The sequence below is a fragment of the Homalodisca vitripennis genome, unplaced genomic scaffold, assembly GCF_021130785.1.
Source record: "Homalodisca vitripennis isolate AUS2020 unplaced genomic scaffold, UT_GWSS_2.1 ScUCBcl_17;HRSCAF=529, whole genome shotgun sequence".
In the NCBI taxonomy this organism is placed as follows: Eukaryota; Metazoa; Arthropoda; class Insecta; order Hemiptera; family Cicadellidae; genus Homalodisca; species Homalodisca vitripennis.
In genome coordinates this window covers 219207-280985 of record NW_025776133.1, presented here as the reverse complement: position 1 = coordinate 280985, position 61779 = coordinate 219207, and the positions used below count along the sequence as shown (strand labels likewise).

At 35.2% G+C, this 61779-nt stretch overlaps 2 protein-coding genes across 4 annotated transcripts; one reads left to right on the top strand and one right to left on the bottom strand.

The window, feature by feature from the left end:
• The first annotated feature begins 12917 nt into the window (after positions 1-12917).
• On the top strand, positions 12918-33329 carry LOC124370101 (putative ferric-chelate reductase 1 homolog). Of its 3 annotated transcripts, XR_006923147.1 has the most exons (5): positions 12918-13016; positions 13644-13983; positions 22139-22230; positions 29575-31093; positions 32689-33329. XR_006923147.1 is itself a non-coding variant. In XM_046828393.1 (4 exons), the coding sequence occupies exons 2-4, from the start codon at positions 13786-13788 to the stop codon at positions 22940-22942; spliced, it is 372 nt and encodes a 123-aa protein (XP_046684349.1). In that variant the 5' UTR covers positions 12918-13016; positions 13644-13785; the 3' UTR covers positions 22943-23868. The 3 variants fall into 3 exon arrangements, 2 of the variants coding, with proteins under 2 accessions (XP_046684349.1, XP_046684348.1); XM_046828393.1 differs by lacking the exons at positions 29575-31093; positions 32689-33329 and adding an exon at positions 22861-23868; XM_046828392.1 differs by lacking the exons at positions 12918-13016; positions 13644-13983 and having other exon boundaries at positions 21658-22230; positions 29575-29723.
• Positions 33330-45236: 11907 nt separating this feature from the next.
• On the bottom strand, positions 45237-46618 carry LOC124370100 (protein IMPACT-B-like). Its single transcript, XM_046828390.1, has 3 exons — positions 46517-46618; positions 45827-45910; positions 45237-45398 (listed from the first exon to the last, which is right to left on the bottom strand). Exons 1-3 carry the CDS (start codon positions 46616-46618, stop codon positions 45237-45239), a joined length of 348 nt encoding a protein of 115 aa, XP_046684346.1.
• Positions 46619-61779: the final 15161 nt, after the last annotated feature.

The following is a 61779-nucleotide window of genomic DNA, read 5'->3' as shown; positions in this document are numbered from 1 at the left end:
CAAATAAAGGAAAAATGCCCCAAAAGGATAAAATTTGGGAACTTCAATTTGGTGTAGAAAATAAGTTGTGACATGTTATTTGTTTTATTTTCCTAGCGATAATGTTAGAGACGGCAACAAACTCCTTAAACTCCCTTATAACGTCACCTTGTTTGCTACTTAGTCACGTTTTGCTGCAAAATCAAAACTGATGATGCCTAGAATCGCAGTTCAGGCAGTGTAGGTCAATAGCTATCACTTATCAACTTATCTCTAATGATACCTAGAATGGCAGCTCATCAGTTCACGTCAGGTACACGCTATCGACATTTAATACTAATATGTGAGCTGTATAGCCCAGGGGCTATCACTTATCACCTTATCACTGATGATACCTGGAATGGCAGCTCATCAGTTCACGTCAGGTACACGCTATCGAACATTTAATACGAATATGTGAGCTGTATAGCTCAGGGGCTATCACTTATCACCTTATCACTGATGATACCTGGAATGGCAGCTCATCAGTTCACGTCAGGTACACGCTATCGACATTTAATACTAACATGTGAGCAGTATAGCTCAGGGGCTATCACTTATCACCTTATCACTGATGATACCTGGAATGGCAGCCCATCAGTTCACGTCAGGTACACTCTATCGACATGTAATACTAATATGTGAGCTGTATAGCTCAGGGGCTATCACTTATCACCTTATCACTGATGATACCTGGAATGGCAGCTCATCAGTTCACGTCAGGTACACTCTATCGACATTTAATACTAATATGTGAGCTGTATAGCTCAGGGGCTATCACTTATCACCTTATCACTGATGATACCTGGAATGGCAGCTCATCAGTTTCACGTCAGGTACACGCTATCGACATTTAATACTAACATGTGAGCAGTATAGCTCAGGGGCTATCACTTATCACCTTATCACTGATGATACCTGGAATGGCAGCCCATCAGTTCACGTCAGGTACACTCTATCGACATTTAATACTAATATGTGAGCTGTATAGCTCAGGGGCTATCACTTATCACCTTATCACTGATGATACCTGGAATGGCAGCTCATCAGTTCACGTCAGGTACAAGCTATCGACATTTAATACTAACATGTGAGCAGTATAGCTCAGGGGCTATCACTTATCACCTTATCACTGATGATACCTGGAATGGCAGCCCATCAGTTCACGTCAGGTACACGCTATCGACATTTAATACTAACATGTGAGCAGTATAGCTCAGGGGCTATCACTTATCACCTTATCACTGATGATACCTGGAATGGCAGCTCATCAGTTCACGTCAGGTACACGCTATCGACATTTAATACTAACATGTGAGCAGTATAGCTCAGGGGCTATCACTTATCACCTTATCACTGATGATACCTGGAATGGCAGCTCATCAGTTTCACGTCAGGTACACGCTATCGACATTTAATACTAACATGTGAGCAGTATAGCTCAGGGGTTATCACTTATCACCTTATCTCTAATGATACCTGGAATGGCAGCTCATCAGTTCACGTCAGGTACACGCTATCGACATTTAATACTAATATGTGAGCTGTATAGCTCAGGGGCTATCATTTATCACCTTATCACTGATGATACCTGGAATGGCAGCTCATCAGTTCACGTCAGGTACACGCTATCGACATTTAATACTAATATGTGAGCTGTATAGCTCAGGGGCTATCACTTATCACCTTATCGCTGATGATACTTGGAATGGCAGCTCATCAGTTCACGTCAGGTACACGCTATCGACATTTAATACTAACATGTGAGCAGTATAGCTCAGGGGCTATCACTTATCACCTTATCACTGATGATACCTGGAATGGCAGCCCATCAGTTCACGTCAGGTACACGCTATCGACATTTAATACTAACATGTGAGCAGTATAGCTCAGGGGCTATCACTTATCACCTTATCACTGATGATACCTGGAATGGCAGCCCATCAGTTCACGTCAGGTACACTCTATTGCCATCACACTGTGAATAAGTTTTGGTGCCCTAGGAACTTGAGGGAGTGCTCGATAAATATATACACGAACTGTTACTGTTTCTGAGAACAATAAATACTTAATAGGATATCACCGGGCACTTTCCAAGAGTTACCATAACAAACATAAATTAAATTTTATTTTTTTATACTCATAACGTTTGCTTATTACTGATTATTGCACGTTTTAAAATCATATCTAACATGTTTAAAAGGTTATTTAGGGTTTATTTTATACCACTTAAACATAAATAATTATTTTAAAGAAATTATGTAACTTCTTCAATCCCATAACATAAATATATTACGCAATGCGAACTAAATGCTTGATATATTTTCTTGCTCATTAAATTTTAAAATATTTTTAGTTTGAAATATTTTCTGTCTTTTCTTATGAATAGCTATAAAGAGTTATTGTAGGTCCAAATGTTCTGCCGTAAAACATTATGGCTTTTAAAAAGAAATTTTATATTGTAGGTGTCCCTCTATCGAGCTAGCTTTGTAATTTACCACAATTTTATTACCATTATTTCGTACTAAAATTAGTTAACCTGCGAATTAATTTGACAAAGACTACTTACTTAACCCAAATAGCCTACGAATTCAGACATTTCTCTCCCAATTTTGGATTACGCCTTGCCCGTGTCTGTAAGGATTGACTGTGTCTGTAAGGAGCATTATAAAATGTGTTCTACTAATCAACGGTTAGGTAAACATTACACATAAATTTAAGATGAGCTTACATCAGAAATATTTAGACACTGTCATCTCATGTTAACTTCGTGGATCCCGAGAAATTTACTTGTGACATATTGGTTTAAGACGTGCAGATACACGTAGCGTATATCTAACGTTTATTTTACGTTTAATATGGGATAAGGAATGGCGGTGAGAAGACTGTGATATCACTAAGCGGAACGAGCTGGTAATGTGCCATTATTTGTTAACTTGTCTACTCTATAATATATCATTCATGGGCTACTCCCAAGTTATAATGTACCGACATAGAATAGACTGTCAATCCCTGTGCGGACGCTCAACGGGGCACATAAAGGGTACACAAAGTTTAACAAAATAGGCAAAACAATACAGGAGAATTGGTAACTAGAGAGGGTGAGATGGAATAATGAGCAGAGAAGTGTATATGGAGAGTAGAGACATAGACACAGGAGTAGTATATTAGAGGTAGGTCTCAGCGACTATAACGGTACGAGAAACACAACCCCACTGCTACCCGAGGGACGCGGGCGGTTGTGTCTAGCTTGTATGCACATTTATTAACCTTAGTGCCTAATTAAACAAAAAAACATTACTAAATGTAATAAGAACTGAAAAGCTTATTTATAAAACAAGTTTATTTAGCAAAGTTTTTTTTAGCAAAAACTAATAATAAGAACAGATAAAAGTGAGAAAAATATATTGAAAACAACTCAGCTGTAGAACAATATTCAGAGAAAGGAGTCAAGACCTTGACCTAGATCAATGAACAGTTAGTAGATATACTTCCCTGCCATGGAAAACCCATATGACAGTGCGGGTACAACCTAAGAATGTTTACCTGTAAACATGAGAGTTTTATTCGTTGAAATTTTTAGTGAAATGTTCGTGTGTGTGGAATATGGAATTTATTTTGTTTTACAACCATTCATCTTAAGCTTCGTATGACTGACTGTAGATGGGCTTTATTTTTCCCAAAATATATGACAAATGTAATAATGCAAGACTTTTATAGTACATTAATACTGTGTTATTAAGACATAACAATGTGTCTGGGATGGTTGAATAACAAACTAAGAACCTTTATTTTAAATTAAGTGCATCGCGTCGATAATGTATTACACATAAGGTATAAGAACAGTAATTAATAATAAAGTTAGGTATCATTCATTCACTTATAGAAAATATCATTCTATAGAGAATTACAACAGAAAACAAAATCCATATATTTACATATATAAAAATCGATATATTTTCATTTAAATATATTTACGGTCCTATTTAATTTTTGCTACTCAAACGATGTACTCATATTATTCTAGAATGTTTATATAATATAAACTATACTTATAAAAGTGTAACCCTTACTTTGATGGTAAACGTAGTTATTCGAACTATAAAAACAGAACAATGCAATCGTTGGAGGTCAATATTTTTACAAATTTTGTTGTTCTTTTATATATATATATATATATATATATATATATATATATCGATTCCCTATTCTGTTTGTGAACATATCACGTAACATGTATTGTTGTCTAGACACGTTTATTTTGTGATCATTATAAAATATTTTAAGCTGTTATGTTTGGGTTTATAAAAACGTTTGATGTGTTACATTCGTCCCTGACAAAGTTTCCAACGCTCGGATATCCTTAGTTTGTTTACTCTGTAACTCCCCAGAGCCATTAGCAGTTAGTTGCCTGCACTGCCAGCACTGGGGAAATGTTTAAATCGGCTAATGCGTGACTAACTTATAAGAGGAATTGTAGAAAATAACATCCAAGGCTTACCCTATTACTTTGTTGATTACTTTGTGTACACATGTATTCAAGGACATTTTATCAATTTTATATGAAGTGGGCGTCAGCGAATCATCACTCAAGGATGGGAAAAACTCCATTGACTTTCTCTCTGTACGCACGAGATCTCGTGAACAAAACTGACCTATAAACTTAAAAATTTTGCTTCATGCTTCTTTTATTTGTTGGCAACATTGTGTTCGATTATGGTTCGTTACCTTACATTGAATTTGGTCTGTTCATCTCTTGCAATTCTGAGATACATAAAATTTGACAGATGTGTCATAACGGCTCATCTTTTGAAGGTCCATACGTTCATGTACATCTATGATTTAGACCTAAATTAAATTATTATACTCTGGAGAGTATCAATTATTGATTAGGAGACATCTACTGAGAGCTGGGATAGTGGGACGGTACGCATTGCTGAGCTCAGGAAAAAAAGGAGGCGAAACACCGTACAGATAAGGGTTAGGCCTATACGTGCAGTCAGTGTTAGTAAATATTGTTGATTGAAGTTCTTAGTAATATTTTTAATTCGTGTTATAATCTCCTATCCTATTTATGTTAAACATGTTTTAATTTGCGAAAGGGCCCCGTGTGCTTTTCGTGTGTTCATTAATAAAAATAAGTTTTTAGGAATATATGGAGTTGAATTTATTTGATTTACTTCGTTAAATAAATTGTAATATTTAAGTAAAAACTGAAAAATCTCGGACTAACTATGGAAAACCATATTAAATGAACTGCCCGAGTTATTATAACGTGCAGAAGAGTCTTTGCTGCCATCCACGGTTTGAAGCGCTTTCCCTTGTACCTGCCGTTCGATGTAATGGTGATGCTTATTAAGACTCTTCTACTACGACAATAATCCTGTGATGTTGTTTTTGAGCAAACAGACAGGACTCTAGCGTGCTCAAAACTACTGCATAAGAAGATTTCTTTTTAAACTCAGACATCATGAGCACGTTCCGCAATATTATCAGCAATTGTCACTCACGAAACTTCATCAATTACTTAAATTCCACATTCTTTCTATTCTACATTTAATCATCAAAACCAAATACACTGTTTGGATGATCAAAATAACTTGATAGAAACACAAATACGAATATTACACCCAGTACATATAAGACTTATAAACAGATTTTCGGAGCCATCTTTAATCTTGAAACAAAATTAATTTATTAAATTGGATAATGCGGTTTTCCTTATATATTTCAATAATAATAAATACTAAAATTTATTTGCATCATAATTAATTTCGAATAATGGTTGTGAAGCTAAAAACATAATTTAAATATTTTATTGTGACTTTTTATTAAAAACTTTTATTTCTGATAAACGTATCTTTGGTCAATTTCGCTAAATTGTGAATGTAATAAAAATATCTATAGATATCGTAATATTATTCTATAATGTTTAGGATGAATTTATTTTATAGGCCTCAATAAAAAAACATTGATAATCTGGTTTCAAATGGTACCATACAGTTTCCTATAATTATGTAAGTAGACCACCATGTTTTAATGTAATTCTTAAAATGTTTATAACAAGTTAATAATAACAGTTTAGAATAAAACTTTTTCTTTGGAGACTCAAACTAAAATGTAATATTTAAAAACTGTTGTACTAATTTAACTTCATTAAAATACCTTGAGCCATAAATAACTATACTATAAATAAACTATCTATCGTACAAAATTAAAACGTGTGCGTTAGATGAGCTGTTGGACTCGGCCACAGTCTGCTGTACACTCAACACAATGGATGTCGCTCACGATGTCGTTCACCCGTTAAGTACTTTCGACACAATTCGACGCTTCACACTTGAGTGTACTCTTTGTAATTGCCTTCTTTGTTACGTTGTCACAGGTGTCGGTTTGACCTCATCGGTGTTTGTACTTCTGTGACTCTTAGGATTTAAGGTCAGTTGATTTTCATCAGCTCAGAGGACACAACAACATTCAGTACCGAATACGTTTCTATTCACTGTTGATAATCCTCAGATAGTTTTCCTCAATGTATATAATCGGGTATTTCAGATACCTTGAGAGTTCGTGCTGGCTTAAATAATTGTACCTGTCTTCCTACAGCTTTGTGTCTAAAGTGTTATTGTGGCACAAATATTTCCTTACGAAGAACATAAAAAATAAATGTTATAATATAAAATATAAATAATCGTATTTTTACTGAACTTTTAATCTAAATATATAATATGACATAGTAATGACAATAAAATTAGCACCTTGTGAATCATAATTATACTTAATTTTGTCTGTTTACACAAACAGCTGACATTTTAAAAGTATAAATTATGTTCTAGTTGCATAGATTCTAGCATTGCACAATTTTCTGTCTATACAAAGTATGTATTCTAGGAAACTTTAGTATTTTTTAGTCTTCAATGATATTCGTGACCTAGCCCAGTTTTTCCAAGGCGTGTAATATACTTTATTTTGTTTCTCTATTATCAAGAACTCTAGTTTACTTCTTAGACTAAAACAAATGTATTTCAAAGTAACTTGAATCTTACACATGAGTACGTTATAAAATAAGGGATAGGGGATTGGTATTCTCCAAATAACATCTATAAGCTTTGTAAAAATATATAAGGCTACGTGTAGGCCAGACCCTTGACTCCCCTATAACAGGTTCTCCTTTGTCGTACTTCTCACCTTATTGTACTGTAATATACTTTGTATATTTTGTAGTTACATTATTATTGTTCTCGTATGTTGACGCGAATAATTGACGGTATCTTAGTAAAGTAAACTAAACTAAATGAAGGGGTAGAGGGAAAAAGGGGCCAAGTCACTACTTTTCACAATTGTATTTGTTGTTGGATTGTGGTAGCCATGGCTGAGTACTTCACATTAATATAAAGTTTTGTGAGAAAAACGGGTCTAGTCACTAATAAATAATAGATCGAAAATACAGCCCTAGCGGGAAGAAGGGGTCAAGTGTCGAGCGTCCTGGGGAAGAAGGAGTCAAGTCAGTGACTAAACGCACGCTTACTTCCATACAACACGAAGTAAAAACTCGTTATAAGGCTAACAGAGTCTTCTTAAAATACAATATAATTATTACTTAACATTATTTAACATTCGTACATTTATGTTACTGATTTCAATAATTATGTTTACTGGTGTTTTGTATAACCACAGTAGCTGTTATGACAATGCTGTAGGCCTACGTTTGACATGAGTGTCAGTGTTTTGTTTGTTTGGTATAGAGGTTAGTTAAGGCTATACGTGTTAACTGTTTAAAGTGTAAATTGAGTTAGTGTTGCCTTATAATATTATTACTGTACTTCTAATTAAAAATGAATGACTGTGATACAGAAGAAAGTGACAGTGGTGGAGTTTTTTTTTTCAAAGTTTGTCGAAAAAAAGAAAAGGATTCGGAAGAATGCGAGATGTAGCTAAGAAAATCAGGGTACAGAGTCACGAACAAGGATCCGATTGCAAATGCAAGAAAAAATGCTTTGATAAAATACCTTTCGAGGTGAGAGATAGTATAATCAACAGATTTAACTTGTTAAAAAACACAAATGAGCAGTATTCTTACTTATGTGGCCTGATATCTATCTTACCAGTCCAAAAGCGTAGGCCTAGGGTAGGTATTGAAAACGCCAAGTTAAAAAGATGTGTCATGTAAATATAAAGTTAGAGGTGTATTGGAAGGAGTGACTACCGAATTTGATGTTTGCAGAAAAGCTTTTTCTGCAATTCATGGGGTTTCAAAGAAAAAAGTTGAGTACTTGATTAACTCATTAAAAATGAGTGGCATGTCTCCTAAAGACCAGCGAGGCAAACACTTGAACAGAAACCATAAGCTATCTGAAGAAAAAATTCGGCTCATAAAAGAACATATAGAATCATTAAATGGCCGTGGAGCTCATTATTGTATTAAGGACTCTAAAAAAAGATATTTGCCAGAAGACCTCAATGTATAAAAAATGTTCAAGCTTTTTAAAGTGGCTAACCCAAATGTTGGGCTTTCTATTGACTCATACAGAAAGATTTTCAATACATGTTACAATATTTCCTTCGGCTATCCTAGAGCAGACACCTGCAGTTTCTGTGATCAAATGTATGTTAAAAAACAATCGTTGGAATATGACTTAAAAAATTCTGCGACTGAAGATGAAAAGAAAGAAGTTGAAATCAAAATAAGGGCAGCAGATACTGAGTTAAAACTGCACAAGTTGAAAGCGGAAAAATTTTATGACTTAAAGCGTAAAGCAAGACTAGCTGCCAAAAAGACCGATTCTTTTGAAGCAATATGTATAGATTTTGGGAAAGATTTATGTGTACCCAATGTGACAACCAATGATGTTTACTACAAAAGACAGTTATCAGTGTTCTGTTTTAACGTGCACACTTTAAGTAACAGTAAAAGTGTGTTTTACCTATACCCTGAATCAGAGGGTAAAAAGGGCAGTGATGATGTTACCCAGATGTTATTCCACTTTTTAAATACTCACTTACCACAAAGTGTTAAAAACCTGCACACCTTCGCCGACTCGTGTGGAGGACAAAATAAAAATACAACAGTATTTCGTTTTCTTCATTACATGGTGCATGTGCAAAAGAGGTTTAAGTCAGTACAGGTAACTTTCCCCATCAGGGGACACTCGTACATGGAAAATGATAAAAACATGGCTCTAATAAAGCCAAATTTTAGAGCTGAACTGCCTTATGAGTGGGCCCCGCACATACGAGATTGCAGACAAAGACCATCTCCATTCATCGTTGAAGAAATAGATCACAGATTTTGGCGGAAAAGTGGAGTGCACATCTTAACCTGACCTATGCAAAGAAGCTTACCATCAAAATAAGACCATTGAGAGAAATTAAATTTACACAAACAACAGAAAGGCTTATGTACTACAGAAATACTTTTTGTGGAGCTTGGGAAAAAACTCATTACTTTACCAGAGAGAAGAAGATTTACAGTCGAACCTAATTCTCTCCCTGATTCATCTTATGAAGGTAAGCTTCGATTTAATATTATTGGTGGAGGAACTAAAATTTTTAATATTATTTTAGTAAACGCTGTAATAAAGGGAATACTTTTAGTCTCTCTAACAATAAGTTTAGGGCTTATTATATTAATTTCAAAGTTCTGAACTAATCTTTTTAAACAATTGAACCAGCTGCAATTACTTTTCTTTTTTTCTTTTAGAACCACTGCCTGTATCAAACGAAAAATATAAGGATCTAAGAGAACTGGTAAAATACTGCTCCAACATTGCTGCTGAAAGATTTTTCTGTAACCTTAAGCACAGTGATGATCTCAAAACAAAGAAGAAGTAACTTCAACCATTGGAAAGAATCTTTCGAAATGTACCATTAATACTCCATTCTACTGTGAAGAATAATTATTGTAATTAGATGTTATAACATTCATATTCAAATATTAACTTAAACAAAATTGTGCTTTTAATATTGTCTTTTTCCAAACTCACCATAGAAAACTATGCCTAAATGTCATGTAAAAAGACCCCTTTTTCCCTCTTTTTTTGGTAGTAACTAAAGAAAATGTTTTTTAACTTGGGAAAGAGAGGGGTAAAATGGGTTTTTTTTTAAATATATTTTGGTTTATAATTAACTAATGCATATTTCTAATTACTGTAACAATTAAAAAAAATGTAATATTGCGTTGTAAAAGAAATTAACCATAAAAGTGCTCTCCTGAAAAGTTTCTGAATACTGACTTGGCCCCTTTTTCCCTCTACCCCTTCAAATGCAAAAGTAACAAACTAGCCTTAAAAACTTGTTAAATTACAAATTTAAATTTAGTTTTTACACACACACATGATATGATATATATATATATATATATATATATATATATATATATATATACTCTTCGAAGTACTTTATAGTGTACACAAAAACATATAATTTATAACATACTTATATTTAAACCACAATTTAAGAAGATAGAACACCAAACAATCAAAGTTCAGAGTTTTTTGTTTGAAATTGTGGTCCTTGGTAAATTGTGGTAAGCGTAATAATTTTTATTTGCCACCAAATAAACGTCTCCTTAAAGTACGATTCATACATTTTTTAAATAAAAAAAACGCACCACACCAGTTAACGAAGACTGTGTAGGTAGAATGAATAAGTTGATGAATGAACAGAACAATTATTCGCATCAAGCACAAACATAAAATTATGTAACAATTTAATTGTGTTAGGCTATGCACTAAAATCATTTACATTTCATAATCGGATACGGTGTATTATTAATGTTACGAAACGTTATTAAAAGATAAATTATAGCCTACAGGTTCATTTTTCGTTATTTGTTTGTGTTATTCCATATTGTTATTTCAATATAATAATATTTATCTAAAATTAAAGCAGACAAATTTGATAAATTATCTTTATCTTTTGATAAATTTGATCGTCCACAATATTATACAAAACTATTTTAAGTATGATTACGATAAAAGATAATTATTTTAAGCAAATAAATCATTTATATAGTTAAACGCATTGGATTCCTTAAATTTTTTTCTTGCCTTAAGCAAGAATTACGTATACATCTCATACTTACTCGATGTTTGTTATCTAATTACTAGAACTAAAACCTCTTTCTTTATCACATGTTCTTGTTTCAACTCGAGAGTGTTGTTGCCTTACGATAAGCCTCACGGCAGATCGCGTGAGCTGTGTACATTAGGAACCTGAGTTCTCATTCTTTGTAAGAGTTTCACTTCTTTTACACTCTCACATAAAGTTTTCTTTTCTATTTCTCTTAAACTAATCATTGGTGTTCACAAAAATAACATTCTGTTTCTTATAAGTCATTATACGATTCTTACATAACTTTAGATTATTTTTATGTATATTAAATGTTTCAATACTCCAGCATCAACTTATGACAAATCAGTTTTTTTTTATTTACGTGTATTAAAAAAAATATTGTACTCAGTACAAATAGTACTGAATAAAAAGTTTAGTTCAGTTAAAACTTTTGATAAAAAATATATATTGCAGAGACAACCCATGTAAAAACAGTAACTGTAGTTTGAGAATAAAAGAAATATTTATAGCTTGGAACGATTCTACAATAATAAATTGTAGAATACAATAAAATTATTGTATTGCAATCGTAAAATTGGTAGTCTATACCACAATAGTATAAACTTAGAGCTTTTATTAAATAATAAGAGCTATACAGTAGCATAAATTATAATTAAATAACTTAATAAAATAATCTAAATCTATTTAACAGTATAAATATATCTATAATGAGTTAATATTTATAAAACTTTATGTATCATAAAAGTAATAAATAATAATAATAATCATAATAACTGTGAACAATAAAATAAAAATATGAAACTATGACTGCGATTAACATATGAGAAACTTCATTCTAAAAAGTATAATTTTGCAGTCAAGCTGCAATAAGCACCGGAGCCGAAACACCAATAAGCTTTTCAGACGGGATTTGATCTGGCAGATTTTTACTTAGTTTGAACCTCGATTTATACAACAAAATTAAATAACAGTTCTAATATGTAAGTTATGACAAAAATTCGTGTTAATTTTACAAACACACTATAATTCAAGTAACGTTTAACAAATAATGTAGATTACTTAAAAATGGTAATGAATATTAATATTTATAAATCAAATTATGCGCAACTAAAACCGTTTGTAGGCTGAGGTGCCTAGTAACCCCAACAAAATTATAAAAAGACGCATGCTACACGTACATGTACTTTTAATATAGAGTGGTCTAACAGTCAAGCTATATTTTCAACCAGATATTTATATTAAAGACAAACATACATAATAACTTAGAGACTAAATTGTATTCTGTTTGTGAGGAACTTATAAAAAATAATAAGGATGAGAGGCGATAGATTACAAGAACGATGGAACTGATAAAATGGGATAGATCATAAACAGGATTAGAACCTGCACTATCTCTAACTCAGACCCAGAGTCAAATGTCATACGGGACCGCTCAGCTATCGGCTCCCCACCCCCTCAGAAATATCTATTAAAAATCTGTAATCTATAATATCTTTTAGTATTTGAATAGATTTAAAAGATTTTGCTTCTATCGAAGTCTAAATCAATTATTTATAGCTTGTACAAAACACTGATTTGATTCGTGTTGAAAATAATGCGGAATAATGCGTTTGCATTAAAAAAAACTAGTGCAATCTTAAAAAAGATTTATTTTTAAGGAAAAAGTTAAAAGCCACTAAAGGTTCCGAATCTGTATTTGTTATCAAGCTACATCGTCGAAATACGTATTGTGATAGCAATGAAGTAACAGATTATAGCTCGGTATCGCTAGCAGCTGATTAGATATAGAGATACTCGTATCACAGTTGTCCACTATCTGAGCGATGGTTCTCGGCTACGTGTTGTGGCTCATCGTGTCTGTATCTGCCTTCAAGCTTGTCCTAGCAGGAACATTGCCTGGTGCACTGTTGTAGCAACGATCACAGGTAAATATTCATTAGTAAAATGCTTATTTCGCGTCGGTAAATCCGTTAGCCCTCAGCTACGTATTATTAAAGTATATCTTTTCCGTGGCTGCTCAAAAATCTGGTCCTTGGATGAACGCTGCATGGTACAATTTTTTAGCAACATTCAGAGGTGAATAATATTGAATAAACAAGCTGATTTTGTGTTGGTATGTCTGTTAAGTTTTGTCATCTATCTAAAGTTACTTTTTCTATATCGTCTGAATAGTTTCCTATTGTTGTTGGATGTCAGTGCAGAGGAGTTGCTGTATAAAATAAATATTGCATATTTTTAAAATTTTCTTCCTTTATTTACCAGGTATTTTACTGCAATTCTTATGCCATATTTCTTATGTTATGTTGTATAACCTTATGATACTTCACAATTATTATGTTTATGATGTGCATTATAACTTCAAATATATTTTACAAATATTTATGACAGTTAAATCTTTACTCACTTTTATACAAGAGAAAGATTTAACTAAAGACAATTTAAAATATACATGATTTACATAAATATTGAATCGAAAATGTATTTGTTATAGTATAAATATTGACGTATATTTAGTCCGTTTACATATAACGAACTAAGATGGTACCTTGCAGCATGCAGACTCTAGCGATGGTTTTGTGGACGACATCAATCCTTCTGGAGGTCAAGGGTCAAGAAGATGAACTGTGGGATCCTTGGCTAGACAACTGCGAGTCCATGGTCCCCTATAACCTGACTGAACCCTAGACCGACCCTATGCCCTACATAGTTACTCTTAACAGACCATACATCAACAGCGATCAGGCGGTGTACGTCTATATAAAAGCACTACCTCCATTCAGTTTCCAGGGTCTCATGATTCAGGCTCGGGACGACAAGACCGGTCAGGATGTCGGGGAGTTCGACACAGACAACAGGAAGATCAGCGTCATTAATTGCTTCGGCAGACCAGATGTAAGTATTATGATCAGTGTTTGAAAGAATCCCCGTAAATATTTCATTCTGAACACAATTCTGAGAGTGTTAGGGAAAGTCTGACCATTAGTGATGTCAAAGGTTACACTCGAGAGCACAACAATTTCAAAATGTCCACTTCACAAGCTTTGTATGTATTTTATTTTGGCGTAGCTTTAGACTAGTAAGAGTGTTTATTGTGTAATACAGATTAACAAATTATCATACTCATTAAAGATATCAATTAAAATTGCCTTTAAGGCAAACCAAAATATGTCTACCAGGATATATTCCCTAATTTTCCTAATCTAATAGGAATAATTAACTGTAAACGCGTTTGGGAGTGTTGATATATTCTAAGTTAGAGTTACTACTAGATTTTTAAGTAACACAGCATGGCTATATCCTTACAAGTTGTGATAATTCAATTTATGATGTGAATATATATTTATAATACGTACACTTTTGTATACAAACATAGTCCGGGAACGTTAAGTTTAGTTCAATTTCATCCCTTGGTATACAAGACACGTTTGTGTATAAATATGTTCGTTTAATTTTTAACCAATTGTAACAAGTAAGGTGTTAATAAATAGGCAAGAGTCGTAGTTGTTCATAGTGTATCTTAATTCTTCTTATTGCAGTTCTGAACAAGCACTTTTAAGGTTTATCGTTTCTCTTTAAGAATATTATAGACATGATTTTGTTGTAAACCAGCTGCTTATTTAGTAACTTATAGTTAGTATATTCTGTGGAATTTCGAAACAGCCGTTCATTCAATTATAAAATGGTAAACAATAACAACATAGTTGATCGCATAAAACATTACAACAATCTTGGTTTTTAACAGTTAAAATAAAATATTTTGGTTACATTTTCTGTAATTTAAATTCATAACCCAGTTTTATAATTACATTCTAATTTTTAAGGAACGAATAATAATAAACTGTACAGTAAAATTAGGGTAGCTTGTACTGATTTCATGTTTTATTATAAAATTTACAGATTAGATCAACTTTTAGATAAAGTTCCTTTAATCTTACTAGCTTTAATGTGTAAACAACAAATGTTAGTTCTAGAGAGGAATCTAATTATATACTCGTACTGGCAAAATAATATTATGAACACAATTTTTTACAATTGAAGTTCCAGTGAAAAATTAAGCCAAATACTTAATTTTACACATTACTATTTTAATACCTTACACATATGGAGATAATGGCGTATATAATAACCAAATCTTTCCACCGTGCCATAACCTAAGTGGACGTCACATGAGCAAAGGTCGTACGTGTCTCGAGACGAGACAAGAGGCGGGTCTCAGTCGCGAGTAGAGCTCACGAGGACGTGCACCGGTAGAAGACGACGACGATCCCTGGCCGAGCAGGAGCAGCAGTGTGGGGAAGTACTATTGTTCTAACCAATTATATTATTTTATTATAGCTATTTCGAGAAGTAAGCCACAATGTGAATATACCTTAATTAAGAGTAACCCGAGGACTTTTTGGGGTTTAGGGTTTGCCTACATGTCTTTTCCTTAGTATCACTCATTCAGTAGGAGGTTAGACCAGATTTTTCCACATTTAAATAATTGTATTATTATATCAGTAATATATAAATTGTTATCTAAGTTCTTAACTATAACAGTCTAGAATCAGTTTATCAAAGATGACGAGGGAACTAAAATAAGTTCACCTAGTAGGAAAAATATCGTTTGAATCGGATATTCCCTTCCTGATTAACAATATTTAATTAATATAAAATTAATAACTTTTATCATTTCCTCACCCCTTCAACACTTCAAAAGGTGGCACATTTTGGTTATTTTATTCTGTTACCAGCTTTAATTTTATTAACTATAAACAGGATTCAACAGTTGTAACATGTAAGTACTACATGATACTTCCTGAATAATAGTTGTTGGTATCCTGTTTAAATTTATGTTTTACTAGAAGAACAGCCTTAAATTAATCAAATTATTATATTAAGTTTGTAGATATTATAAAATGTCTCTCCTAATTTATAGTTACCATTTTTACTATAGTAAGCAATTGAGGAAAAAAGGAAAGATTGAATTTTATACTACTACGTCTTTTCAACAAAGGTCTATTTTTCATAATTTAACAAAAGCTGTATCTGCAAGTTAGATTAAAATTTTCAAATTTAAAAAGAAACACTTTTTTCACTTTTCCAAAGTAGGAATGCACAATAACTATATAATTGCTTCATTGAAATTAGATTTTAATCAATGCGAATATTTTACAAGTGTATAAAACTGATTATTTTTGGTGAATGTAATATCCTGTTTCTGTTTTAAAAATCTACAGTATTAATCCTTAGTAAGGGTATACTTTACTATTTATTAATTTTATATTTTGAAATTTGTTAATATGAGTGGGTAGTAATTAATTTAGAATTAGAAGTACCTTTATTTGTACTTCTACTTTAGTTCTAATTTGTAGCATTCCTGCAAATAATATGTTGATCTACAAAGAGTTATATTTACAATCAATACATTGAAATATATTAAAGACAAGTAATAAACTTATAAACCATTGCTACTTTAACTGTAACTTACACTAAATTATAAGTAACATAATAACAGTTAGTTATTTGTTTTATTTTATATGTACTGAGAGATGTAGAATTTGGAAAAGGAATTGGATTTGTTTGTAATAATTTTATTGAAATATTGTCCTTAAATTACAGTTTTGCTCTAAAGGTGAAATTAAGTGAATAATTTGTAGAACGGTAGTAGAATTGCTTAATTATATTAAAATGGTTGTTTCATGGGTTTAAGGAATACAATTATTGTAAAAATTAAAATTGAGGTAAAAACGAATTAAAAATTTTGAATTTAATATTATAGTGTCTTAAGGAAACATTTTGCAAATATAATAATAAAATAAAATTGTTATGTTCTTTATATTGTTAAGCCTGACCCTAATTAACCGTTTCATGATGTTTAACTTCTTATCACAGCAAACAGCTAAAGCCGGATGTCTTTTATTGATTTTTAAATTTAGATAGTTAATGATAAGACAGGCACACGCAGGGATTGAGGATGTAAACTTATAATATTTTCCATTGAGTTTCCTTTACAATAGTTAAATTTATTCTTATATACTTACAATTTTCACAAAAAATTTTAGAAATATAGATTGGTAACTCAGATTTAAAAGGTTATTACTGTTTAACTTAAAATAAATTGCTTTATATCTTTGTAACATGATCGCAGCAAAATATAAAAAGCGGAATATTGGTTTTATCCTTGTCTAAAAGATGCAAAGTATTAACTATTATATAAGTAGTTATGTATCTTTCTATAAACTCGCATGTAATTGCCAGGCACTGTGGAAACTGTAAGGTTCGTTTTGTTATATGTATACAAACATTGAATTTAAAAGCGTCTCTACAAATGAACTGTGAAACATAAAATTCGCCATTTTTACAGGATGGTTTTTAATTTAAATTGCTACTTGACTCCCGTTATTTTTAAGCTTAATAGTGTTTTGAAGTCACAGGTTTATTTAAAACTTTAAGTTCTTCAAGCTCTTTCTAATTATTTGCCGGTATCGTGGTAAAAATGAGAAACAAGGAATGGAACACAATATTACTAACAATGCTTTCACCAAAACTTCCAATGCTGTAATTATTATTTTTGGTAAAACAACAGGTTTTTAAACGATTATAACGCGGACAATAACAATTTCATTGAATAATAATTGTGACTTAAATTTCTACAGTTAGATCAGTTGTATAAAGATAAGTAAAATAAAGATTTTACTTTATACAAACACCTTGTTAATAAACTATTTTTATAAATAATCAAAAATGCTGCAGATCCAGATACTATTAGAGTCACACATTAAGCGCTTTATATTCTATTCATTCCACTATACTTAAGATTAAATAATAAATGCTTGCGAATTTTTTTTTCTCGAGCTAATATTTCGTCTATTAAAGAATCAATAAAATTCGTTTGTCCCAGTGTTTGACTCTAATATCCCTATTTTAATATTTCTCGGCCCAAATGACATTTCTAGTACAAACTCCTTACACGTAATTAAGGACAAGTAATATTTACTGTTGTATTGTCTGGTCAGGAGAAGATGTATAGCTATATCCCTTGTTCTTGTTCAACTACCAATATATCCGAGATATTGGAACGTGCCTCATCTAATCCAGCGCATTAAAAATGTTAATAGCTTCCAGGCTACTTGTGGAGGTATTAAACAAGTTTAATTAATTTAGAAGAGCATTTAAAGTCAGAATCATTTTCGCAAGTATTATCCACGGTCAGAAATTATAGACAGGCTTCACATTAATAATAAGAAGCATAGTGTCCTGTCAAATTGTTGAAAATGAATATAAACACTCAAGGATATATTCCAACACCACAACTACATTAAACTCACAAACATGGCATATGCTTAAACACCCGCCCCCCGCAACCACCACCCCAATATTCAAATTTGTGTGTCGATAGTATTTATGTGTAGAGTATGAGGCTTTAGCGCCATACAACATGATACACCTAGTACAAATAGTAACACTACACTTGAGAAAAATACTCAAAACCAGGGAGGGGTATTAACTTGACGCGGTGCCACAAAGTGATACTACCTTACAGACTGGTATTGTCACACCAAATATTCAAATTTCCGACGATAACGACACCAAATGGGAAAAAATTAATACTGGGAACTGCAAGCGCGGTAGGTTCCAAATAGCGACCGATTAGGCACATTACAGCGCCCGAAAGGCTTGCCCTTGAATAATATCAATTATACAATAATGTCATTACGGTGGAAACCTTGGGTTTTAAAATGTTTTACCTGTCTAGTTACATCTAAACTAATTAATCCGACTACTGGAAGATTGTTCGGTCGGCCCATATATCACAATTGAAAATATTTTTTACCAACATAGTAATGCCCAGAGGGAATCTTGGTTTGAGTCCTTCGTTTTTTTATATTAGTATTAAGTTTATGTTTTCCTCTTCTCATTTTTTTAACACATCATTCGGACTAATTGCCGAACTGTCCGGGGCATCCACCGCTTGGTCTAAGGTGCGTCTTATCTAAGGATTCACCTAGAATGGTGGACACTCCGGGTTCGGTCAATGACCGAAACTCTTTGTTGTGGATCACCGGGATTTATATGAGTGGAAGGAGTTTTAATTTTGTTTGCAATTGATTTAATCACCAAAAGTAGTTAGTCCGCCTCTTTTAGATTCTTATTTATTTATTTTTTGTTCTTTTTTATTATTATTTTTATTTGCTTTCATAGAGGGGGCACCTTCCACTCTTATAAACCTTTGGCAGCTGTCTGTTACTAGACCAGGCAGACGAGTGTCCAACAACAAATCACACTACAATAATTTATTTCACCTGTACTACTCCTATCACTCTTTATCATTATTCTTTCAAAGTGAGTTGTTATTGTTATGTATTTAAGAGGTTAATCATACCTTTGACTAGTTGAAATTTTATAGTAATGTTATGTTTAAGGATTTATTATATTGTAAATTATTTATTGTTATAACTATTAATATTGTTCGGGAAATAGCTAAAAATGGGCCAAAATTTAATCCGTTAATTAGTTTCGTCATTCACCAATAAATATAGGCGCGTGTCTTAAAAATTATTTACAAACGGGTAGTCAAGTATGATTTTTAATTAGTAAATTAGTTCATTTGCACATAAACGAGTGATTGACCTTACCCAACTCTTCCTCTTCTCTCCAACTACTTGTTTTCACAGTTAGGTTAATGTCGTTGTTTAGTTCCGCATGTGCTTTCATTTGTTCGGTTGGCTTTAATTCCCATATATTAAAATGTAGCATGACAGATGCTGAAGGTGAGTAGGCTTTGAGATTGAGAATAAAGTCTGAATTCTTTTTAACGGATTACCAGCGTGCACCCGCAATAATTAAAACAAGTCTAATGCACTAAATTATATTTACTATACATTTGGAGCAGATAAGTGTGCACCTTGGTTAAACTCTATCCTTACCCAATACCAAGTCTCACAAGTATATACAGATTGATAATAAATTCATGAAATTTAATTCGATTGCAATGGGTTAATGGGCTAGTTACCCAAAATAATTTAAGGTGAGTCCCAATAGTTTATTTCACATTGAAGACTGTAAACAACACCTAGTGTTTACGAACTGTCTGGACAATTTTCTAACTTCATGAGTTAATGGCAACTTGCCATTTGTAGTACCTTGACTCACCTTTTGGTACCACTCAAATAAAACACCCATTGCAATCGTGGGCCCAAAATTCGTTTGTTGACTAATAGTATTACTTATCTAAGACTACCATCCTAGTAAAAACCTCTACCAGAACAACCTGCCTTGGTGCATTACTCTCTGCTCTAAGAGGCCTCTTCCTTAATTGATTTTTTTTATTTCCTTTCGCCCCAGGGGGAGGTAGGAGTCCACGCTGGTAATCAGAATGAGTTAAATTTTACATAAAACTCGAGTCTGCTCTGTCCACGGCATCTGGTACTGTGCTCCCCCATTATTAACAGGTACGTTTACCTCCCAAATACTGATAACCTCACGACTGGTTGAGTCGGTCGCGTTGGTCGCCGGGAGTCTCCCCGAGGAGGCCCTGGAGCCTCGTCACGGCACGTCGCCTGTTATGTCAATATTGCGTCGCCCCGTCGTAAATCCAACCAGGGGTTATCTGCTCCTCACTAGGAGAGGGGCCACCAAAATTCCGAATTGTCTGATGCATAGGCATTTTATTTAGTTAGTATGATGATAAACTGACATATACTGGTTTCTTAATCCAACCTTACCCCTAACCCCTTAAAGGTCAATCTACTGTCGCGTTTCGTCCCCGTAGACACGGAGGTTGTGGCGCTAGCCGCGATGTTTTCTTTTCACCATAACTCAATCAGTGCCATAACCCAAGTAGACGTCACATGAACAAAGGTCGTACGTGTCCCGAGACAAGACAAAAGGCGGGTCGTTAATAGTTTCATTTATTCAGTAGGGGGTTAGTCAAGATTATTGAATATTTCAATACTATTATTATTATATCAGTAATATATATATTGTTATTTAAGTTGTTATTTGTAACAGTTTAGAATCAGTTCATCAAACCTGACGAGGGAACTAAACTAAGTTCACCCTCTGGGCATAATACCGTTTGATTCCGATATTCCCTTCATGACCGACAATACGATATAAGATTAATAATTTCCATTATTTTGTCAAGCCCTAAACGCTTCATATGTAATAATTTATACAGAAGTCACAAAAAAGTGATCATTTATGGATAATATCAAAACTAAAATAATTATAAAAAATTTACAATTCTTAAAAATGAGTTTTACTGAGCAGAATAGTCGTATTGAACCGATTGTTAAATCGAGAAAATAAAATATAAAGTTTATGATCAATTAATTGAGTACAAACTTAGATGTGAGATTGACTATTAAGTAGATTGCGACTATCGACTGAAATCCTCGCCATGTGTCACATATTTAAGATTGACAATAACTCGAAATATGTTCTTGGTAAACGAAATTTTGATTAAGAATCAAATTTCCTCCAACCACAACGCAATATAATACTATGCTGAGTTTAAAAAAACCTAAATTGTGTCCTCAATATTTATATTCCCATTACAGGTGCGCACGCTTCATTTATATGTATGAACACTTATGCGAACAGAACAATAAATAGACATGTATAACTAAAACAAGGTACGTACAGTAATACCATTTATATTGTGGTTTTTATATATTCCAGCTGAGTAAGTTTTATCCATCTTATTGAATGAGTAAAATCTTGTGGATTATTATAAGAATGAGAATAATGCACGTCCTCTATGTTATTAAGTAATTAGTTCCGTAGTAAAAGAAAAGTTTTTTCCGTAACGCAGACATTAAGAAATGGCTGAGATTTCCCATAAAGACCCAAGTTTCTTATTATAATATTTTTATTATATGAATTTTTATTTTTATTTGTTATTTATTATTTTCCTAGATAAGAGAATAATGAAGAAGCTGCATACAATGTTCAATTCAGTTAATTTACTTAGAAACAAACTTAGAGAAGTGCTGAGGTGTATCTAAGATAAGCATTATGAAACATGACAAATATGAGTATATTAATTATGTTCTATGGTCAGAGCACGGCCACGCACGCTGACAATTCCCCCAAGACGGAGGTGACGGCCAGATGGGCGCCCGAGGATGACAATGACGCTACCGTCACATTTTAGTGAGTACATCACATGTATGTATCCGCATGATAGGAGAAGATTCTAACATCGCTTTGTGACGTTAATGTCTTTTATATACCAAATTACAAGGATATAGTTTACTTTTGGTTCCATACTGATCGCTGGAATAAAACTTCCTAAACCTTGGAAATTTCTAAATACCGTCGGTACGTTTATTATAGCTTTTATACCTTAATGTTTCTATATATTAGTTCCATTTATTAGTTTTGTTTGTATGTTAAGGGTTATTTTGTTCACCTGTGTCCTATTATAATTTGAACCATTTTATAATCACATTATAACCGATTGCGGGAAATCAAAAACACACACTCACTTATTACCTCTAAAAACCTTGAGTGTGGGGACTAAAAAAAGAAATATAGTTTATACTCTAGTACCAGGTTTTATAGAAACTGCGCCTAAATGTTGTAGAAGATTGGATAGATTTTCAAATATATCTTGTCTAATACCGTTTTTTTTGCCGATTGTCGTTGAAAGATATACCCAGGTTCATGAAAAAGTAACTATTGTAACTATGGTGTCTATTATATTTGTATGTATGTATGTAAATTATTAAATAATAAATTAGTATGATTTTTTATTAAAATATATTATTTTTCGTTTTGCAGTGTCACAATTGCAGAAAAGGTTAACCCTCTGGGGAGGTTCTGGGCTTGCCAGCGTACGAAAACACTTCAAATTATCAAGTGACTTCTTGTAGCCCTTTCGTCTTTTCACATTTCAAGTACATAGGAGAGTTCTGTACACTATGCCAACAATTGTTTATTTAATAGTAACCCTTCCACACTTTCCAAAAATATACAGTCTGCTTTATATACAATAAAACACATTTCTCAAAAATAGCCACAAAAATGTATTTACAAACACCAAAATAATTAAGCAAGAGTGATTGAACAAAGGTAAAATTGTATCATATTTTTAATTTAATTATACATATACCAGTAAAGGTAATGCAATATAGATTAAAGACATATTTTCGAAAAAATGGACAAATGGAATATTGCAGTTATTATTTTGAGAAAAATATCAATCCAGTTATATTTATTAAAATGTACATTTCATTAATTATATAATAATAAACAAATGAATCTCCTTCATAAATTAAAAGTCAGCTACTATTACTTTTCAGGGATATTTTTGAAGGTGTATGGAAAAATAATATTAACGGTAGTTTATAGCTAAATTGTAATTAATTAGCAAAGAAATAAGATGGGATGCTGAAGGATGATATTATTATTATTATTAGTGTTATTTTAGAATGCTATGATTGTAACAAGAGGGGAAACAAATTAATATTGTAAATTTAATAACAAACCGAAAAAAACCATGCAATTATACAAATGCGAATAGCCAGTTGTAGACTTAATATTTCATATACTTTTTACAGTGCGTCAATTATTATTAATATTAAACGCAATGTATTTTAGATCATCAGTGTATTTTCGTTGCGAAATCTCAAAAGAGGAAGAATTTGGCAGCTTCGCGGGAAAAGGACTTTTGTAACTCAATTTACTGGATGCGTCTCTTCCATTCTTATAACGCTACGCCTTTGCGGAAAGTACAGTAATAAAGTACGATATAGCATGTTAAGGAAACCTTTTCTTCGGTAACTTGCTTTCTATAAGGCGTATTTCACCATATACTTGGGTCTCTTTGCTACAAATAATACTTGGAAGGAAATATAGCACTTAGGTTTAACACAAAAAGTAGAAGATAACATAGACAACCATTTTAAAAATATACCTTCGCAAGGATTATTAAAATAAAAATCAGACTTTTAAAATTTAAAATAAAAAAGTTAAGCTCAAAACGAACTAAAATCTTATTGCTGGAAAACCCTTTTATTCCCTTGGGTCCAGCACCCAAAGTTTCAGGAAAGGCCCTCTCACTCATGGTTATTGACGACGAACCATAAATATAATAAAAGGGTGAGACAAAAGGTTCAGCCAAATTCGATGTCGTGGAGGCCGGTTCTGTCTAAGTCAACAGCCTTTATCTTCCTGTACTCCGATCTTTGGTGTAGGAATTACATAACATGTTCTAACCTGCTTATACAGTTATAACTTAAGACCATTGAACTTTCTTCTAGATTCTAATATTTACTCTTTTTACCCATTTTTTTCTTTTAATTTAGAATACTAGTTAATTTTAAATAAACAATTTAGCAGAATGCTGCAAAGCCGTACATACTGTGGGTTAAATTTACTTTGTCGTTCAAATTAACCTCATATTTTCATTAACAATATAACTGTTCAGTATATATGTTCAGAATGCTTTTTTAATACCCGGAAATTAAAGAATACTACGATCTAAGCTGGTGTACACACCATTGCTTTGGTATCGTGTCTAAAACGTCCTAGTCCTCTTAATTGTGCAATGAGAATGCCTCTTCACCTAGATTACACTGTATTATGTAGAATAGGTGTCCATCTTTGATGTCTAATCAATGCAAAGAGTTTGGTCTCATTACCGAATTTTCACTTTCACTTTTAACTCAATTATTTTCGTTTATTCAACGAATAAAAATATCGCATATTAAAATATCAATTTACTTAGTGTGAATACTGTTTTTTTCATTCTGTTTTATTCTCATGGTTATTAATAAAATCAGTTTATAAATATTCACTAACGCTCATTGAAAACCACGGAGCGGCATGCTCAATCATCGATCTTATTGCTACCTATTAAAATGAAGCTTCATAAAAATTTTCAAGTACTCGTATATAGGCCAGTTTATTTTTGACATTACATGTGCACATACAGACAGAAAAGAAATTTTTGCAGACCCATGAGGGTTCTAAATTTTATATAGGGCTATTGTTTTATTACACATGTTGATATATTGGCAGAACAGAACAGTATTATGAGGAGATGACGAAGCTATAAACACATTAGCGTAAATACAGAACATTTATCATAATCTATTGAGGCAGTTCTTTCTATGGAATCAATTCACTAATGTAAACCATTGTTCTTGCAATCAACTAAGAGGCGGGGCATTTTTAATGAATGGTGTACTTAAGTAATAACGTTGATTGAGTGTAATCTTAATTGATAATATTAATTCAAGTCAATTATCCAAAGAAGTAAAAATTATAATTATATTTGGATTACTATTTTTAGGTGTTTAACAAATCAACTTAAAATACCTTTGTTCAAATTGAAAGTTTATAAATGTATTATTCTCAACACAAAGAAGGAGAATTCCAATTTTTCCGATTTCATTTCTCTTAAGTTACTGTCATAAAATATTTGTATTATCCTATTTGTATGTAAAGTGAAAAATCCCATTAATGCATTGCTATACCCACTAAGAATCCGTAAAATCTAAAAGATATCTTAGGTGCATATAATTTTTAAATCACTCACTAATATTATTCATTTAAATTTTGAATATCAGCCATCATCGAGCCATATTGTAAATAATACAGTGGTATAGCAGTTTTAGAGTATGACAGTTGCAAGGTATTACAGTTGTAAGGTGACAGTTTCGTCAGTATGTCAGTTGTACCCAAACGGGTGTATTTCACAGTGAGTATTTAGCATCGTTTTCGTAGGGTGTAATATTTGTGATTTACATAAATATAACTCTAAATAATAAAGTACATACAACTCGCTTTGAAATATAATAGCTTTTAAACAATGTTTTGACAACTATGGAAGTATTTACAATGTGGTTATTGGAAGCTACAAGTACAGAAAACTAAAATTAGTACTTAAAAAGTATGAATATATTTAATCCTGATATCGTACACTGTACGTCCTTGCTTTCTGATCTCTGTACACTATATCATGATATTTCTTTAATTATTTCTATAATATAAAGTATAGAATACTTCTTCCTATTTATCTATTTTGTATCCTGCGTCTCTCCAAGGCAAAATGGACCAACGATCCTCTCAATAACTTTCCTTTCATTAAAACTTGAAATTTTACAGACTTTACTGGTATCTCAGTTTATTTGTTCTTTCAGCTACTGTGTATATGCCATTCTACGTGTCAAATGAAACTAATTTCGAGTGTCTAAATAAACTGAATGGTTTGAGTTCATCATTGCTGCCGCATATTAAAATGTTATACAAAACTATTGACGTAAATATTTGCAGCACACAACGACAGATAGTATTTTTTCGCAATAATTCAACATTCATAAATAATTGTTTTTAAATAATTACATTTTAGGGTATTTTAGGGCTTATATTATTGTGCCTATATATTATTCCTATATTATCTCAGACTTATGAATGTAAAACTTCGTCTAAATCTATGTACTAGATTTTGTATGATTGAGTATCAACTCTCTAAACATCCAAAAATACAAGGTACCCTAAATTCCAAAGTTCATTCTTTGCACATTCTTGCATAATATTGGTAGGATAGATAGTTTTAAACAACTATTAACCTAGTACTTTACTCGTTATCGCTTGAATTTTTAAGTCTTTAAGATGGACCTTTTATGTTTGGATTATGAATAATTCATCTCAGTTATTATACGTAGATTAAAAGAAATAAGTTTATCTAGAATTATTCGGTCATTTGTGATATTAATTCTTACATGTATTTTTACACCTCGTGACATTTTCAGAGAGAGGCGGTATACAGCTTTAAGGATTATACAACAATATTAGGAAATGTGAACATTATAAAAATCTTAATTTCTCTTTCAGTACTGAGCTATATTGTTTTTTTTATTACTAATGCTGTCAAATAGCATTACTATGAAAATAAATAAGTCCAGATACGTTTTTTTTATTTAAATACTTGCATGTTTCACAAATATATATAAAAAATGCACACTAACCATGAACTATGATCGTCAGTTGGCGTCTACATTAAATTGAAATTATAGTCAAACTTTATTTCCTACATTAAAATAAATATAACAAATATAACATTCATAAAAAATATCGTATTAGCTAACAAAATTTAATGAAATACATTACATATAATACTAAAATGATAAGAACATAATTAAAGATCTTCAGAATATACAAAACCTTCGCCACGTAAGCAATATAATATAATGTATTGGTCTAGGATTAAAATTGCAGTATTTAATTCAACCATTTTTATAATTGATAACCATAATGGCGGAGGCATTAGACTCCTTTTTTTACTGGAAATAGGGGCCAAGGGGAGGCTTAAATTTAAGTTTTTTTTTAAGAAAAGTGGTTTTGTATTGTCTTATAATAACATAACAAATATCGTGGATTTAGTGCAGGCTTACACACAGTAAAGCCGTGCAAAAAGTCTTATGGCAAATATTAAAGATAAATATTTGCCCAATTAAGATTAGGTTTCTCGTCTCTATCCTGTAAGGTCTCGTTTTCCGATTCGAAGTCTTATAACAGTGATAAAAAAATTTAAATAATTGGTAAATTTAAAGATTGAAGTCTAACAGGTCTGACATAAGACTACGATATATTTTATAAGATACTAGCGGGCCCGGCGCGCTTTGCTGCGCATTTCAATAATTTTTTGCAAAAGTAGCCCGCGGCTTTCGCACGCAATTTCCCGTTGAAAACAGTACACTATATTCACTTATTCTTTTTCTATCACATTCTAAACATTGCTGAGATAATTGATAGTCGTTCCATCGTGAGCCTCTTGGGCGTATTATGAAGGTATGTACCATATTCCTGCCTCTATCTAGCTGTTACCCACGGCTTCGCACGCAAATCTTAAGAACCGAAGTCCTTATATTACTTAGTAAATTTTTTTTTTTACTATAATAAATTTTAGATTAAATTAGTTATATCTCCGATGCCACGATTGAGCTTGCTTTGTTGTCTCGATCGAGAGAATATGTACACACGGAGTTTTTGAGAACCATACTTTTGTCAAAAAAAACAACTAAGGTTGATTTTATAACATTCTTTATATTTGTAGCCAACGTAAGATAGTAATTATGATATCTGCATTGCTCTTCTGATCAAGCATGAACATGGTTTATATTAAATAAATATTGCAGTTAAAGGTGAATTTTTACGTCAAATTTGAATTGTATTATCTGGATAGTAAAGTCTATGTTTAACAGTGATTGCAGAAACAGTTTAAACAAAATTTGTCGTTTCTCTTAAGCTTACTCTATGCTTTAAAACTATAAGTGTAATATATGTTTACAAAGAACAGCTGATTAAAAATTTGAAAAGACGTTAACATATGTTTGCTGCAATGCATTTCTTATGGGTATTTCTGTAACCAGTGGGGCGGAATCCTGAATCGGGAAAGGGATGGGCATAGCTTATAAACCTTCTCCGTGGAAAAATACATATACGTACAAATTTTCATCATGATCGGTCCAATAGTTCACGATTCCATAAAGGACAAACATACAAACATTCATTTTTATATATATAGATTAAAGGCTTTCAAATAGTTTGTGAATTAATAGAACAGTGTTTCAATTTAAAGTTTGGAACACACGTTTATGGTTAAAATTGTTGAGAGTGTTATAGTTAATTTGTTTTTAGTTTTTTTGGGCTCCTTACAACTGTTATCTCAAAGTTTTTAAAGTGTTTATCACAAATACCCACAAAGTAAAAGACCGACTCATATTCATTCCGGGCACACAAAGAACAAACGTGAATTTTATCAGGAAACCAATGTTTGTAATTCTAATCGACCTAATCTGCCCGCGCATATACTGCCCAAGATATGCCGCGTTAGCTATTATGTTATTCACGTCATAACAATCTTTCAGGAATGTCTTATCTCCAAGGTCAAGTTTGATTGTTAAATAATGTGAGTGATAGACAGACGTACACGCACGCCCTGTACGTTCCACTCGCCAGTCTGTTCACATCGCCTCAACCACTCTGGTCAACTGGCCCACCAACTCAACGCTGTCATTGGCGTCATAATCCAGATTCTTCCTCGATAATTTAGATTTAATTGAAGGGTAGAGTAGTATAATTTTTCCGAGCCAACTTGAAAAGTGTTTAATTTGCTGTGTTAAAGGGCAGTCTACAAAGTGTTTTCAAAAACATTCTTTGAATTCCATCACATTCTGTCATTCTGAGGATTGCGTCGGATTCTCTGGATTTCCATACTAGCAAACAAATAACAAGCACAAATTTTAATAGTAGTTGGAACCTTACGTATGAGAAGAGGGTTATAAATCATACAAACGCATACAATAATAGTAAAATCGTATATAAAAAATATATCCACTAATCACAAAAACACAAGTTATCTTAAGTATAGAATTATGTGAAAACACAAGCACACATACACGCGCGCGCTCACACACACACACACACACACACGCTCGCGCATTAACTTCTGTCAATTTGTTCATGATTTTTGTTATTGCATATCAGTGGGTCAGTACTGTAGCAGGATCTGGTTGCTACTATTTCTTCACGAAGCCCAGCTGCTGCAGCACCTGCCTCGCCACACTGTTGATGTGACGAAAGCGGTCTGGGCCAATGTCGACACCTCCACGCCAGCGAGTCACCACTACCATCACGTTAGTAGCTCCCGTAGCCTGCAACAAACAAAAAAACAATATGAGAGTACATTCTTAATTATTAGGCATGCACACAAGTTTTCTAATTCACGCCCTCCCACACATAGCTATAAAAATTATTGTAATCTCAAGATACTCTAGTCTAGCTGTGGACATGTACTTTTGTTTATGTTTAACGTTACGACCGATGAGTTTCTGAAACTAAGAAAATTTTAATCCACAACATTGTATTATGTTTTATCGTAACAACACTCATGTATAAAATGTTTGGGTCTGCCTACCTGCAGTAAATGTAATGACCGCCCCCCTACAAACGTTCTCCCGGTCATTAGAGCAGTGCTGGGCTGTGCGGACGGTACATCATGCTGGAGCACTCAGTATGCATAGATATTGTGTGGCGCTTTGCCAATCTATTGCCTGATATAAAATGTTTCAGTATGCCTACTTGCAGTAAATGTAACAACCGCCCCCCCCCTCAGCAGCGATCTCCCCGTCATCATCACAGTGCTGAGCAGTGCGGCCACCCACACCGTCCTTAAGCACACGTTATGCGCAGAGATCGTATGTTGTTTTGTCAATCTACTGTCTAATGTAAATTTTTTTAGTATGCCTACTTGCAGTAAATGTAACAACCGCCCCCCAGCAGTGACTCCGCGTCATATTTTCAGTGTTTGCCGAGCGTCATGGCACACCGTCGTGAAGCATTCGTTATGCATTAATAGATATTGCGTGTTGCTATGCCAATCTACTGTCTGATACAAAATGTTTGAGTCTGCCTACCTGCAGTAAATATAACAACCACCCCCCCCCCTCAGCAGCGTTCTCCCCGTCATCATCACGGAGTTGTTTGAGGTCCGGCACACCTTCCTAGAGCATTCCGTATGAGTAGATATTGTGTGTTGCGTTGCCAATCTACTGTCTGATATAAAATGTTTATGTCTTCCTACCTTTAGTAAATGAAAAACGGGCTCCCAGCAGCGTTCTGCCCGTCATATTTTGCTGAGCCTGAAACACCGTTTCTTGGTCTACTGGACGAAAGTTTAGCCTGATCAACTAAACAAGGTTATATTTGCGTAGTGACGCGCCAACGCAAAATTCGTCAATCACCAATGAAACGGTGTGTGTCAGCCCCGACCTTGAAAAGATAGATAACTTGGTAGTTGTTATATGTTACAATGAAGTAGGATACCAGATGACGAAATCTGAAGTACAAGGTTCGTCCACCAAGCGCTGGGAGTGACGAGTCATGAACGGAACGTTGAGCTTAGGAGTTCCTGGTCTGTTTAGCGGAGTGCAGAGTTTAAGACAGATGACCGACCCTCTTCAGCTTCGTGGGAGGTTTTCCGTGATTTTTACATATTTTTGAAGAGGTAAGGCAGACTGTACTTTTTAAGTATCTTCGTGATTTTGTTTCAAGGAAATTTAACTTTTTTTATTCAACTACACAGTTTCAACACAAAAATTCATTTAAACTAGGATCGAGCGGCAAATCCATTCCTGCATGAAAATTAAACATGTAACGGCCATTTGGCACATGTATAATGTTCATGTTAAGTAAAATATGATTTCATTTCTTTTAAAAATGTATGCTACGGCTTTTTTTACTTTAAAGTGTAAATTAAACAGGTAACGGCCTTTCGGCAAATATATAATGTTAACGTTAATTGAAATATAAATTCATTTTATTTAAAAGTGTATGCTACGGTTGTTTTACTTTACAGTGTAAAGTGAACCTGTAACGGCCTTTTGGAAAATGTATAATACTCACGTTAAGTGAAATATAAATTCATGTTATTTCAAATTTTATGTTTTACTTTAAAGTGTATTTTGAACATGTAACGGCCTTTTGAAAAATGTATAATGTTCACGTTATCTGAAATACAAATTCATTTTATTTCAAATTGTATAGTATGGCTTTTTTTACTTTAGAGTGTGAAAAAACTTTGAATTCAAGAAAATTTTTATTTTTCTTAACGATTTGAACGTTATACTGTAATGCTTTGCGCTAAAACCCATTGTATGGTTTTAATTTATTTATTGGTGAAATATTGTACTTATTAAATTTGGAAGAGAGTAACGTAGTAGTTATGGAATAAAAATGTCTAGGTAATTGTCAAACAACCAAGTTATTATTGTTTTAATTGTTCATTTCTAATCATAAATTTAGATCACCCTAGTTATCAAGTTGTCTGATAGCGGTAATAAGTAAATAATACATTCAGACTTAAATCAATTTTGTTGTTATTGTTAAATTGTAGAACTCAGTCTATGTATTTATTTTATGTCTGCTTAAAACCTAAACCTTATAATTACCATTTAATTTATGTTTATCAAACGAAGTGTTAGACTATATGTCAATAAATGTGAAAGTAGAGTAATAACATACAATTCAAACCAAATCAGAATAACAATCTTGTACAGTAATATCAAGTAGTCGTGGGCCTATTTAGTTAAAGTACAAAGTATTAAATTTTTGTCAGGTCAAATGTATGATTCTAAACTTTTGTCAGTCAGTTTTAACCTTGAGTTTTATTGTTCAATTTAATACTTTTAATGATAGTAAATATAATTGGTAATGTGTACGGTTAATAGTGTTTACTAAATGTATTGTAATATTAACACCAAAATTAATTGGCGATCAGTTCATATAATATAAACGGTAAAATCTTAATTCAGTGTTAAAGATTAACTCAAGATAAAAATAACTTCTTGGTTATAAACTTTGAACATATTGGAGCATAAAAAGATAAGGTATCTTGATAACTACTTTTTTCTGTATTCTTAAATACTTAAATGCTTATCTTATTTTATCGAATAGTAGATTGGTCAGCATGATATTTTTGATTATTTTATTGGCACAATATAATTATATATATGAAAACTGTATTGTATGACTGTATGTAAGCACTGTTATGCTGTTTTACTGTTTATAAGGAACTGTATAAGGTTCTGGTTTTCGTTCCAGACTGTACGTAAGGCAAACTGCACGCGCCAGGACATTGAGCGGCACAGACTGTACGCGGGGTCTACTGGGAGCTTCGCTGACTGTGAGGAGTACGCGCACTTAACTTCCTTGCGTCACGACTTGACTGGTTGTGGAGTCACGGGCCTGAGAAGTGACTGCGACACGATAAGTCAAACATTTTTAATTCTTGTATGGCCATACTCAAATATTTAACTTGTGTACACGTTAATTGAAAGCAGCTGTGGACTTTGTGGACAGTTGCAGGACTCGCTCGCCAGTGAGTGTCTTCACACCAGCAAAGGATTTTTGCCTTCGTATTTTAGTTTAGTATTCGTATTAAATAACACTCTCACGAATGTTCTCTATCAAACATAAAACTAACATGTATTTACTATACTACTAACAACCATTATTCCCAGTATAATATCCAGACCCTCAAATCAACGTTTATTAACTAAACTACTTTCAACCAGTACTCAAAGTATAATATCCAGACTCTGAAAACCAGATTCTCTGTTATGCTACTGAAATGATCTGCAAATTCTGCTTACTAATGAACATTAGCTTTGTTTAGACTGTCTCGTAATCTGTAAGAATTGCAATAATTTATATATTTGTCTGTGAACTATATTATAAATAATCAGCACGGTAATGATATATGTTATTAAATTATTATTGATATGTAACTCATTCAATAAATGTTTATTTACTTGACTTGCTCCACCTGGGTTATAATGGCCGCATGATCCTGAAATATAAACTGCCGGTCGATGAAGACTTCACCATGGGTAATTTTTAGGCTTCTGTTGCTGGTTGTTTTGCGGTTGGAATGTTAGTGTTGAACTAGGTCTTGCACTACGCATCTTTTACTTGATGAATATTTATTTTGGAGATACTCCCTTAGAGGCCTCCACCCATTGGTAAATAACACTCTCACCAATGTTCTCTATAAAACATAGAACTAACATTTACTCCCTAAACTACTAATAACAATTATCCCCAGTATGATATCCAGATTATCAAATCCAGCCTCTGCGTTATGCTAATGAATAGATCTGATAATTCTGCTTACTAATTAACATTAGGTTTGTTTAGACTGTCTCGTAATCTGTAAGAATTGCAATAATTTTGATATTTGTCTGTAAACTATATTATAAATAATAAGCACTGTAATGATATACGTTATTATATTATTATTAATATGTAAATTATTCAATAAAAGTTTATTTACTTGACTTGCTCCACCTGGGTTATAAGGAGCTGCATGAGCCTGAAATATGCTCTTCCGGTACATGACGACTTCACCATGGGTAATTATTAGGCTTCTGTTGCTGGTTGCTTTCAGGTTGTAATGTTTGTGTTGATTTAGGTCTTGCACTACGCAGCTTTGATTTGATGAATATTTATTTACAGATACTCCCTTAGAGCCTCCACCCATTGGTAAATAACACTCTCACCAATGTTCTCTATAAAACATAAAACTAGCATGTACTCCCTAAACTACTAATAACAATATTATTCCCAGTATGATATCCAGATTATCAAATCCAGCCTCTCAGTTATGCAAATGATTAGATCTGATAATTCTGCTTACTAATTAACATTAGCTTTGTTTAGACTGTCTCGTAATCTGTAAGAATTGCAATAATTTGGGAATTTGTCTGTTAACTATATTATAAATAATCAGCACGGTAATGATACACGTTATTAAAATATTTTTGATATGTAACTCATTCAATAATTGTTTATTTACTTGACTTGCTCAACCTGAGTTATAAGAGCTGCATGAGCCTGAAATATGCTCTTCCAATCAATGACGGATTCACCATGGGTGATTATTAGGCTTCCTTTGCTGGTTGCATTCAGTTTGAAATGTTCGTGTTGATTTAGGTCTTGCACTACGCAGTTTTGACTGTATGAATATTTATCTTTGAGATACTCCCTTAGAGCCTCCACCCATTGGTAAATAACACACTAACCTATGTTCTCTATAAAACATAGAACTAACATGTACTCCCTAAACTAGTAATAACAATTATTCCCAGTATGATATCCAGATTTTTAAATCCAAACTCTCCGTTATGCTACTGAATTTATCTCATAATTCTGCTTACTAATTAACATTAGCTTTGTTTAGACTGTCTCGTAATCTGTAAGAATTGCAATAATTTAGATATTTGTCTGTAAACTATATTATAAATAATCAGCACGGTAATGATATACGTTATTAAATTATTATTGATATTAAACAAATTCAATAAATGTTTATTTACTTGACCTGCTCCACCGGGGTTATAAGAGCTGCATGAGCCCGAAATATGCTCTTCCGGTCGATGACGGATTCACCATGGGTGATTATTAGGGTTCCTTTGCTGGCTGCTTTCAGTTTGGAATGGTTCGTGTTGTTTTAGGTCTTGCGCTACGCAGTATTGACTAGATGAATATTTATTTTTGAGATACTCCCTAAGAGCCTCCACCCATTGGTAAATAACACTCTCACCAATGTTCTCTATAAAACATAGAACTAACATGTACTCCCTATACTGCTAATAACCATTATTCCCAGTATTATATCCAGATTATCAAATCTAGCCTCTCAGTTATGCTACTGAATTTGATCTCATAATTCTGCTTAATAATTAACATTAGGTTTGTTTAGACTGTCTCGTAATCTGTAAGAATTGGAATAATTTAGATATTTGTCTGTAAATTATATTATAAATAATCAGCACGGTAATGATATACGTTATTAAAATATTACTGATATATAACTCATTCAATAAAAGTTTTTTTACTTGACTTGCTCCACCTGGGTTATAAGGGCTGCATGATCCTGAAATATGCACTTCCGGTACATGACGACTTCACTATGGGTGATTATTAGGCTTCTGTTGCTAGTTGCTTTCAGGTTGTAATGTTTGTGTTGAACTAGGTCTTGCACTACGCAGCTTTGACTTGATGATTATTTACTTAGGAGATACTCCCTTAGAGCCTCCACTCATTGATAAATAACACTCTCTCCGATGTTCTCCCTAAAACAGAGAACTAACATGTACTCCCTATACTGGTAATAACCATTATTCCAAATATGATATCCAGATTAGCAAATCTTGGCCTCTAAGTTATGCTCCTAAGTAGATCTGATAATTCTGCTTACTAATTAACCTTAGCTTTGTTTAGACTGTCTCGTAATCTGTAAGAATTGCAATAATTTAGATATTTGTCTGTAAACTATATTATAAATAATCAGCACGACAATGATATACGTTATTAAAATATTATTGGTTTGTAACACGTTCAATAAATGTTTATTTACTTCACTTGCTCCACCTGGGTTATAAGGGCCGCATGAACCTGAAATATGCACTTCCAGTCGACGACGACTTCACCATGGGTAATTTTTAGGCTTCTCTTGCTGGTTGTTTTGCGGTTTGAATATTAGTGTTAAACTAGGTCTTGCGCTACGCATCTTTGACTTGATGAATATTAATTTACAGATACTCCCTGAAAGCCTCCACCCAATGGTAAATAACACTCTCACTAATGTTCTCTATAAAACATAGAACTTGCATGTACTCTCTAAACTACTAATAACAATTAATACCGGTATGATATCCAGATTATAAAATCCGGCCTCTCAATTATGCTGATGATTAGATCTGATAATAATTCTGCTTACTAGTTACCAGTAGGTTTGTTTGCAATGTGTCGTGATCTGTAAGAATTGCAATAATTTAGATATTTGTCTGTAAATTATATTATAAATAATCAGCACGGTAATTATATACGTTATTAAATTATTATTGATATGTAACTCATTCAATAATTGTTTAATTACTTGACTTGCTCAACCTGGGTTATATGAGCTGCATGAGCCTAAAATTTGCTCTTCCGGTCGATGAAGGATTCATCATGGGTGATTATTAGGCTTTCTTTGCTGGTTGTTTTGCGGTTAAAATGTTAGTGTTGAACTAGGTCTTGCGCTACGCATCTTTAACTTGATGAATATTTATTTACAGATACTCCCTTAGAGCCTCAACCCAATGGTAAATAACACTCTCACCAATGTTCTCTATAAAACATAGAACTAGCATGTACTCCCTACACTACTAATAACTATTATTCCCAGCATGAAATCCAGATTATCAAATCCAGCCTCTCCGTTATGCTAATGAATAGATCTGATAATTCTGCTAACTAATAACAATAGGTTTGTTTAGACTGTCTCATAATCTGTAAGAATTGCAATAATTTAGATATTTGTCTGTAAACTATATTATAAACAATCAGCACGGTAATGATATACGTTATTAAATTATTATTGATATGTAACACATTCAATATATATATATATATATTTACTTGACTTGCTCAACCTGGGTTATATAAGCTGCATGAGCCTGAAATATGCTCTTCCGGTCGATGACGGATTCACCACGGGTGATTATTAGGCTTCTTTTGCTGGTTGCTTTCAGTTTGAAATGTTCGTGTTGATTTACGTCTTGCACTACGCAGTTTTCACTAGATGAATATTTATTTTTGTGATACTTCCTTAGAGCCTCCACCTATTGGTAAATAACACTCTCACCAATGTTCTTTATAAAACATAGAACTAACATGTACTCCCTGTACTACTAATAACCATTATTCCCAGTATGATATCCAGATTATCAAATCTAGCTTCTCAGTTATGCTACTTATTTTGTCTCATAATTCTGCTTAATAATTTACATTAGGTTTGTTTAGACTGTCTCGTAATCTGTAAGAATTGCAATAATTTAGATATTTGTCTGTAAACTATATTATAAATAATCAGCACAGCAATGATGTACGTTATTAAAATATGTTTGATATGTAACTCATTCAATAAAAGTTTATTTACTTGACTTGCTCCACCTGGGTTATAAGCGCCGCATGATCCTGAAATATGCACTTCCGGTACATGACGACTTCACCATGGGTGATTTTTAGCCTTCTGTTGCTGGTTGCTTTCAGGTTGGAATGTTTGTTGTTGAACTAGGTCTTGCACTACGCAGCTTTGACTTGATGAATATTTATTTTTGAGATACTCCCTTAGAGAGCCTTCCACCCATTGGTAAATAAAACTCTCTCCGATGTTCTCCTTAAAACATAGAACTAACATGTACTCCCTTAAACTAGTAATAATAATTATTCCCAGTATGTTATCTATATTTTTAAATCCAGACTCTCCGTCTTGCTACTGAATTTATCTCATAATTCTGCTTACTAATTAACATTAGCTTTGTTTAGACTGTCTCGTAATCTGTAAGAATTATAATAATTTAGATATTTGTCTTTAAACAATATTATAAATAATCAGCACAGCAATTATATACGTTATTAAAATATTATTGATATGTAACTCATTCAATAAATGTTTATTTACTTGACTTGCTCCACCTGGGGTTATATGAACTGCATGAGCCTGAAATATGCTCTTCCTTTCGATGACGGATTCACCATTGGTGAATATTAGGCTTCCTTTGCTGGTTGCTTTTAGTTTGAAATGTTCGTGTTGATTTAGGTCTTGCACTACGCAGTATTGACTGGATGAATATTTATTTTTGAGATACTCCATTAGAGCCTCCACCCATTGGTAAATAACACTTTCACCAATGTTTTCTATAAAACAGAGAACTAACATGTACTCCCTATACTGCTAATAACCATTACTCCAAGTATTATATCCAGATTATCAAATCTTGACTCTAAGTTATGCTACTAAATAGATCTGATAATTCTGCTTACTAATTAACCTTAGCTTTGTTTATACTGTCTCGTAATCTGTAAGAATTGCAATAATTTATATATTTGTCTGTAAACTATATTATAAATAATCAGCACGGTAATGATATACGTTATTAAATTATTATTGATATGTAACTCATTTAATAAAATCTTTTTTACTTGACTTTCTCCACCTGCATGAGCCTGAAATATGCACTTCCGGTACATGACGGATTCACCATGGGTGATTATTAGGCTTCCGTTGCTGGCTGCTTTCAGTTTGAATGGTTCGTGTTGTTTTAGGTCGTGCGCTACGCAGTTTTGACTGGATGAATATTTATTTTTGAGATACTCCCTTAGAGCCTCCACCCATTGGTAAATAATACTCTCACTAATGTTCTTTTTAAAACATAGAACTAACATGTACTCCCTAAACTAGGAATAACAATTATTCCCAGAATGATATCCAGATTTTTAAATCCAGACTCTCCGTTATGCTACTGAATTTATCTCATAATTCTGCTTACTAATTAACATTAGCTTTGTTTAGACTGTCTCGTAATCTGTAAGAATTGTAATAATTTAGATATTTGTCTTTAAACAATATTATAAACAATCAGCACAGCAATGATATACGTTATTATAATATTATTAATATGTAACAAATTTAATAAATGTTTATTTACTTGACTTGCTCGGGTTATATAAGCTGTATGAGCCTGAAATATGCTCTTCCGGTCGATGACGGATTCACCATGGGTGATTACTAGGCTTCCTGTGCTGGTTGCTTTCAGTTTGAAATGTTCGTGTTAATTTAGGTCTTGCACTACGCAGTTTTGACTGGATGAATATTTATTTTTGAGATAATTCCTTACAGCCTCCAACTATTGGTAAATAACACTCTCACCAATGTTCTCTATAAAATATAGAAATAACATGTACTCCCTATACTACTAATAACCATTATTCCCAGTATTATATCCAGATTATCAAATCTAGCCTCTCAGTTATGCTTCTGAATTTGTCTCATAATTCTGCTTAATAATTAACATTAGGTTTGTTTAGACTGTCTCGTAATCTGTAAGAATAGCAATAATTTAGATATTTGTCTGTTAAAAATATTTTAATTAATTAGCACGGTAATGATACACGTTATTAAAATATTTTTGATATGTAACTCATTCAATAATTGTTTAATTACTTGACTTGCTCCACCTGGGTTATAAGAGCTGCATGAGCCTGAAATATGCTCTTCCAGGCGATGACGGATTCACCATGGGTGATTATTAGGCTTCCTTTGCTGGTTGCTTTTAGTTTGAAATGTTCGTGTTTATTTAGGTCTTGCACTACGCAGTTTTGACTGGATGAATATTTATTTTTGAGACACTTCCTTAGAGCCTCCACCTATTGGTAAATAAAACTCTCACCAATGTTCTCTATAAAACATAGAACTAACATGTACTCCCTATACTGCTAATAACCATTATTCCCAGTATTATATCCAGATTATCAAATCTAGCCTCTCAGTTATGCTACTGAATTTGTCTCATAATTCTGCTTAATAATTAACCTTAGCTTTGTTTAGACTGTCTCGTAATCTGTAAGAATTGGAATAATTTAGATATTTGTCTGTAAATTATATTATAAATAATCAGCACGGTAATTATATACGTTATTAAAATAATATTGATATGTAACTCATTAAATAAAAGTTTTTTTACTTGACTTGTTCCACCTGGGTTATAAGGGCCGCATGATCCTGAAATATGCACTTCCGGTACATGTCGAATTCACCATGGGTAATTATTAGGCTTCTGTTGCAGGTTGCTTTCAGGTAGTAATGTTTGTGTTGAACTAGGTCTTGCGCTACGCATCTTTGACTTGATGAATATTTATTTAGAGATACTTCCTTAGAGCCTCCACCCAATGGTAAATAAAACTCTCACCAGTGTTCTCTATAAAACATGGAACTAGCATGTACTCCCTATACTACTAATTACCATTATTCCCAGTATGATATCCAGATTATCAAATCCAGCCTCTCAGTTATGCTAATGATTAGATCTAATAATTCTGCTTACTAATTAACATTAGCTTTGTTTAGAATGTCTCGTGATCCGTAAGAATTGCAATAATTCAGATATTTGTCTGTAAACTATATTATAAATAATCAGCACGGTAATGATATACGTGATTAAAATATTTTTGATATGTAACTCATTCAATAATTGTTTAATTACTTGACTTGCTCAACCTGGTGTTTATATGAGCTGCATGAGCCTGAAATATGCTTCTTCCGGTCGATGACGACTTTACCATGGGTGATTTTTAGGCTTCCTTTGCTGGTTGTTTTGCGGTTGGAATGTTCGTGTTGATTTGGGTCTTGCACTACGCAGTTTTGACTGGATGAATATTTATTTTTGAGATACTCCCTTAGAGCCTCCACCCATTGGTAAATAACACTCTCACCAATGTTCTCTATAAAACATAGAACTAACATGTACTCACTATACTGATAAAAACCATTATCCCAGTATAATATCCAGATTATCAATCCAGCCTCTGCAGTTATGCTAATGAATAGTTCTAATATTACTCTGCTTATACTAATTAACATTAGCTTTGTTTAGACTGTTCTCGTAATCTGTAAGAATTGCAATAATTTAGGTATTTGTCTGTAAACTATATTAAAAAATAATAAGCACGGTAATGATATACGTTATAATTATTATTGATATGTAATCATTCAATAAATGTTTATTTACTTGACTTGCTCCACCTGTGTTATAAGAGACTGCATGAGCCTGAAATATGCTCTTCCGGTCGATGACGGATTCACCATGGGGTGATTATTAGGCTTCCTTTGCTGGCTGCTTTCAGTTTGAAATGTTTCGTGTTGATTTAGGTCTTGCGCTACGCAGTTTTGACTGGATGAATATTTATTGTTGAGATACTCCATTAGAGCCTCCACCCATTGGTAAAAAACACTAACATGTACTCCCTAAACTAGTAATAACAATTATTCCCAGTATGATATCCAGATTTTTAAATCCAGACTCTCCGTTATGCTACTGAATTTGTCTCATAATTCTGCTTAATAATTAACATTAGCTTTGTTTAGACTGTCTCGTAATCTGTAAGAATTGCAATACTTTAGATATTTGTCTGTAAACTATATTATAAACAATCAGCACAGCAATGATATACGTTATTAAAATATTATTGATATGTAACAAATTCAATAAATGTTTATTTACTTGACTTGCTCACCTGGGTTATATGAGCTGCATGAGCCTGAAATATGCTCTTCCAGTCGATGACGGATTCACCATAGGTTATTATTAGGCTTCCTTTGCTGGTTGCTTTCAGTTTGAAATGTTCGTGTTGATTTAGATCTTGCACTACGCAGTTTTGACTGGATGAATATTTATTTTTGAGATAATTCCTTACAGCCTCCAACTATTGGTAAATAACACTCTCACCAATGTTCTCTATAAAACATAGAACTAACATGTACTCCCTAAACTACTAGTAACCATTATTCCCAGTATGATATCCAGATTTTTAAATCCAGACTCTCCGTTATGCTACTGATTTAATCTCATAATTCTGCTTACTAATTAACATTAGGTTTGTTTAGACTGTATCGTAATCTGCAAGAATTGCAATAATTTAGATATTTGTCTGTAAACTATATTATAAATAATCGGCACGGCAATGATATACGTTGTTAAAATATTATTGGTATGTAACACATTCAATAAATGTTTATTTACTTCACTTGCTCCACCTGGGTTATAAGGGCCGCATGAACCTGAAATAAGTACTTCCGTTCGATGACGAGTTCACCATGGGTAATTTTTAGGCTTCTGTTGCTGGTTGTTTTACGGTTGGAATGTTAGTGTTGAACTAGGTCTTGCGCTACGCATCTTTGACTTGATGAATATTTATTTAGAGATACTTCCTTAGAGCCTCCACCCAATGGTAAATAAAACTCTCACCAGTGTTCTCTATAAAACATGGAACTAGCATGTACTCCCTAAACTACTAATAACTATTATTCCCAGTATGATATCCAGATTATCAAATCCAGCCTCTCAGTTATGCTAATGATTAGATCTGATTATTCTGCTTACTAATTAACATTAGGTTTGTTTAGAATGTCTCGTGATCCGTAAGAATTGCAATAATTTAGGTATTTGTCTGTAAACTATATTATAAACTAATCAGCACGGTAATGATATACGTTATTAAATTATTATTGATATGTAACTCATTCAATAAAAGTTTAATTACTTGACTTGATCCACCTGGGTTATAAGAGCTGCATGAGCCCGAAATATGCTCTTCCGGTCGATGACGGATTTACCATGGGTGATTTTTAGGCTTCCTTTGCTGGTTGTTTTCAGTTTGGAATGTTCGTGTTGATTTAGGTCTTGCACTACGCAGTTTTTACTGGATGAATATTTATTTTGGAGATACTACCTTAGAGCCTCCACCCATTGGTAAATAACACTCTCACCGATGTTCTTCCTAAAACATAGAACTATCATGTACTCCCTATACTACTAATAACCATTATTCCCAGTACGATGTCTAGACTGTCAAATAAACGTTTATTAACTATACTACTTATGTTTATTACTAAAAGTATAATATCCAGACTCTCAAATCAACGTGTATTTACTTCACTACTAAAAACCATTATTCCCAATATGATATCCAGATTATCAAACCAACGTTTATTCTTTATACTACTTCTAACTATTTCTCCCAGTATAATATTCAGACTCTTAAATCAAACAAAGTTATGTTCCATATAGTTTAAAACCGCTTATTTTATATTTAAATCATTAAATTAACGCATACTAATATTTTTATAATTTAATGAAAAATCACTATATACATTAGATTCTTGTATACAACTTACATAAATATGTATTTACCCAAGTATGTTTTTATTTTGAACTTACAGTGTTTTCTGTCTTAGATTAGAGAAATGTGCATTTATTATCCTATTACGAGTTCTGGGTCACTGTGGATCAATAGCACAGGATGTTTGTTACATATTGGTTGTATGGTTAGGAAAATTAGTCTAAAAGTTTTGTCATAAAATCTTCAATATAAATTTATGAGCTATTAAAGGATTTTAAATAGTTTGTGGATGAATATATATTAAGTAAAAGTTCGGAACACAATGTTATGGTAAAAATTACAGATTGTTTTTATAGTCAATGCTATTTTTAGTTTTGTTGAGAGACTATTTTAGTTAATTGGATTGATTACTTTACATATATTTTGTGTTGTCAGTTTTTATTTAAATTTATAGTTTTAATTTGACATTAAATTTCTGACCTGATAATCATTTTAGTCTTGTAAAACGTGAGTGAAAAATATATCCCTAGAGCAATTTTCTTTCATTGTTAAGCAAATATAAAACTACAATTTAAATTAGTTTAATTTAATTTAAATTACTTATACAATAATTTGGTACATGTACAAATAATTGCGCATTTATGTTGTTTTTTTATTTTTATTTTGAGATTCATGGAGTTTTATTTTCCAGTTTGTGTAAGTATAGCTACATAGTAAAGTGGTTAGTAAAGTGGTTATAAGAACTGTATAATTGAACTAACTTGTTTGTAAAAAAATAAACTTAACTAACTTATATTCAAGTAAACCTTAGCGAGTGTGAAGCGAGTGAGAAGGAGGTAATATTGGAAACTATTTTCAGCAATCTCATGAAAAAGAAAGGCAGTTATGAAGTTAAGGTTGGTAAGGACTAACTAATCAGAATCTGCGTGTGACTGGTTGACTCACACGGGTGTGTCAAATTTTGCAAAAGCTACCAAACCTAATTGAAACGTATTTAACAATGCTTAAGGTATTAAATGTGTTACATGCTAGAGAGCTGCTAGCTTATCTAGAGATAGTAATTAAGTCAAATATTTATATTATATTACATATAAAAATTGATGAAACTAACTTAAGCCTTTTGTAAATAATGAACATTAATATAGCAAACCTTTTTCCAACGCTTCAGCCTGCTTTTGATTGTTTTATCCATATTGGACATAGAGATACTTGAAATGGAATTGTTAACTAGGCCACAAAAACCGTATAAATATAATATGATTACCTATATTTAATCTTAATAAAGCGCACGCCAACTAATGTGTTCTTATTCCGAGGAAGAACATATTGATATAATAGAGTTAAGGATTTAACCTTATGTTACAGAGAGACAATTTTTTTCTACCGAACTAAAGCGATTTATGGAGCTGAGATAAATGTTTATTCGTGCGTACAATATATATTACGAATAATCGGAGTAACAAAACAGGTAATCCAAAACCTAAAGTGTATCTAGTAGAAAACGCAATTTATTACGAACTAAGGTAAATTAAAATTATGTTCCCGTAAAACAAAATTGTAAATACGCTGGAGTTTAAGATAAGTAAATACGTCTCAGATGCATCCCCTCAGTACGAAGTGTGTAGATACAGCAGTGAGAATTGTGACAGAGATAATGTACAAAACCGGAGATACAACAAAATAAATAAAAAGTACAAATGTAAATAGTAGTTGGAATCTTACGTGTGAGCAGAGGATATAAAAGTCATATACATATATAATCATAGTAAAATTTTACATACAAAATACATCAGATTTTTAACAAAAATAAATTACCTGAAGTATGGAAACACAGACGCACTCACACACACACGTACAAACAAGCGCGTGCGTTCGCACACACTCAGTCAATTTGTCAATGACTTTTGTTATTGCATATCAGTGGGTCAGTACTGTAGCAGGATCTGGTCGCTACTTTTCTTGACGAAGCCCAGCTGCTGCAGTACCTGCCTCGCCACACTGTTAATGTGACGAAAGCGGTCTGGGCCAATGTTTACTCCTCCACGCCAGCGAGACACAACCTCCATTACGGTAATGACTCCCGTAGTCTGCAACAAACAACAACACAATATAAGAGTGGATTCTTGATTATTATACCTGTACAGTAGTTTTCTGATTAACACCATTTCACACATTGCTATTACAATTGTAATGTCAAGATTCCTTGGCCTAGCTGTGGTTATATATTTTTGTTTATGTTAACGCTAGGGCGCGATGAGTTTTTGACTGTAAGAAAATGCGAATCCACAACATTATGTTACGTGGCTTTATCGTACCAACACTCATTTCTAAAATGTTTGGGTCTGCCTATTTGCGGTAAATGTAACAACCGCTCCCCTAGTAGTGTTCCCCCCTTAACCATCGCAGTGCTGAGCCGTGCGGCCTGTTACACCGTCCTCGATAATTCAGTATCCATAATTATTGTGTGTTGATTTGCCAATCTACTGCTTAATATATAATGTTTGGTTCTCTCTACCTGCAGTAAGTGTAACAACCGCCTCCTAGCAGAGTTCTCCCTGTCATCATCGCAGTGTTGAGCACTGCGCCCTGGCTCTCCGTCCTAAGGCACACGGTACGCGTGGAGATTGTTTGTTGCTAAAAGAGATCATATAAAATCATTTATTGCTAAACAACTTTTCGTTACATGTATTTTATTATACAGAGTTTATAAAAAAATTATAATTACATTTCTTTACTAAATCTGTCCCATTTTACTAAATTCTAATTAATACTAATACTTTGGGCCTTTCTTTTTTGGCTTTATTATTTTTCCAATCGAATTCACAATGTTGTAAGTCTTGCATAAAAATAGTCAATGCAAATGTCTCATTAGATTAAAATACATACCAATACAGGCCAGGGTTAAATATAACAAGATTAAAATACTAATAATAATTAAAATACAATATATATAAATAACAATTAAAGACGATAACATTACTTACGACTAATAGACAATAATATAAATGTAACACACGCTTCTCTTAACATGATCAATAAATCATATACAAAAAATACTAAACTAACAATAACAAAACAATTTTTATCCTGATCATGAACTTGATCCTGAGCTTGACGGTACTGGGGCACCCAAGCGAGCCAGGGTGTCCCAGCTAGCCCTCTCCTAAGCACCCAACGCGCCAACGGCAAAGGCATCCACAGTTACCGTGAAGCCGCCGAAGCGCAGGAACCGGGCGAGCGGGGCGTAGGCGGTATGTTTCCCCTCCCTAGCCTCAACTATAGCACGCCAACCGTCTTCATAGGGCATTCGACGATCTGAATGGTTTTGCGAGAGTCGTCGATGACAACTACATCCGGACGGAGGCGAACCAAGTAATCCTGGGCCTCACTATTGACCAACAGGCGGTCCAGAGGGACACGCTGATTCCGGCGCACATCCACCCCCCGTGACGGACGGATTAAAGCGATAAGATGGTCCAGAACCGCGTCATTCCGATTAGGGACCACGGAAATGGTAGGCAAACAGTAGCAAAGCACATCATGGCCGTGGTCTCATCATGGCGGCCACACCGGCGACACCGGCGGTCGCCGGCTCCCCACTGTCTGCAACCGTTGAGGGGGAGTACATTAAGCCGCGCCCTGTGGGTGAACCACCAGTCAGCGAACCGTGTATGACGCCCCTCGTAAAGGAAATGGTTGGAGGATGGGCAACCAGCGGTAACACGAATGGCCCTGCCCTGGTTCGGTTTGTTGGAAAGAACGGACCGGATGTGGGATTGCAGGGAAGTTCGCAGGACAGAGGAAAGCTTGGACCGGGATCCGCCGTCCACCGTGATGGTCGACCTCTCCCCTGGGACGGACAGTTGGAAGGATCTCCTCCCCTCACACCACCCCCACTGGAGGTCGGGGAGACGCTTGGGTCGGCGGATAAGTGCAGCCCGGGCCAAGGAAGACGTTGTCGCAACATTCATGTTACCGCCAATTTCCCCGTTCAGGTATGACACGAGGAACGCCATATTGACTCTTGCCGCAGGAGACACTCTGACCAGCGGAGACAGCGAGACCCTCAAGTGATAGGTGTGCAATCTTAGGGTCAGGTGACGTCAGGAGGCGAAAGGCGTGAGCCACAGCCGAGAGATCCGCGAGGTCAGAGAGTGGCAGGAGGCCGGCTCCACCCCAGGAGGGGGGAGCGCGATCAGCTCCGCACTGGCACGCTGTGGGAGATTCATTACTCGCTTGCACCCCAACTTGATTGATTTATCAAGTTCGCGTAGGCTCGTCTTCCCGGTCCTAGCAATTTTAAAATTAAAAATCAACCGCGGGACCAGGAAGGTGCGCAAGGCATGCAACTTCTGCCAGGCGGCAAGCATACTCCCGAATATAGAAGCGGCCTGACCCACGAGCCTCGTGATGGTAGCCACCGGGGTTTCGTTCACCCTTATCCCGGTGGGGACCCCCAGATGTTGATAGGGCTCACCCTCGCCAAGCACCCTGAGGAGCACCGTCAATCAGAAATTCTGTAGGCCTTACAGCCCGCCTGGCCACGTGAAGCGTGGCACATTTGGCGGGTTTAAACTCAAGGCCGACCCACCTGGCAGCAGGGACGACTGTCTCGATCAGCGCCCTCAGCGATGCTTCAGACCTCGCAACTAAGGCCAGGTCATCAGCATACGCGAGGACACCAATCCGCGTGCCATGCAGGTCGGTTCCGTGCAGGTCTTCCAGCGCCACTAGCGGCCTGATGAGCGACGCCATCACCAGCACCAAAGGGGATGTCCGGAGTCAACCCGCTACTGTGCCGTATGGTGGTCACGCTGCCTTTATAGAGGTCCTCGATGAGCCGAAGTTGGTTAAATAAATAAAATAAAATGCCTTTATTGCAAGCGTTTCTCAGTATAACAACTGCTTTACAGAACAAATCTTGTCATATCTTACACTATTTACAATACTGGGAAATAAAAATAAAAACTAAAACCTATAGACTAAAGAAAACACCCAAACAAGACAAATAAACTACTGTACAATCATTTTTCCTAGTTTACTTTTAAAAACAGTAACAGAAGTCTGTTTAAGGTTCTGGGGGAGGTCATTGTACAACTTTTCGGGCCAAAGTAAGAAAAGCTCCTCCTCCCAAACTCATGCTTGACTCTGGGAAAGTGAAGCAGGTCACCATGGCGGACACTGCGTTGAGAGACCTCCTCCCGAAATTGGAGCTTCTCGATCAGGTACCGCGTTTCACCCAGCGCAAGCACCTTGTGTATCATGCCACATATCAGGATCCTGCATACATTTTCCATGGGGGACAAACTGACAGCATCTCGGAAGGGTGACACATGATCAAAGCGCCTCAAATTGAAAATGAATCGAACTGCAGAGTTTTGCAGTCTTTGAATCCGATCTATGTCTCCCCTAGAGATACTGTTGCCGTATGCAGGATAGCAGTAATAAAATACAGACAGAACAAGAGAACTCATAAGCCGGAGCTTAGCGGATTCTGGCAGCAGACTTCTAAATCTGTACAGACACCTCAGCCTACCAAGGGCACGCTGGATAGCATGAGTGACATGATCAGAAAAGGTGAGCTTACTGTCAAACACAACTCCGAGAGTCTTGACTGACTCAGAGACAGACAGGCTCTCCCCACTGAGCATTACTCTCACTCCTCTCTGACCTAGGGCCTGCACCAGTTTGTGTGGGGCAAGATGAAGGACAATGCACTAACCTATATTGAGTTTAAGGCCATTGTTAACCGACCAAGTGTTGATGTTCACTAGGTCGGAATTGATTTTCTCAATAGCCTCATCAATGGAGCCAGGCTCGTATGACAAGCGCAACTGACAATCATCTGCGTACAGGTGAGCTGCACAGCTTTGAACACAACTTGGGAAGTCAGACGTATATAAGTTGAACAATATAGGTCCAAGACAACTTCCTTGAGGAACACCTCGCCTTTTGACAAGTGAAGTTGACGTCTCACTTCCCATCTTTGTAACCTGACTTCTGTCTCCTAGGTATGATTTTACCCACTCGATTGAATTTTTGCCAAAGCCATAAAATTCATCTTAGCGTACAAAAGTTCATGGTTAAGGGAATCAAATGCTTGTGAGTAGTCCAGTATCACTAGTGATCTATACATCCCTTTATCTTTCGCATCAATTAAGTCACTGAACAGACTTACCAGGGCAGTGCGTGTGCTATGATTTTTTCTAAATCCAGATTGTGTTTTTTGGCAATATGTTTACTTCATTCATATACTGTGCTATTTGACGTGTTACTATATTTTCCATAATCTTTGATATTGCTGGTAAAATCGAGATGGGTCTCAGTTGTTGGACACTTTTAGGGGACGTTACTTTTGGCAATGGATGGAACAATACTCATTTTCCATCTCTGCGGGAACACACCGCTCATCAATGATTTGTTAATGAGATGAGTAATTGCACCCAAAGCATACGGACTCACGGCCTTAATCATTTGGATGGATATTTCATCACTACCAACAGCTCTAGATTTTATTTCATTTAGTGCTTTTTTTACATCATCTTCAGTAACAGCAGAAAAGCTAAAATCATTCATCGATTCAATTCTCTTACTAGTTCTGAAGACATCGATTTCTTCAACTCTGGCTTCATTTCCATTCCCCATATTGACAAAATACTGATTGATGTCATCAAGCTTCAATTGGTGTGGAATGTTTTCATTTCTGTTTTTCATAACTATATTACACTGTTTCAAGCAAGTCCAAAAATCTTTGGGATCCTTGTTAGTGGATAATTTCTCAGTGAAAAATCTCTCTTTGCTCTCCACACCATCCCATTCAATTCATTGCGTGTTCTTTTATACATCTCCCAATCTTTACTGTCCTTGGTTTTCCAATATATCTTACGGAGTTTGTTTTTTAGTTTAGTCTGCTTGTTTATGACATCGTTCCTCCACGGGGCTTTCTTTTTTGTCACTCTCTTGCATACAATTGGAGCATGTGAATCAAATACACTTTTAACATGGGTAGTGATGAAGTGCTCAATATTGTCAACCACGTCAATGTGCATTGCTCTCTCCCAGTCAATCTCCGCGACTGCTTTGACAGCACTTTCTGGGTTGAATTTTGAAAAATCTCTATAGGTTATCATTTTTGGCCCTTTTTTCTCTTTCTTAACTTTTACGCAACAATATATCAACTTGTGGTCCGTTATCTTCACCCTCTATGGTCCCTAATGCCTGCTGCATCGATGACGCCGGTCCTCTCGACCTCGACCGACCTGTCCACTATTATGTGGTCTAACAAGGTGGAAGAGGTTGCTGTCACACTTGTTGGTTCATTTACTAATTGTATTGCATTGTATTCTTTCAAGAGTCGGCGTACGTACTTGGCTTCATTACAACTATTTGACAATAAATCTATCGATCTGATAGCCAAGTTAACAAAGATGAGGTGTACCTTACATGTGGTGGCCTGTATACCACACATAAACCAAGCCTCACTCCCCTTATCCTCAGAACAACACAAAGAGACTCGATACCAAGGCCCACATCCTCAGTAAGTGTGTGCTGCTCGAAGGAGATTCCCTCCTTAATATACAAGGCAACGCCACCACCTGTCACCGCGTCTGCAATACCGTGTAAGTCAGCACGCCGATCACATCGCAGAAGTGTGTACCCATCATAATTGTCATCTGATAATTGTCTGATGGGGTGCCGGGGTGAAGCCATGTCTCAGATATCCCAATTGCATCAATGTCAAAGTCACGCACAAATGAGCACATTTCCTCAAACCCTTTCTTGAGGGATCTAATGTTGAGGTGCGCGACTTTGAGACGCCCCGTGCCCCCCATCCCAGTTAGTTTCCCGGGACCCGAGAAACATCGCAGCTTCCAGAGGGGTCATGGTCACCGCTGATGGTATTCCCAGGCCCGGGACTCAAACCAAGACTAGACATGTCCTCACCCAGGTCATTGGCTGGTGCTGCATCCAGATACCGCAAACCCGCAGTAATAGCGTTCACAAAATAGAGATCCCAAGCGAGTAACACCTCTTCTGGAGAAGTGCACACCACCCCGGGTGATGTCCCGCTGCTAACACAAGTGTTAGCTTCGACGAATTCAACGTCGAAGTTATTACACATGAGCTCCAACTGAAGGTTGAAGTCATATAGAGCTTTATAGCCAATGTCACGTCGAATTAGTACACTGTCCAAGAAAATTTTAGAATTTTGAAAATTGGTATTGACAGTGAACAGCAGATCCGCCATGCTGTGGAGGGCCTCCCGCTTACCATGCCCTCCTTTGTACCCAGGACCCCCCCCCGATACCCTTTCCTCAAGTTGTTGGCACCAACATGAATATAAATTACAGATAAACTTAAACCTACATAATTTAACAATCTATTCTTAATATCTACTATTTTCCCCCCAGGACAGCACTCAAGATAGGCCCCTTTAAAAACGCACTTACTACTAGCGTGTCTCAAATGGGAGTCACTTATCAACAAAAAACATTTTTAAAAACTGCAGTCCTGACGGCCTGCTGAGGGTGTGGGAGTGACAGCATGAGGCACCGGAGGACTAGAGAGGCTGGTAGGTTGGTCGATGCTGTTGCGGGCTGATGTGGTGCTCTGATGAGCCGCCGTCAATGTAGCAGGGGGAGGAGGGCAGCTAGTCTCAGCCAAGGTCATCTCGGCCAGCAGGTTGTCGTCTGCTGAGGTCCACCGCTGTCTCGCCCGTGACTCCGCCTGTCTCAACTCCGCCCCTTCGGGCGGCTCTTCAGCCGTCACGTCGGCCTCCAGTACCTCAATACTTGTCACCAGACACTGGCGCTCCGCTGTCAGTACGGCAATTTTTTCGCGGCTCTCTACAAGCAGCATGTCGTTGTCTATGTTAAACCCGCCGGTTCACTGCCTCTTGTAATAGAGCGTTGTCTTCTCTACACTTGACTAGCTGAGCATTAAGTTTGTTTATGTCAGCGTCATATTGTTCCTCTAGCTCACCACACGCCATAGACTTATCCTTATAACTATTATTTAAGTCCATGCAACGATGTTCCATAGACGCTAGATTGCTAGTTATGGATTCAACCTCATGTTTTAGTTCACTATTCTCCTTTGATAAGTCATTTAATTTGCTCATCAGGGAGCTAATATGAGGAACTAATTGTTTAATTGCACCTTCACCAAACGTAGCCATAACAGATTTTAGTTCGTTATATAAGATAGATGCAAGATCAATAACATCTTGGTCAATAAAAAATAGACCGTCAATAACATTCAGCAGTTCGCTTGATCTCGTTACTGGAGGTATTTTAGTCAAACTATTAAATAATAAATAACAATAATAAGTTAATGAAGGATAAAATACTACGACTACGAAACTAATAACTAAATAACAATAATAAGTAAATGAAGGATAAAATACTACGACTACGAAACTAATAACTAAATATAAAAAAACGACGTCAACAATTACGAGCCATACAACAACAATAACAACAAAAGATAACAACATTTTATAAAAAAAAAACTATTAGATAAATAAGTAGGTTTCTGCTATACAACAGAGCTATATTGTCATTTTGTTGCGCCGTATCTCCAATTTCCGGAGTTGGCAGTACAGCACTGTGTTGCAGTAGTGTAGTTAAAATTGAAGGCGCTGCGCTGTGCCGGTCGTAACGGAGTGTCTGCAAGCCGAGTGCCGTGGCGGGGCGGAGCGGTGATTAGTGGGACAGTTGTCGCTGCACAGTTGGTAGCGCAGGTGAATCAGTGCCGGTGCGCACTGGTTTGCGAATGCTGTTCACCCCGTTATCAATGTCCGCTTACAATCAGCTTGTTGGTTAGTCACGTTATCTCCAACATATACTACTTACAGTTAATTAATGTCTGTAATGGCTTCGTAAAATGTTCCGTCGCACTGTGAACGTTGTACTAAGAGTCAGTAGACCCGCACAAAATGCCTATGTTAGGCCAATTTAAATATTAAATCGAGATCGAAATAAACTTCAACCTAATTCTGCAGATCAGGCCTGCCAACCATGGTTGGCGGTAAGCCTGGAAGAGCGCAGTGCGGCAATGAGAGAGGAGTGAGGGACACACCAGGTCAAGCCAGGCCACGCAAAGCTCACTGGCGCGACGCTGAGCCTCATCAAGGAGCTCCTGAAGCAGGAAGTTGTGCTCGAGACAACCCTCAGCAGGCATGAAGCCCTTCTGGGCTCCTGATAGAAGCCCATTGGCTGAGGCCCAACTCGAGAGACGAGCAGCAAGGAGACTTCAGAACTTCCCGCAAGTGTTAGAGAACGCAATGGGCCGCCAGTTGTTGATATCCTCAACAGGCCCTTTCTTATGGATGGGGACGGTCGTCGAGACCTTCCAGGCAGGCCAGGACGTGCCCGGTAGGATCTCAACGCCTCCACACACCGTATCTGATCCCATCAGGACCAGAAGCGGTGTTGGAAATCCTCCTAAGAAGGGTAGCCACTTCCTGAGGGGTAGCGGGGTCGTGGAGCGGCGGTGCGGTGTCACCTGGGTGAACCTCTCGTTCAAATCGCACAATAGGGGGAAGCCGCCTGCAGTATCTCCCGGATAGCTCGCCTCGGAGTCCTGCGGTAGAGCTCTCTCTCTGGAGCCCGAGAGCCTCCGGCAGTGCGACCAGCACGAGGAGCTGGACGGCCGCCCCCCAGGCTGTGCCGGAGCGGTGGAAACAGAGGCCACCAGGTCCAACTGGGCGCGTAGAAACACTTCCCATGCCATACCCGGAAAAACCTGGGACCCACTCACACTGGCAGGCCGTGAGGCCATCAGCAAGGGCTGCCGGAGACCCCGGTGGTGGGGGGCCTGACGATGAAGGAGGGCTCGGAGGAGGTCCTGGCAATGGCTGAGCCAAAGCAGGAGCCACCAACACCGGGAATACCAGACCAGGAGCCGCCAGAGCATGATGCAGCGCCTGAGCTGGAAGAAGCGCTATAGCAGGAACAGGTGGCGATGGTGGAGACGCCGAAGCTGGAGCAGGCGACGGGGTAGAAGTCAAGGCCGGGGAACTTCAGGCGCAGCAGATGACGCAGCAGGTGACGCCGTAGATGACGCAGGCACCGGAAGTCGGGACGCAGCTGCCTCTGGAGATGACGTTGACGCAGCAGGGGGAGGGGTGACGGTGAGGCACACCCCGCAGCGGCACACGAGGCGGAGTGGCTGGCGGTCCTCCGCCACACGGCAACGATGGGGAGCATTCCGTGCTATGGCCGCAGCGGAGCGGGCACGGACCAGAGGCGGAGACGATGGATATGGATCCGACGAGCTGGTGGAGGGATGAGCGGAAGCAGGCCGCGCAGGAGTGGCAAGGCGGATTATCTTCTCCTGCAGGGCGTTGTAGGAAGACTCACAGATGCCCAGCTCCACCTCAGGAAGAAGAAAATCCACTCCTTGATGCGCCTCAGCGAAGTGTGTCTTTGCCTACTTCAGCGCGTATCGGTGCTGACGACAGGAGTACTCCACATCGCAGCAGACAAAGGATAACTCCCAACCTCCGCCATGATCCTTGTTGAGATGCCGCTTCATCCCCTCCCTCTTCCTGATGCACTGTATGCCGGTCTCCAGGCATACCGGGCATTGAAGTCTCTGCCCGAGGTTAGAGCAATAAACAAAGTAGACGTAATCGAAGCAGAGACGCAGCAGCAGATGGTACGCCGGCAGCACAAGGAACGGCAGCAGAAGCAGCAGCAGGGATCTCGGGTGCCGCAAACGGGGGTCAGCGAACCCCCCACATTGAACACCCCCCGGACGACTCCTAGGCTCGGCGCCTTATTGGGGAGAGTCAGTGCGTCACGCTGACCCCACCCGGCTATCCGTTGGCAGGGCGAAGCTGCCAGGGGTGCGTCCCACCAGCCTCCGGAATTACCTTGTGCAAAACCGGACAACAACCGGATTGATTTTTGACTAAAATCTAAATAGACACTTTGGTCTTAGCCAAAAGACCGAGAACCGATCTGAAAATTACTAATCACATATATATATATATATATATATATATATATATATATATATTAATACTCTTTATTTATGTATGTATGTATATAAATACATACATATACATTGATATATATAATTATATATATATATATGCAGAACTCACTGCAGTACACTACTGCTTCACATTTCCCTTCCGTAACCTCCACACAGTACGCTCCAGCTAGCTGAGAGGCTCTGTTTATCACTCCTGATCAGAGTAGGAACAGAGAGCTGGTACTGAGAGGGAGTAGTACTACACGGGTACTGAGTGCTATGTATCATATATAAACTAGAAATCAATAAATGTTAAATATTTCCTTTCTTGACTTGCTCTACCGAGGTTATAAGGCCCGCATGACCCTGAAGTATGCTTTTACGATTGATGACGGTTTCACCGTGGAAGTTTTTCAGTCTTCTGGTGTTGGTGGTTTTTTTTTCTCTGATAGAATTTTCATCTGAGTGGACTATGTCTTGCTCAAAATCGCAGTTATTACTAGATAAAAATTTATTTTGGAGATAGTCCCTTGCAGTTTTCATCCATTGGTATATTAAGCTCTCACCATTATTGTCCCTAAAACTTGAACCAACTTGTATTCACTATACAACTTGAAGTAGCTTTATGTGCAGCACCGCTTCACACTTCCCCTCCCTAACATCCACACGGTACGCTCCAGCTAGCTGAGAGGCTCTGCTTATCGCTCCTGGTCAGAGTTGGAACAGAGACCTGGTACTGAGGGTGAATTCTGCACGGTCACTGAGTGCTGTGTAACAATTATCAATCAGCAGTCAGTAAATAATAAATGTTTTAATTACCTACTTGACTTTCTCCACGGAGGTTGTAAGGGCCGCTTGAGCCTGAAATATGCTTTTAACGATATATGACCGCCTCACCATGCGGAATTTTCAGTCTTCTGGAGTTGCAGGTTTTTTCTCTGATCTGATCTGAGTTGACTATGTCTTTCTCAAAATGGCATTAATTAATAGATAAAAATTTATTTTTAAGAATTTTCCTTACAGCTTCCACTCACTGGTATTTGATGTTCTCATTAATGATGTCTCTAAAACATAGAACCAACGTGTATTCACTATACCTCTTGAGTTAGCTTGATACACAGCACCGCTTCACACTTGCCCACAGTAACCTCCACACGGTATGCTCGAGCTAGCCCGTCTTCACTCTGCCATTGGTCTCCATATACGGAACACAGAGCCACGATTTCGTCAGTCTATAAAAATAGTAAATTCTCAGAACAAACATAATTGTGTATTTTCTTAATCTTAATAATTAATTACATTTATAACATGAGGAAAACATATAACTTGAGGGAAAATAACTCAAAATATTAGTCTCATAAAAAGACAATGCTGATTAAATAAACTAATAATATCTTTTCTTAAAATATATTTATATCGATATACCTATAGTTTGCTACTGCAAGTAAATCAATAAAACATAGTACATATTGCAAAATTTATAAGAAACGACCCACCTCTCAAATCAAAATATACGTACGTCACCCTCGCCTTTGTTGCGCATAGTTAGAAAAATGCGAAATTGAGAACTTTGAAATAGATCATTAAATTAGTTCTTAAATTTTTTTTATAAAACCAAGAGCAGATCTAATTCATCTTCATTAGTTTCTTAACAATTTTTATCATTATTTCTCTATCACGTTTCTAGTTATGCTAGTTCACGTTCAAGTTCAAAGAGGTAAATTAAAAAATAATTCTAAATGTTGCAAGCTAATCTAAAAACCTCATTAAACATTTGTATTTAGAAATACATACAACGTGATTATATAAATAGAAACTAAGATAACTAATCAGCAGTTGTCTTATCACTTATTAACATGAACATGAAAAACTAATTTTATTCTAAAAGTGTACCAAGATTATAAAGTACAGTATTATTTATTTGAATCATTTGCAGTCGCAACTTACTGGTCCGGACAGTTACTCTCAGATTTTTAATGATGATTGAACCAGTGAGAATAAACCGGCTAACGCATTTCAAATATTAATTAAATGCCATTATAAACCACCATAATTGACAAAGCTATAAGCGTTTGCTAATAAGATAATCGAAACAGGTTGGCTCCCTTGAGATAGTGTTTAGCATCGTTACTGTAGTTGAAGGAACAATCTTCCCAATAAACCAGAAACTGTATAAAAGCGACGAAAATGGATGCTTCATAACAATGGTTGTCTTTTTAAGCTTACGTATGCACATATATTCTTGATCGGGGTACAAAATCCAAATATTTTATTGCAACAGTAACATTATAGACCGGAAAAAGAGGACTTTAATCTAAGATTGGTTTAAAAAAAATCCATATATTATGTGTTTATTGTCTTGGACAGTATAACAAGATAAACTCAACTTTGGAACCATAAATACATTAAAGCGATAGTGAATGTAAATAGCCGAAACTGACCCTTTTTGCAGCAGTAACTTTTCAGCCTTACAACACACACACAAATATATATATATATATATATATATATATATTATATATATATATATATATATATATATATATATATATATATATATATATATATATATACTTTTATATGTATATACATTTTTTAACGAGACAAAAAGGCAAATTTTTAATATGGCAATAGAAACTCATTAACTGGAAGTAGACTACAAGGGCAGTTAGCAGGTGCTTTGTGATCCAAGAAGGTCTTAAACTTAAAATAGCCTTGAGGATGTCACCGACCGAGTTAATAAACTTGTCAGAAATATTGACCTTGTGGATTCAAGAAGCTTTAAAACTTATTAAGGGTGTTTCCTCTTATTCCTGCGAGTTTAAACGTCTTAATAATATTTTGTGGTCTACAAAAATCAAATTTTTTTTAAACCTATAAATAAACCTGTGTGCTTTTCATAATTCATTAAACTTCAATTAATTGTTTTAAAAGATTTCCAATATTGCTCTCTTCGATTAGTTTTCATTTCCTAAAACCAAACTCAAAAGGACTAAACAATAATGTTCTTAAAAAATAGATTATTAATGGAGTTCTTACGTTCTTCTAGACTCTTTTAGAATTTATAAAAAACTTACAGGTCTTATATTTTTTATGACGATTCATTCTTGTTAATATTTGAATATGAGTACCTAATTTAAGTTGATCAGAGAAAATCCTGGTTATACACTTAGGTTAACCTTGTTAAAAACGGAGGATATTTCATAATGTGTTTATAACTTTAATGTTTGTACAATATAAATTCGCATACCAATATGTGATAAGTTACTTCAACTAGAGCCTCATTAGAGTATTGGAAATTGAATCTTACCAAAGCAAGAAATAGTTTTTATGAAAGTAAGGAATTTTATTTGGTTAAGCTTAAAAGGGATACTGTATTATGCCAAGTTTTAATTTACTGTACTATTAAATAACTAATATTGTACAGTACTGCTTTTAATTATTGTGACTACTTTTGTGTACTTAATAAATTACGTATATTATAATAATAGGTAATATTAATGGGTCATCTTTGTAAATTTTAGTTCTCCTGCAAAACATCTACGATCATACAAAAATACAATACCTTAATGTGGTTTCATACGAAATTAATAAACATCATTTTATTTAGAATCTAATTTTTAGACCCAATAAACATATGTAAACTTCTCATTAATATCTGTTTTTAGCATAATATTAGTCTAATCTACTTTTCTAAGAAAATAACACGATAAGCATAAATCTACAATGAGGGCAAGTAGTTTAGAGGTGGCGAATTTTAAAAGAAAGTTTGCAAAGTGTTAAAAATGAAGTTAACAGCAAGAACATAACTTACTATTGCACATATTTTAGATTGAGTTTTGAAATTGTATTGTTACTAATGTGCTAATAGACTTGCAAATTTTTAGAAGTTGGCAGTTCTGGTTTAAGTTTTTTCACTCGTATGTCATGTTATCTGATACATTAGAGTAAGTTATTGTATTTCATTCACAGTCAAGTGTATTTTTGAAAAACTAAGAATAATCTTGTACGATTCTTTCTTATTTGTTTTTACTCATATGTTTTGTTTATTTTTGCATGTTTCATTGTAGTTTAAAATTATGTGTAACTGTTAAAAAATAAATGACAATTATGTTGTAGTGTAAAATTTCATAAAACAAATATAATAGGTGTTCAACAAATATAAAGCATATTATATAAACAGTACACTGGCATAGATGAAATACATATTGAATAGGAATTCAAAAACACATTTTTGTGCATATTAATCAGAACAAGAACATATATGGTTACTTTCTTGTCTTTGTTTGTTTTCCATGATGAATTAGAACAGTATAAGTACACTGATTCCTTAAACAGCGAATGAATGGTCACGCAAAACGGAACGGTAACAGCGCATTAGCACTACTTCTGTAAGTAATAGCATCAGAAAATGAGGGAGGGGTCTGTGAGTGTGAAGGAGAAGATTTGGCGAGGCGGCCGAATGTTGCCGAGTCCATCCGAGTATTACCGAAAACGTTAGATGATAGTTATGGGAGCGAGCAACTCTATACTACCAGCCAGTTTCATAATAGGGTGCATGGAGTTTACACTCAATACGGTTCTCGTGATTCCTAACTTGTGTTAGACACAAAGTTCTAAGTAGTATTATTTGTTTATTTTGATCTAATTAGTAGTGTTAGGTTAGTTTTCTACCCGAGAAAGAGATCGGATCGCAGATCTTGAATCGAAGTGTTGCTGACTTGTTATCACTGAACGGTAGCAACTGTCTGGAAAAATATTATACCTTAACAAGTATAGAAAATGTATTAAAATAAAAAAAATAAAATCTTTTAATAAAAAAAAATGGTTCGTAGCTTTTCAATAAACCATACATCTGAACCACGAAGACAGGATCTGAATTCAAATCAATCGATTGATTTGTGAAGGAAATAAAAATTTTTTCCGAACATCAATCATCTTTGCCTGATACAACACATCACTAACATATATGTTTCAATACTAACAATACACAACTTATTACACAATGTAAAACCATGTGTTGCTGATTTCTTGCAACACTGGACAATGATACGGAATACTTCTGCTTCCTTCACAAACCTTCCATCATCAAATACAAACTTCAAACAAAAGACATTTTACTTAACATGAATTTATTACTTTAATGAGCTTACTTTAAAACTATACATCTTCATTTTAAAATGCTGCTTTTGCTTACTAGATTTAGAAAAAAAAACAGCTTAAACCAATGAATACTAAGTGTAGTATTCGTGTTCAAACTTAATAACTAGTCAAACATAAAAAAGCTAAAGAAAGAGCATGTACGACGTTGGTCTATTGTTTGCAGTCAGACAGAACAGTTGAACCCAAGCCACCGAGTCTCGGGTCCAGGCACAGAACACAGCCGGTGGAAATGCAATAGTGTCCTGTGCGACATTTGAACACTTTTAATGAAAATCCATTCATACAAAATCCTTTATACTTGCCCCCCTTCGACTATCCAATCCCCACTATGTCTACCGTTATAACGGTTAACTTGTGTATGACATACGCAGTGATCTGTGGCTTAGGTGAGTTTGGGCTCCAGAGTCTGTAGTCCTAGAAATAACTGCTAAATTTTGTAATTTGTCTGCTGGGAGCCAGTCTTGGTAATCAACCGAGTTCTACATACCAAGTACTGAACAGTTACATGCAACGATTGTGAATCCATTACTCCAATGATTTTGTCGCAAAGAGATCGGTTAACTCTTTTGGGACCAGGTAGTGACTTTGTCACAAAGAGATAAAAACCCTTTTAGGGTCCTACTCAAATGAATGTTTCACAAAGACATTGGTTACACTTTTTAGGAACTGTTACTCGAGTGACTTTGATCAAACCGCGTTTCAACATCTGTCTTTTTTGCAAACAAAACTATGAGCGCAACAAAACATTTTTGCATAATAACCTGTTCCGGCCTCAGTTCGCCTTTCCACCAAAGGAGTCTTTTGTAAAAGCATTAGGTTTCATCTGCAACACATGTCTACCTTAGAAGAGGAAGGAGATGGTAAGTAAGATCAATTATAAATTAAGATTATCGTCGTTTTAAGTTTCGTAACAGGATGGGAAAAGATATTATTTGCTAATTAATTATCTTCTTATTTATTATAAAGTTTTTAAAATGACATTAAATTTGTACTTGTGAACTGGTATTATATTAAGACTTACATTTTCTAGTCGTCTTTGCCAAATTTGAAACTTTTTTAAATTAATTCAATTGCATACCGTGAAACTATATTTAAAACTACGTACTTTTTCAAGGTGTAATGCATTATAGCTTCACATTTTTGGTGTACCTTTGGCGAATTTATTTTTTACAAACAAGAAAATGTGTACGGAAGCGGTTGTTGTGTTTGCTTGAACGAAACAAAAACATCGACTGTAATTTCCTGAACATCGATATTGTTGGTAGGAAAAGTGATAACATTATTCTATACATTGTTTTAAGTTTCAACATAACGTTTATTTAA

Excerpts from the sequence above, each read along its gene's own strand:
- LOC124370100 (XM_046828390.1), bottom strand. The coding sequence starts at position 46,618 with ATGCCCTATGAAGACGGTTGGCGTGCTATAGTTGAGGCTAGGGAGGGG. Across the intron at positions 45,911-46,516 it reads TGCGCTTCGGCGGCTTCACG|GACGGAGAGCCAGGGCGCAG; the intron begins GTAACTGTGGAT and ends CGTGTGCCTTAG. Across the intron at positions 45,399-45,826 it reads GGTTGTTACACTTACTGCAG|ACTACGGGAGTCATTACCGT; the intron begins GTAGAGAGAACC and ends TGTTTGTTGCAG.
- LOC124370101 (XM_046828392.1), top strand. The coding sequence starts at position 22,203 with ATGACAATGACGCTACCGTCACATTTTA. Across the intron at positions 22,231-29,574 it reads GACGCTACCGTCACATTTTA|TGGGTCAGTACTGTAGCAGG; the intron begins GTGAGTACATCA and ends ATTGCATATCAG. Across the intron at positions 29,724-32,688 it reads CGAGTCACCACTACCATCAC|ACTGTACGTAAGGCAAACTG; the intron begins GTTAGTAGCTCC and ends TTTTCGTTCCAG.